Source organism: Cornus florida, unplaced genomic scaffold, assembly GCF_030987335.1.
Source record: "Cornus florida cultivar Cherokee Brave unplaced genomic scaffold, ASM3098733v1 CherokeeBrave_3.0.0_Hap2_Chr01, whole genome shotgun sequence".
NCBI classification, from domain to species: Eukaryota; Viridiplantae; Streptophyta; class Magnoliopsida; order Cornales; family Cornaceae; genus Cornus; species Cornus florida.
The window spans coordinates 60,833,133-60,905,221 of NW_026775571.1; the positions used below are offsets into that span (position 1 = coordinate 60,833,133).

General features: G+C 36.3%; 5 protein-coding genes, 1 long non-coding RNA gene and 1 pseudogene across 8 annotated transcripts in view; 3 read left to right on the top strand and 4 right to left on the bottom strand.

Moving 5' to 3' along the window:
• The window catches only part of LOC132273172 (ankyrin repeat-containing protein At5g02620-like), a 1,469-nt gene extending 264 nt beyond the window's left edge, over positions 1 to 1,205 (top strand). The window contains exons 1-2 of the mRNA XM_059774194.1: positions 1 to 294; positions 921 to 1,205. The exon at positions 1 to 294 is cut by the window's left edge and continues 264 nt beyond it. Of these exons, the coding sequence (XP_059630177.1) occupies positions 1 to 294; positions 921 to 1,205 (579 nt within the window). The remainder of the gene's footprint in view (positions 295 to 920) is intronic.
• Positions 1,206 to 15,898: 14,693 nt separating this feature from the next.
• On the bottom strand, positions 15,899 to 19,814 carry LOC132298382 (uncharacterized). Of its 3 annotated transcripts, none has more exons than XM_059794974.1 (2): positions 19,595 to 19,814; positions 15,899 to 18,084 (listed from the first exon to the last, which is right to left on the bottom strand). In XM_059794974.1, exon 2 carries the CDS (start codon positions 17,268 to 17,270, stop codon positions 16,452 to 16,454), a length of 819 nt encoding a protein of 272 aa, XP_059650957.1. In that variant the 5' UTR covers positions 17,271 to 18,084; positions 19,595 to 19,814; the 3' UTR covers positions 15,899 to 16,451. The 3 variants fall into 2 exon arrangements, 2 of the variants coding, with proteins under 2 accessions (XP_059650957.1, XP_059650958.1); XR_009479816.1 differs by lacking the exon at positions 15,899 to 18,084 and adding an exon at positions 18,573 to 18,766.
• A 329-nt stretch (positions 19,815 to 20,143) lies between these two features.
• Positions 20,144 to 20,749, top strand: LOC132273183 (uncharacterized). The gene has a single exon (XM_059774205.1). The coding sequence runs from the start codon at positions 20,144 to 20,146 to the stop codon at positions 20,747 to 20,749; it is 606 nt and encodes a 201-aa protein (XP_059630188.1).
• A 519-nt stretch (positions 20,750 to 21,268) lies between these two features.
• On the top strand, positions 21,269 to 23,552 carry LOC132273191 (uncharacterized). Its single transcript, XM_059774211.1, has 4 exons — positions 21,269 to 21,414; positions 21,921 to 22,482; positions 22,723 to 22,879; positions 22,924 to 23,552. Exons 1-4 carry the CDS (start codon positions 21,269 to 21,271, stop codon positions 23,550 to 23,552), a joined length of 1,494 nt encoding a protein of 497 aa, XP_059630194.1.
• Positions 23,553 to 24,047: 495 nt separating this feature from the next.
• Positions 24,048 to 26,315, bottom strand: LOC132298414 (pentatricopeptide repeat-containing protein At4g14190, chloroplastic-like; annotated as a pseudogene).
• Positions 26,316 to 31,146: 4,831 nt separating this feature from the next.
• LOC132299001 (uncharacterized) lies at positions 31,147 to 36,282 on the bottom strand. Its single transcript, XR_009480006.1, has 2 exons — positions 36,188 to 36,282; positions 31,147 to 31,403 (listed from the first exon to the last, which is right to left on the bottom strand). It is a non-coding gene; the product is annotated as an uncharacterized LOC132299001 (long non-coding RNA).
• An 18,117-nt stretch (positions 36,283 to 54,399) lies between these two features.
• On the bottom strand, positions 54,400 to 56,738 carry LOC132298430 (pentatricopeptide repeat-containing protein At4g14190, chloroplastic-like). Its single transcript, XM_059794976.1, has 2 exons — positions 56,303 to 56,738; positions 54,400 to 55,837 (listed from the first exon to the last, which is right to left on the bottom strand). The coding sequence occupies exons 1-2, from the start codon at positions 56,708 to 56,710 to the stop codon at positions 54,674 to 54,676; spliced, it is 1,572 nt and encodes a 523-aa protein (XP_059650959.1). The 5' UTR covers positions 56,711 to 56,738; the 3' UTR covers positions 54,400 to 54,673.
• Between the last annotated feature and the right edge of the window lie 15,351 nt (positions 56,739 to 72,089).

Genomic DNA, 72,089 nt, shown 5'->3' on the forward strand with positions numbered 1-72,089 from the left:
GTGAAGCCCGATATGTGTGGTGTCCTTGATGGAGATGGCAGAAACCCTCTTCATCTTGCTGCCATTAATGGCCGAGTTGATGTCCTAGACAAGCTGATTCAAGCAAGTCCCAGTGCAGCTCGAGCACCATTGGACCATGGTCAGACCAATATAATGCATCTTTGTGTGCAGCACAATCAATTAGAGGCGCTGAAGCTATTGGTGGAGGAGATGAATGATGAAGAGTTTGTTAATTCTAAGGATGAGCATGAGGCGACAATATTACAGGTAGCAGTAGCGGATAAACAGATTGAGGTATTAACTACATCTTATTACAGGGGTAGCTGTTTCCTAAGGCTTTCTTATACCAAAATTATGTGAGAATTAAAATTTGGGTTTTTATTACATATATGTAATAGAAACCATATTGCTTATAGGTGTCGCAACGACCTCGATGCGTGGTCAGGCCACCTGCTTATCTGTGTTGTCCGTTTTGTCACGAAAATCTCCTAGGGCTTTTCTTCATTTCTCTCTCTTGGACAATCTGAGTTCTGGATCGCTAAATCTTTTTGACCACGCACCCTGCCTACCTAGGTTGGCAACCGGGATACCTCGAGTCTAGCACTTAGCGAGATGCCGGATTAGGTCCGCCTCTTAGCCAAAAACATAAATTATTATTCACATTTACAAAGTTCTACCACTTTCTCTATATCTTTCTCTCTGTGTTTAGCTGAACTTGAATTTGTTAATGTCTCAAATTAAGTTGCATCCATGACTTAATCTTTTTATGGTTGTGTGTACTTAATTCAGAAGTGCTATGTGGAAATTTGTTGAAGTCAAATTAGGGTTAGGGTTTTGTATCTTATGTGTTGTTTTTGTATTGCTTAAATTTGGGGAGAGAAGTACTTTTGTAGTACAAATGTAATTAGTTTATAATTCAGGGGTTCTTTGGGAACAATAGAGATGGGCTATTTTTACTCCTCCTCGTTGAACCAAAACGTTTTGCTGCTAGTCAAATTGATTCCAATTTCATTCACAAACTTGGCAACGGATTTGTGCAGATCAAAAAGTATTTGCTATCGAGCTCCGGAATAAAGATAAATGAGGTAAATGTCAATGAATTGACAGCATTGGACATTTTAGCAGAGTCGGAGAGATGTGAAGGATTTGGACATTGGGGACTCAGTTCAACAAGCTGGAGCATTAAGAGCCAAAGATATGGCTAAGTCTCCTGTAACGACTCAAAACTAATACTTTTTAAACAAAAAAAAATTCGGCATGACCTCCCCTAAAAATAGGCCTATCACAACCTGTTTAATTGCATTTTTAACCTGTCATGGCTTAAATTCCGAATTCACGGCAACAAAAGATAATGATACAACCAACTAATCTAGACAATGCTTCAAACTAGGATTATCCATCCATTCATCAACAAGTTGCATACTATCAAATCCCCATCCAAAACATCATCAATACTTTAGTTATATTACATGACAAAGTTCCACAAAATAATTATATATCTTTGCACTTCTAGTGTTTTACAAAATAATGGGGAATATACAAAGATACAAAAGTGGACTTCTAACGCCGTTCAAGCTTGAGGTGGGTTGTCATTCACCAGTTCCTTTCCAAGACTTGAAAAAAATATATATAGATATAGGGGTGAGCATATAGCTCAGCAGGTGACACTTAAGACACAATTCTTGTGTCCTAGTGAATCCAAATAAAACATAGGCCAATGGGAGATTGGGGACATGCATTGAAGGAGAAAAATAATTACAAGTACAAGTCAAATTCAATCACACACAAATGCAAATGGAGTGAGATGCAATGCATGCTAAAGTCACTCCCCGTTTTCATTCTCAAAACCATCACGTTCAAAGTTAATGTAACCCCCTTTGGTAACCCTGCCGCGACGAGAAGAGGATTGGCTACCGTCCCTAGGCCCTTGGTGACCCCATGGCGCCGTCGAGGGGCCCGAATAGCTCAACCACGCTAGGGTACTCTCCCTAGTCCTCCCTAGGCTACATTAACCTCCGGCCCGTTGGTAACCCCGCAGCGACCGGGTTTGTCAAAACCAATTTTTTTTTTTTCCAAAATATTCATTCCCAAATCCCCATTTTCATTTCAAGACAACCACTTCCCTTTTTCATGCAACCCAATGAGATGTAGGCTCATGTCATGCTCTCAATATAATGACAAATGGGAACTTAGCACAATAATAAATAAGCATGTTCTCATGGCATCATTATAGCATGTTAGTAACCTCAAAAAAAAAAATGTAAACAACCATTACATTGACATACTTTTCATTCAACCATGTTATACACATTTACATAACTAGCATGTTGTCAATTAAATCATTTTAATCAAAATCAACAACAATTAAACATGCTATAACACACATAGAGGAGCATGATTCATTATAGAGCAAGATTCCATGGCTTAAGATGTCCCTACCCACAATCCAAGCCGAAATCCCCAGAATAGGTCCTCCAAATTCGAGCTCAAAGGAAGACTCAAATCTGGAAATTGATAGTGTGGATGCGTAGAGCTCGCTACAAGATTCGTTTAGCCTCAAACGGTTCCTAAATCCGATGAAAGATGATTGAGTAATCAAACCTCAAAGTTTTTGTCTCCAAAACGAAAGAAAAAGAGAAGGAACCGAGAAGGAGAGAGAGCATACGGGAAAGAGAAAGAAAAGAAGATTTCTTGGCCAAATAAGTTAGTGGTGGGCCCCACTTGAAATTATTTTCCTTTTCTCTTTATTTTTTTGTCTCTAATTGCACCACAAATACACAATTGCACCATACAAATGCTATATCACCACATAAATTAAAATGTAGGAAATGTAACTGGACCCAACCACAAACCCGGATGGTAAAGTGAAAAGACGAAAATGCCCTTGCATTAACGAATTTTCAGAAAATTCTAAAATGCTGAAAATTAGAATTATCACAATCTCCCCAACTTATAAGGACGAAATCAAGACATACCTGAAGAAGAAAACAGCGCTGGGTACTTGGACCGAACCTCCTGTTCGAGCTCCCAAGTAGCCTCCTCGACACCGTGGTGTCTCCAAAGGACTTTCACCATTGGTATCGTCTTGTTCCTCAACACCTTCTGCTGAGTGTCAAGGATCTGAACTAGTCCTTCCTCGTAGGAAACATCCTCATCAATATCCACATCAACCCAACTCAAAATGTGAGATGGGTCCGGCTCGTACTTTCGTAACATCGATACATGAAAGACATTGTGAACTCTGTCCATCTGTGGTGGTAAAGCAAGTCTGTAGGCAACCTCTCCTACCCGATCCAAAATCTCGAATGGTCCAATAAATCGTGGCGATAACTTGCCACTCTTCCCAAATCTCATCAACCCCTTCCGTGGAGAAACCCGTAGAAAAACGTGGTCTCCCACCTCAAAGGATAACGGTCATATCCGCTTATCCGCATGGCTCTTCTGTTGGCTCTGAGCTGTAAGTAACCTCTGTCTTATCAACTTAATCTTCTCAGTAGTCTCGAGTACAATGTCGGGTCCTAAGGCGGCTGTCTCGCCTACCTCAGTCCAACAAACAGGAGACCTACAAAGTCTACCATACAACGCCTTAAATGGAGCCATCTGGATGCTCGCCTGATAACTGTTGTTGTAGGCAAACTCAATAAGTGGAAGGTGATCCTCCCAACTACCTCCCAAATCAAGTACACATGCCCGAAGCATTTCCTCCAAAATCTGGATAGCACGCTCTGACTAACCGTCTGTCTGTGGATGGAATGCCGTACTAAGATGTAACGCTGAACCAAACGCTACTTGAAGTCCTTCCCAGAACTTCGAAGTGAACTTAGCATCCCTATCTAACACAATGGTTACAGGGACTCCATGTAACCTTACAATCTCTTTCACATAAAATACACCAAGCTTATCTGCATCGTCTGTTGCCTTAATAGGCAAAAAGTGAGCTGTCTTAGTCAATCTGTCAATGATGACCCATACGGACTCATTGCCCCTTCGTGACCTTGGAAAACCTGTCACAAAATCCATAGCGATATGCTCCCATTTCCATTGCGCTACAGGTAATGGTTGCAATAAACCTGCTGGCCTCTGACGCTCGGCCTTCACCTGCTGACAGGTAAGGCATCTAACCACAAACTGTGCAACATCATTCTTCATCCCGCTCCACCAATACTGACGTCTCAAATTGTGATACATTTTAGTACCACCTAGATGAACTACAAAACGGGAAGTGTGAAAGTCCCGTAGGACATCCTCACGACATACTATGGGAACCACCAACAAACCCCTGAACCGTAGACCCCCATCTGCATGCAAGGCCCAATCTTTCACTGTCTCACCACTAGAGATCAAAGCGTGGATGGCATCTAAGTCCGGGTCCTGTCTCTGTGACTCAATCACTCGTACAACAAGAGTAGGCTGAGCCACAAGACTAAATAAGAATGCCGACTCACTGTAACCATCATCATCAAAACACTGTAATCCCATCTCTGCCAGATCTTCAAGCATCTTCCACTTCCGAATAGCTAAACTGGCCAAAGTTCCATGAGATTTTCGGCTTAAGGCATCAGCTACAACATTTGCCTTGCCCGGATGATACTGCAAATCAAAGTTGTAATCTTCCAAGTACTCAACCCATCGTCCCTGTCTGTTGTTCAAGTCCTTTTGGGAAAAAAGGTACTTGAGACTTTTGTGATCTGAAAATACCTCGAATCTCTCACCATACAAGTAATGTCTCCAACACTTCAAGGCAAATACAACTGCCGCTAACTCCAGGTCATGAGTAGGGTAGTTGTACTCATGAGTCTTCAACTGTCGAGACCCATAAGCCACTACTCTACCATCCTGCATCAACACACATCCCAACCCGTCACGTGAAGCATCACAATAGATCACATAACCCAAGCCACGCTCAGGTATCACCAACACTGGCGCTGTAGTCAATCTCGTCTTCAACTCCTGAAAAGATGAATCACAGGCCTCATTCCAGACAAACTTGACCCCTTTCCGGGTCAAACGGGTCATAGGAGCTGCCAAACGGGAGAAATCCTTCACAAATCTCCAATAGTAACCCGCTAAACCAAGAAAACTGCGGATCTCAAACACATTCTTGGGTCGCTCCCAAGTCAAAACTGCTTCAACCTTTGATGGATCAACTGATACTCCACCTTCTGAAACAACATGCCCCAAAAACTTCACTTCCTGTAGCCAAAACTCACATTTCTCGTATTTGGCATACAATCGGTGCTCCCGCAAAATCTGTAAAACAATACTCAAATGGACCTCGTGATCTTCCCGAGTCCGTGAGTACACAAGAATGTCATCCACGAAAACTACCACAAACTGGTCCAAGTAATCGTGAAAGACGCGGTTCATCAAGTCCATGAATGCCGCTGGCGCATTAGTCAAGCCAAAAGGCATAACAAGGAACTCATAGTGTCCATACCGTGTACGGAATGCTGTCTTCGGGATATCCTCATCCCTAACCCGCAACTGATAATAGCCAAACCTCAAGTCAATCTTCGAGAAACAACTGGCTCCCCTCAACTGATCAAATAAATCATCTATCCTTGGCAAAGGATACTTATTCTTGATGGTGGCATGATTCAACTTCCGGTAATCAATGCATGATAAGTGCTTAAATGTTGCACATTTCAGCACCTAAGTTAGGGTATTTCAGTCTTTCCATCTATCTTAAGTTTATGTTTTAGTCCTAATTTATGTTTATGTGTATTTCAGGGTAATAAAGTTAAAATGAGCTAAGAACGGTCCAATTAAGCCTTTTTGGAGTTAAGCAAAGATTTTCAGAAAATGGCACAAAGCGGTCAATCTCGGGCCTTTGATGATGTTCCCAAAGATAGAGAAGCAAACCAAATAGCCCGGGACAAAAATGGAGCTGAATAAGGCTTAAAGGAATTTTCCAACTCTGGGGGATCGATCCCCCAGGGTGGGGGATCAATCCCCCAGGACTTGGCAACATTGCATATTTTTATTTTAATGTTTGAGCTTATTTTGTAACCTAGTGGGCTTTAATAGGTTTATTACTTAAGCCCAGTGAGGCCCATTGTTTTTAGGGTTAGTATTTATTAGTTTAGTGATTTATTATTTGGAGAATTAAGTTTTGATTATTATTTTTTAATCTGTATCGTGATATCGTTCTCTCTGGAAGAAAACGAAAGGAAGAAAAAAAGCGAGGGTTTCAAGAATATTTTTTACAGAGGCTTTGTCTACAGTTGAAGGAAGAAGAAGAAGGGCCAAAAGATGGAGATAGGACTTGTTGACACCATGATCATCTCCTCCATGAGCTAGTTCTTCACTTAGGGCTTGGATGAGCCCTAAGTTCATGTAACCCTAACCTTTGTATTTCTTTTCTTGGGGAATTATTATGTTGTAATTAAATTGTATGGCCTTGCGATTTCTTAATATATACATGCTTGATTTGATAAATTAGGGTTTGTATTGATAAATTCTTCCATTGAAATCTCCAATTGATTGTATGTCTATGTATGATTAATTAAGGATTTTATTCTTCATTAGATGATTAGAATTTAATTCTTCCATTGATTCTATATGAAAATTGCATGTCTAGGTGTGATTGATTTAGAATTATACTCTACACTAGATACTTCTTTTAGTTGTGTTTAGTGATGGCCATAGCATGAGACTTAGTTGATACAATTGTCAATTAATTTGATGGATAAAGGCTTAATCATGATAGATTGTTTTACAAATTAGCTTATTTGTCATTAGTTAATTGTAGTAAAGTAAGCAATCTGTGCTTGATTATTTTAATCCATGCTTCTAATTACAATTAGTATTATCTTCTTGATTGATGTGTGCTCTTATTGGATACATTTGTGAATGTGTATGGTGGGTTATGACGTAGTCTTGAATGAGTTCTACACTTTAGTTTAATTGTCATTAGGTAGACAATTCATTCTTGATGTTGATAATCTATGCTTACAATTGTGATTTGTGATGATAATGTGACCACATCTATAATTACACTAATAAATTCCCCATTAATTGAAAGCATATGGTTAATTGCATGGGCTTAGTGGTGAATCCTAACCCTAAGACTCTCTTCCTATCTCTTTAATTCTTAGTTTAATGTCATTTCTATTTTCATGCTTTTAATTGAATTTTAGTTTAATCACTCCACCAAAATATTTTTCTCTCACACTCTTTCTCTCTCTCTCTTCTCTCTTTTACAATCTAATTAGCATTAAAATCAAGTTTAGTCCCAGCACGTGTTGAATCCCTTGGGTTCGATCCCTTCTCACTTCATACTACATAGTATAAGTGTCTAGCGGCTTACAAATGTAAACTATGATGCCCGCTTGATACCATTTCCAAAACCAAAGTGTTGTGCATTATTTTGTGCACACGCTCGGGTCGCATCATAATTTTGGTGCCGTTGCTAGGGATTAACGGTTTAGTTGGAATTAAATTAGGCATTAGAGCTAATTTAATTGTTTTCTTAAAATTACTATTTTCTTACTAATCCCCCTTGTTCAATTAGGTACTTGAAAAGAAAAGGAGCAAGCATTGGATTTTAGCACCTTTGTAACATTGTTGCTAGGGACTTTTGTAAGCTTCCTTGAATTTCTTTTATTATAATTGTTCAATTCTCTGTATGCTTGCGAGATAGCCCTTGTCGAGGCTATCACATTGTTTAAATTCTTGTCCAAGCATAAAGCATCGGCCCGTGTGGAGGCAATTTAATTTTGTACATTGATATAACATGGGAGTATGGGAACATCGTATGTGGAGGTGGTGAATTGTTGTTGATTTTTGTTGTGGTTTGTTGTGAAGTTGTTGTGGTCTAATCTTGAATCATCCATTCGGTGTTAGGAGGTAATTCTAGGAGAATTCTTCCCATTCTTGATTATCCCACACTTAATGGAAAACTAATTTTAATATCTAGGGAATATGGATAATCTAGGTGAGTATTACCCTCTTAATGGGCATCCACCCTTGAGAATTCCCCATCCTAATGTGTTGCCACAACCCAATCAAGTGCAACAACCTCCAATAAAGCCAATCCATCTTCAAGATCATGTAGTGAATCCCCCCAATCATCAATTATCTCTTCGGGATCACTACACTCCCAATGTATACAATGCATCAACATGCATCCGGTTGCCAAACTTTCGGGCAACCCATATGAAATTAAGCCCGCAACCATCCAAATGTGCCCCATTTTCTATGGGGTAAACAATGAAGAACCATATAAACATTTGGATGAGTTTTTGGAAGTTTGTTCAACCGTGAAAATCACGGACCTTCCGGAAGAAGTCTTAAAAATGAAGCTTTTCCCTTTCACTCTTCAGGAAAAGGCTAAATATTGGTTCAATAACTTGAGGGCAAATTCAATCACATCTTGGGCTCAACTACAATATGAATTCCTAAAAAAATTTTACCCCGCAAGTAGAACCGATGCTATGAGAGCTTCTATCTGTGAATTCTCCCAAAATGAGGGAGAACCTTTGCATGAAGTATGGGAGCGTTTGAACGATTTGCTACGGAAGTGTCCACATCACGACATTCCTAAGTGGCAATTAGTTCGTTACTTCTATGAAAGCTTATCCGATACCCAAAAAGGTATGGTTTATGCTTCATGTGGAGGAGCCTATTTGGACAAAAATGAAGATGATGTGTGGCATCTTTTTGATCGCATGAGCGAAAATTCAATGCATCGTTCTTCATCGTCCCGATTTGGCCAAAACTTGAATGAAGGAGGGAAGAAAACCTCTAGTCTTTCTCAAGTGGAAAGTTCCATGGAAATTGCCGCCGAAGTCAAAAATCTTACTCAAAGGTTTGATAAATTTCTTTTGAGCCAAAACTCGGCAATTCAATCATCCAACTCTTTCCATTCTCAAAATGTGATGTGCATGACTTGCTCTAGTTATACTCACAATACTTTCAATTGTCCTCTTGGACAAGTTTTTCCGAGTGAGTATCAAGAACAAGTCAATGCTGTTTTCATTCATCCGGGAAGTAATCCAAATTCTAACTCCTACAATTCTGGATGGAGTGATCCTAACTTTTCTTGGAGAAATCAAGGAGGAGGTATCATTCCTCCTATTCATAAAAATTCCCAAGAAAAGTATGTGCCTCCCCACCTCCGAAATGCAAATTCTCAAGCATACCACTCTCCATCTTATCCTCTTCCAAATGTGAATCAATTCTCTAATTCTCATTCTTCAAATCATCAATCTTATTCTTATCCACCTCAAGAGCCTCCTAGGAATCCCACTTTTGAGGATAAGGTTTTAGAAGCTTTGGGTGATCTTCAAAAGGAAAATCAAGTGTTTCATTCACATTCTCAATCAATTGCAAAACTTGAAGCCCAAATTGGGCAAATGGCTAAATCAATAAAAGAGAAAGGGCCTATTCAACCTGAGATTAACCGAAAGGCATACTCCATTTCCACCTTGAGGAGTGGGAGAAAAATTGATAATAAAGTTGAGAGACCTAGTGAAATAAGTGTTCCAATGCAACCAAGTGTTAGCTCGTCTACAATTCCCAATTCCATTCCTACTTCACTAGAGTCAAATGGTCACATTAAGGAGCCAATTCCATCATCATCATCTTCCTCCCATGTAGAGAAGCCTTATGAGCCAAAAGCTCCATTTCCTCAAGCTTTAAACTCTACTCCATTTTCGAGGCAAGAAGGAAAAATCCATGACATGATGGAAGTTTTTGAACAAGTTAAAATCAACCTTCCTCTTCTTGATGCTATTCACCAAATTCCACCATATGCCAAGTTCTTGAAGGACTTGTGTACTCAAAAGAAGAAGAACAAGGGACCAAGCCCAAAGAAAGTACTTCTCACGGAGCAAGTAAGCTCTATCATTAAGCTTAGCACCCCACCTAAGTTCAAAGACCCTGGTGCTCTAACCATCTCTTGTACCATAGGGAACCATAAGGTAAAAAGGGCACTTCTTGACTTAGGGGCTAGTGTTAACGTTATTCCTTACTCCGTGTATCTTCAATTAGGTTTGGGAAATCTTAAGCCAACTTTGGTAGTTACTCAACTCGCCGATATGTCTACAAAACAACCAATGGGAATTGTTGAGGACATCCTCATCAAAGTCGACAAATTCTATTTCCCGGTTGATTTTGTTGTGCTTGACACTGAGCCGGTTTCCAATCCTACCACTTACATTCCCATCATTTTAGGAAGACCATTTCTTGCCACCGCTAATGCGACAATCAATTGTAGATCCGGCATTATGGACATCTCTTTTGGCAATATGATGGTTAAGCTTAATGTGTTGAACACGAGCCAACATCCTATCAATGAAGGTGAGTGTTTCATGGTTAATATCTTGGATGAAATTGTTGAAGAAGTCATTCCTTCCATTCCTTCTGAAGATCCTCTTGAGGCATGCCTCTCTCACTTCAACATGGATGCATTTGACATTGAAAGCTCCATATATGAAGTGAATTCTCTAATGGATTCCGTAGCCATCTTAGACTTCCCGCCATGGAAAAACTCAAAAGAACCTCTCCCTTCAATCGCAAGTACTCTTTCTTATCAAGAAGAGGAAGAAGTGGTAAGTACGCCAATGGCCAATCCAATTTATGAGGACATTCCTTATAATATTGAGCATGAAGTCATTGAGGCGACCTTAGTGAAGGAGGAGAAAGTGATCAATGTGGAAGTTGACAAAAATGATGAAGAGATTGAGTTTCTTAATAATCTAACCGAGCCTTTGAAAGACATTACCTTGCCAAGTGCAAGGCCGCTCATTATAGACTTTATTTTCAAAACCGTGGATGAGAGGAAACAAACTACATCTTTCACCATTTCTTTCCAAATCATTCTTTTGGGAGATGTATTCATTGTTGCGAGAGAAGATCCATTGGGGAAAATAGATAAACGGATCAATGAGGATGTCTCATATCCAGTTTTTGATTCTTTCGACTAGTGAGTCGCCCCAACGTCTTGCTAGAGACGTTAAACACTAGTTGTTCGTAGAATTTTCAAAAATAAAAAAAAATAAAAAAAATGCATTTTATTATTATTTTGTTTTCTTTTCCTTTTGTACATTTATGTATTTTTAAATTCAAAAAGAAAAAAAAAAAAAAAATTTTGTTGTGATGGGTAGGATAAGTTGGTATTTGATTTTATTTTAATTTTTAGTAGTATTATTTTAATTTTAATTTTTATATATATTTAATTTTAGTATATATATTTTTCTTTTTAATTTTACTTAAAAAAAAAAATTTAAGTTGGTAAGTGATTTTATTTTAATTTTATTTATTATTTTTATTTTTATCTATTTTTCATTTCAGGGTATATATTCTTTTTAGTTATTATTTTTATTTTTATTTTTTATTTTTAGTGTATATATTAAAAAATATATAAATTAAAGAAAAAAAAAAAAAAAAAAAAAAAAAAAAAAAGCAAAAGATGGATCACCATCTTGGCAGAGAGCAACAAAAAAATGTCCCAAGTAGATTGATCCCCCAATCACGTGGATCGATCCCTTTTTACCTATGTCGCCACTTTCTCATTCCACAGTGAAGGGCCAATTTTGTGTCTAAAATTATCGATCCCCTTAACTGATGGATCGAGCCTATTAGCTTGCCTTCCCATCTCTCTCTCGTCTGCATTCATTGCCAACTCTCAAATCTCTTAACCCAAGTTCTTCGACCATCCTCTCTATTCGATCCTCTCTGTTCTATCCTCTCTTGTACCGTGTTGAAGAGGTCGTTCAACGGCGTCACTATTGGGTAGAGATTTCGCCAGCTTGTTCGCTGCGCCGGCGACGCGGCTATTCATCTTCCGGCGTCGCCTCTGCTCGTCTTTCCGGCGTCCCATCTGTTCGTTTTTCAGCGATTCACGGCTGGGTTCGTCAACGATTCGCGGCTGTTCGTTCTCCGGCATCGCGGCTGTGTCTCTTTGGCAATTTTGGCTGGATCTCTCCGGCGCTTTCGACTGGGATCTTCGCCGGCGAGTTTGCAGGTTCCTTCCGGCCGTGCTTCATTCTCCGACGAGCACGTGTTGTCAATAAAAAAAATTAAAAAAAAAAAATAAAAAAAAAAAAGAAAAAGAAAAAGAAAAGATAAGAAAAGAAAAGAAAAAAAAATTAAATAATAATAAAAAAGAAAAAAATTAAATTAAATAATAATAATAATAATAAATAAGAAAAAAAACAAACTTTAAAAAATTAAAAAAATAAAAAATAAAGTGTTAAATTGATGATTAAAAATAAATAAATAAAAACAAAAAAAAAAATGGACTTGATTATTTAAAAAAAAAAAAAATGTCCATTCATGATAAAAAATAAAAAATAAAAATTTGAATTGTTGATTTAAAAAAAAAAAAAAACAAAAAAAAAATTTAAAAAAAAAATTAATTAAATTGTTGACTCAAACTAAATAAATAATTAAAAAAAAAAAAAAAAACCAATTCAATAGATTTTGAAATAATGTTTTTATTTATTTAATTATTTCTTTTAAAATGACCAAAAAAAAAAAAATTTCAAAATTTTTCAAAGTCGCATTCCGTCTTACTAAAGACATTAAATTTAGTCCATGTTATTTATTTATTTATTTATTTATTATGTCTTGTATACTTATTCTTTTTCACAAAAAAAAATAAAAAAAATAAAAAATATGTTACTAGTATATCCTTATGTTTGGTTATACATGTTCATCTTTTATCCAGGGTTTCATCTCATATCTCTTTGCATCCTGTTCTATATTGTTTTTGATTGTATGCATTGCTTATCCTATATGATATTTGATGTGAGTTTGCTAGTATGGTTCTACGGCTAGGTTTTTGCATCCAAGTTTGGGGGAGACATCTTTCCTACTGGATCATTGCTGGACTTCATAATCTTTGCCATCACGATATACTCTTTCCATCATTTTTCATTGTTCTCTTTGCACATTGAGGATAATGTACAGTTTAAGTTTGGGGGTAAGGTTATCATGCTTCATTCTATTTTAAGTCGAGTTTTAAATGCATGATGCAATTTGAGATGTATTTGGCAATGATTTTGAACTTTTGAAGCATAATACTTTTAAAAAACAAGTTGTTAAAGTCTAATACTTCTTGTATGCTCTAGGATGCCATTTAGGGGTAAATTTTTAATTTTTGATATCATGTTTGGTCTTGTTTGTACACATCATCTTGTTAGTTGAAAATGCTTTGAGAGTTGATTCTAGAATTCTACACTTGCACTTGCGCACACTAGCATTCAATTTGTGGGGTACATGCTTAGTTGATTATTGTCTTGGTTTATCCCAATTGAGCTAGTATGCTTTGGAAGCTTTCATTCTTGATAAAATGACTTTGCAAAGAAAAGAAATAAAAGCACTCACCAAAGGTGAGGAACAAAAAAAAAAAAAAAAAAACTGCATTCTTTCAGCATGTCAACTGATTAAAAAGGAAGACAAGAAAAGAATGTAAGATGTATGATTAGTTTGAGTTCATAGCCTAGTCATTACGCCCTTAGGAGTGTCTTTATACTTAACGCCCTAAGACCATCTGGTTTGGGAGTCGTTGGCTCAACGCTTGTTACATGGGGTGATTAGAGAGCTTAAAGAACTTGGACATTGCACATGGTCATACATATATATATATATAATTGATGAAATCAAATAAATAAAAAAAATGTTTGATTGAATAACAAGGTTCATTCAATGTCTTGATGTCTGGTACTATATCTGTATGCTAGTTTGAGGGTAAGGCTATGCCATTACTTTGATTTGCTAGGATAGCAACACATTTTGATGCCGGTTCACTAAAAAAGGATGATAAAATTGATTCAATTTGCATGATTAACTTGCTTGATGTGTGGAGGACCATTTTTGTTTACATGATGTTGAAATATTGAGAATAGCTTAGAAATGGCAGAAATTTGCATACTTGAAGTAGTCTACTTTAAACACTTATTTGATATGTGTCGTTACTTCTCAAGTAAGAAAGAGCTGTTGATGTTTGTGGGTACCATTTCTGGAAACCCTCACGAGACTTCACTCGTCCACTAGGGGTAACCTAGGGGTTTAAAAGGCTTGTTGCATATGCTAAATGCAACCGTGATCCATACGAAAGTGGTGTTATCTTTATTTGCTTAATTAGTTCATAATTGTATATATGTTTGTTTCATTTCCATGTTGTAGTTCATTGCTAGGGACTAGCAATATTTAAGTTTGGGGGTGTGATAAGTGCTTAAATGTTACACATTTCAGCACCTAAGCTAGGGTATTTCAGTCTTTGCATCTATCTTAAGTTTATGTTTTAGTCCTAATTTATGTTTATATGTATTTCAGGGCAATAAAGTTAAAATGAGCTAAGAACGGTCCAATTAAGCCTTTTTGGAGTTAAGCAAAGATTTTCAGAAAATGGCACAAAGCGGTCAATCTCGGGCCTTTGATGATGTTCCCAAAGATGGAGAAGCAAATCAAATAGCCCGGGGCAAAAATGGAGCTGAATAAGGCTTAAAGGAATTTTCCAACTCTGGGGGATCGATCCCCCAGGGTGGGGGATCAATCCCCCAGGACTTGGCAACATTGCATATTTTTATTTTAATGTTTGGGCTTATTTTGTAACCTAGTGGACTTTAATAGGTTTATTACTTAAGCCCAGTGAGGCCCATTGTTTTTAGGGTTAGTATTTATTAGTTTAGTGATTTATTATTTGGGGAATTAAGTTTTGATTATTATTTTTTAATCTGTATCGTGATATCGTTCTCTCTGGAAGAAAACGAAAGAAAGAAAAAAAGCGAGGGTTTCAAGAATATTTTTTACAGAGGCTTTGTCTACAGTTGAAGGAAGAAAAAGAAGGGCCAAAAGATGGAGATAGGACTTGTTGACACCATGATCATCTCCTCCATGAGCTAGTTCTTCACTTAGGGCTTGGATGAGCCCTAAGTTCATGTAACCCTAACCTTTGTATTTCTTTTCTTGGAGAATTATTATGTTGTAATTAAATTGTTTGGCCTTGCGATTTCTTAATATATACATGCTTGATTTGATAAATTAGGGTTTGTATTGATAAATTCTTCCATTGAAATCTCCAATTGATTGTATGTCTATGTATGATTAATTAGGGATTTTATTCTTCATTAGATGATTAGAATTTAATTCTTCCATTGATTCTATATGAAAATTGCATGTCTAGGTATGATTGATTTAGAATTATACTCTATACTAGATACTTCTTTTAGTTGTGTTTAGTGATGGCCATAGCATGAGACTTAGTTGATACAATTGTCAATTAATTTGATGGATAAAGGCTTAATCATGATAGATTGTTTTACAAATTAGCTTATTTGTCATTAGTTAATTGTAGTAAAGTAGGCAATCTGTGCTTGATTATTTTAATCCATGCTTCTAATTACAATTAGTATTATCTTCTTGATTAATGTGTGCTCTTATTGGATACATTTGTGAATGTGTATGGTGGGTTATGACGTAGTCTTGAATGGGTTCTACACTTTAGTTTAATTGTCATTAGGTAGACAATTCATTCTTGATGTTGATAATCTATGCTTACAATTGTGATTTGTGATGATAATGTGACCATATCTATAATTACACTAATAAATTCCCCATTAATTGAAAGCATATGGTTAATTGCATGGGCTTAGTGGTGAATCCTAACCCTAAGACTCTCTTCCTATCTCTTTAATTCTTAGTTTAATGTCATTTCTGTTTTCATGCTTTTAATTGAATTTTAGTTTAATCACTCCACCAAAATATTTTTCTCTCACACTCTTTCTCTCTCTCTCTCTTCTCTCTTTTACAATCTAATTAGCATTAAAATCAAGTTTAATCCCAACACGTGTTGAATCCCTTGGGTTCGATCCCTTCTCACTTCATACTACATAGTATAAGTGTCTAGCGGTTTACAAATGTAAACTATGATGCCCGCTTGATACCATTTCCAAAACCAAAGTGTTGTGCATTATTTTGTGCACACGCTCGGGTCGCATCAATGCACAACCTCAAAGATCCATCTTTCTTCTTAGTAAATAAGACCGGTGCGCCCCACGGTGACACATTCGGTCGGATGAAACCTTTCATCCTCAAATCATCAAGCTGCCTCTTCAATTCATCCAATTCAACTGGGGCCATTCGATATGGTGCCATAGAAATCGGCGCGGTACCTGGCATCAAATTAATAGAGAACTCCACTCCTCGGTGTGGAGGCAACTCTGTCAAATCCTCCGGAAACACGTTCAGAAAATCACAAACAACCGCAGGATAATCCTCTTTCCCAACATCATCTTCTTCGGCTATAAGGCTAGCCAAGAAGTAATCACCATGACTTCGTCCACGAACTCCATAAAACGATGAAATGTGGGAATCACTCCGATCTCCCACGAAAAAGAAATAGTCTCCCTCGGAAGTACAAACTATAACCCTTCCTCTGTAACAGTCGATCGTGGCATGAAATGAAGCCAACCAATCCATCCCGAGAATGACATCAAAGCTAGTCATCTCCAGGAGGATAAGTCAAACACGAAAGTCCACCCGACTATCACAATGGGACACTCCCGCACAATTCGGCTCAAAGACACTGAAACCCCAACTGGCGTATCGACACTCAACGCCCGTTCCAATAAACTAACTTCCAACCCCGATGCAAGTGCAAATGATGATGAAATGAAAGAATGAGATGCACCAGAGTCAAACAAAACACGGGCCCAACAACCAAACACTAGAAATATACCTCGAAGAACTGACGGTCCAGAAGATGCATCGGTCTGTGCCAGTGCAAAAACACGTCCCTGTGGTACCTGTGCCTGAGGACTGCCAACCTGAACACCTGACTGCTGCACTGACATAGTAGGAGTATCCTTCCTAACTGACCGTGAACCCTGTGAAGACATGGCAGGCTGTGGTGGTGGCGGTCTGAAACCTGACTGAACTATAGCCGACTGAGACGGCCTCTGTCGTGACCCCCTGCCACTACCTGTGCCTGCTCCCTGGCCTGGACAATCACGAATCAAGTGACCCTGCTGGCCACACCCATAACAAGCCTTCGGAGCTGACGAAACTGAAGACGATCTCATCGGACAACTGGACTTGTAATGCCCAGGCTGCTGACACTGATAACAAACAACTGCACTCCTGTCAGATCCAGCTGGCATAGGAGTGGTAGGAGCAGATCTTGTAGACTGTTGTCCCTGAAACTGAGATGAACCACCCTTGTTCTTCTTCCAAGAAGATCCCTCTGAAGATAGCCCTGCACCCCTCTTTTGCTTCCATTGTTCTCTTCTTGCATCTTTCTCTTTATTATCAGCCTCCAACATCAAAGCCCTTTCCACTGCTTCAGAATAAACCTTAATGAACTATGCCATGATCAACGGCCTCATCTGATCATTAAGACTGGAAACAAACTTCCGAGTCTTATTAGCTTCATCTCTCACCACTTCTGGAGCAAAACGGGAGAGTGAGGTGAACTTGTTCTCATACTCCGCCACTGACATGTTCCCTTGAATAAGATTATGAAACTGGTCTTGTAACTCCCATCTTTTGGAAAGCGGAAAATACTTCTCATAAAACAGCTCCTTGAACCTGTCCCAACTCATCTCTTCAATCTTGTACTGGTTAGTGATCGACTTCCACCAAACCTTGGCATCCATAGCAAACTTGTAAGTTGTTAGGATGATCTTCAAGTGATCCTCTTTCACATCCATTGAGGTTAGTTGGGTTTCAACTTGATCCAAGTAGTCATCTGCTACCATTGGATCCGCACTGCCCTCAAACACTACCGGCATCAACTGAGAAAACCCTTTTATGATCTTGAGACGCTTCTGAGCTGGCGTCTCCTCAACTTGAACTGTAGGTTGTGATGCCGACTGCGACTGAGCAGCAATCGTTGCCCTCACGACATTTTGCAACAAACGATTAAACTCCAGTGCCACAGAACCTTCACCCACTTCTACGGGTACGGGTGTTTCAACATTCTCTCTTCTTGGGGGAACAGCTCTTGGGGGAATCAAGTCCCTAAGAAGCATGTTCTCATCATTTAGCTCCTCCGGATTCGAGCTGGAGCTCTCACCAACATCACCCCTTGTTGGCCTAGGGCCAACTTCTCTAGGTTCCTCACGCCGTGACATCGTGCTATAAAACGAGAAAACGATTCAGAAACATGACACTAAGACTGTGGACGACTCAACAAGAATTGATACCGTACAACACTTAGCATGCAAGACTATGCAAGAAACATTTTAACATAAACAAGGAAGCAGTAAGCACATAGGCAGTTAAGCATGCTCATTTAAGTAAGATATCACGTAGCAAGTAGTCAAGTAAGCAACACAAACAACATTCCATGTGACCCTAAGTAGGCCTCTACCCGTCGTCCTAAAGGTTTTTGAACCTTTGCTCTGATACCAAATTTGTAACGACTCAAAACTAATACTTTTTAAACAAAAAAAAATTCGGCATGACCTCCCCTAAAAATAGGCCTATCACAACCTGTTTAATTGCATTTTTAACCTGTCATGGCTCAAATTCCGAATTCACGGTAACAAAAGATAATGATACAACCAACTAATCTAGACAATGCTTCAAACTAGGATTATCCATCCATTCATCAACAAGTTGCATACTATCAAATCCCCATCCAAAACATCATCAATACTTTAGTTATATTACATGACAAAGTTCCACAAAATAATTATACATCTTTGCACTTCTAGTGTTTTACAAAATAATGGGGAATATACAAAGATACAAAAGTGGACTTCTAACGCCGTTCAAGCTTGAGGTGGGTTGTCATCCACCAGTTCCTTTCCAAGACCTGAAAAAAATATATATAGATATAGCGGTGAGCATATAGCTCAGCAGGTGACACTTAAGACACAATTCTTGTGTCCTAGTGAATCAAAATAAAGCATAGGCCAATGGGAGATTAGGGACATGCATTGAAGGGGAAAAATAATTACAAGTACAAGTTAAATTCAATCACACACAAATGCAAATGGAGTGAGATGCAATGCATGCTAAAGTCACTCCCCGTTTTCATTCTCAAAACCATCACGTTCAAAGTTAATGTAACCCCTTTTGGTAACCCCGCCGCGACGAGAGGAGGATTGGCTACCGTCCCTAGGCCCTTGGTGACCCCGTGGCGCCGTCGAGGGGCCCGAATAGCTCAGCCACGCTAGGATACTCTCCCTAGTCCTCCCTAGGCTACATTAACCTGCGGCCCGTTGGTAACCCCGCAGCGACCGGGTTTGTCAAAACCAATTTTTTTTTTTTCCAAAACATTCATTCCTAAATCCCCATTTTCATTTCAAGACAACCACTTCCCTTTTTAATGCAACCCAATGAGATGTAGGCTCATGTCATGATCTCAATATATTGACAAATGGGAACTTAGCACAATAATAAATAAGCATGTTCTCATGGCATCATTATAACATGTTAGTAACCTCAAAAAAAAAAAAAATGTAAACAACCATCACATAGACATACTTTTCATTCAACCATGTTATACACATTTACATAACTAGCATGTTGTCAATTAAATCATTTTAATCAAAATCAACAACAATTAAACATGCTATAACACACATAGAGGAGCATGATTCATTATAGAGCAAGATTCCATGGCTTAAGATGTCCCTACCTCACAATCCAAGCCAAAATCCCTAGAATAGGTCCTCCAAATTCGAGCTCCAAGGAAGGCTCAAATCTGGAAATTGATAGTATGGATGCGTAGAGCTCGCTATAAGCTTCGTTTCGCCTCAAACGGTTCCTAAATCCGATGAAAGATAATTGAGTAATCAAATCTCAAAGTTTGTCTCCAAAATGAAAGAAAAAGAGAAGGAACCGAGAGGGAGAGAGAGCATACGGGAAAGAGAAAGAAAATGAGAGAGAAAAAATGATTTCTTAGCCAAATAAGTTAGTGGTGGGCCCCACTTGAAATTATTTTCCTTTTCTCTTTATTTTTTTGTCTCTAATTACACCACAAATACACAATTGCACCATACAAATGCTACATCACCACATAAATTAAAATGTAGGAAATGTAACTGGACCAAACCACAAACCCGGATGGTAAAGTGAAAAGACGAAAATGCCCTTGCATTAACAAATTTTCAGAAAATTCTAAAATGCTGAAAATTAGAATTATCACATCTCCACCCTTAGGTTTAGATGATAAAAAAAACTATTGATGAAAGATTTGCAACATGGTGGTGTTACTCTGAGGCAGTGGCTGGCGGAGAAGCGAAACGTGATAATGTTGGTGGCGTCCCTAACAGCGACAATGACCTTCCAAGCTGCTATAAACCCTCCAGGTGGTGTGTGGCAAGATGACTCAACTGAAAATTTCCAGGGTAGCCCTGTGCCATATCCACACAAGGCAGGGGATGCTGTTATGCCTTATAACCATCTAAGTGCATACACAGCTTTCTATATAGCCAACTCATTGAGTTTTGTTATGTTTCTATACACAATCATCATGCTCATCACTGGATTAGTGTTCAGAAATAACTATTTTTCGAGGTTTTTGAACGCAATTATGATTGTGTTCATGTGCATGACAAGTACATCAGTTTTGGTAGTTGCTATTGTTTCTCTTAATGCAATTACTCCAAAGCAGTACAAGAAATATATTAGTCGTCAAACTGGTAAAATGCTAATTCTGATTTCCTGCTTTCTGGTGATAGCTGTTATAGCAGTTTTGGCAAGGATTCTCTTAGTCATACGTCGCAGACAAAGAAGACGTTCAAGTTCAGATGATGTAAACCATGCCAATGGAGACCAAGAAGCTCCTTAAATTCCAGTTGATGTAGACCATGCCACAGGAGATCAAGAAGCTCCTCATCAAGTTGATGTAAACCATGCCAATGGAAACCATGAATCACCTCAAATTCAGTTGACATGAGGAATGTCAAAAGTTCATTGTTAAAGTCAAGTGTGTGCATTTCCATTTGTCTTTTAAACAGCACTTTAAGACCTCGATTGTACTGGCTTGTAAAACTTATGCTTGTCTTGATTTATTTTAACTTGATTTATTCTGAAATCTTGGTTATTTTGTGTAAATCACTCAGAAAAGGAATTCCTTCTTCCAAATTCAACAAATATGCTACACAAGTGCAATTGTTTAGATGAAGAAGCAATCATATGATATCTCACAATCATCCTTCTCGGAGTCACAAAAGTTCCCAAACTGAAAAATAGATATTGCCAAAATTTCTCTGGTTGGCTTCTCTTTCTGACAGACATTCTTCATTTCGAGCTCGAGCAGTAATGTGGAAGCTCGGCTCAAAGTTTGATCGAACAATCTTGTAGACTGATGGATGGACTAGAGCTTGAGCAGCTATTACTCGACGCGCCTCAACTTGGTTCATCTGCAATCCTAAGTAAAAGAACTCGTGATCCAATAATGTTATTGTTTCAGTTGAGAATCATCGCAAGAGTGGATGATGATAATCTTGTGGAGTAAGATTGGGAGAACCAAGAAAAAGGATAGAGCAAAGGAGCACAGATTTGAATTAATTCCATCCAGCTTTTGCTTTCAAATCCACATGTTTTTCAAATGTGTATATATATATATACACACACACACACATACACAAACTTTAGAGCTAACGCCAATCAACCAAATAAGCCTATGTATCAACGCCAGCCTCTCTCTATAACACACACACACACCAGTCTCTTTCTTTCATGACTAAGAGGATATTGATGTTGCCACAGCAAATGAAGATCAGCATTCCGTAGTGCAATCACGACAAAGATTCAACAACAATCACCAGCAATTCCTTTTAAATATATTTCTGGATCGGTTAGTTTATACATATGAATTTGTTTATAGATATATATATATATGACTGCTTATATATTTGTATCTACGTACAAAATCTCTAAGCCGAGCTTAAGCTTCTTCTGAACATTGTCTTGTTCATAAAGAACAATGTGTGTGTGTGAGAGAGAGAATGGAGCAGACTTTATGATGCAGCAGTAGAAGGGAGTATACCATCGTTGCATGAGTTATTCGGAGAAGATCCAGAGGTTCTTGATAAAGTTATCGAGATTAGTTGTTCCGACGAAACTACCTTGCATGTGGCAGTACTGCGCGGGCATGTAGATTTTGTAAAAGAAATTCTAGAACGAAAACCTGAGCTTGCTGGAGAGTTCGATTCACAATTATCATCACCTCTTCACTTGGCATCGGCTAATGGACACTTAGAAATAGTGAAAGCATTATTGTTGGCCAAACCTGAGATGCGCGGTTTTCTTGTTCAAGATGGCAGAAACCGTCTTCATCTTGCTGCCATTAATGGTCGATTCAATGTCTTAAACGAGCTGGTTCAAACAAGTCCCAATGCAGCTCGAGCACCATTGGACCATGGAAAGACCAATATAATGCATCTATGTGTGCAGCACAATCAATTAGAGACATTGAAGCTATTAGTGCAGAAGATGAATGATGAAGAGTTCGCTAATTCTAAGGATGAGTATGGAAACACAATATTACATCAAGCAGTGGCGGATAAACAAATTGAGGTATGAATGTTATGTTTCTTGCTCACAATGTAGCCATTGCCTAAAGTATTTTTCTTTGTATAAGGTGTAATACAATAAAAATGTTACTTTAGAAGATTAGTTATTCAACGAGTGAGAGATCACTACATTTCTTACTTTCAAGTTTGTTAGGCTATTTATACTGCATCTCGTTGAGCCAAAATGTTGTGCTGCTATTTAAATTCGAATTTCTTTCGTGAATGTGGAAATCGATTTATGCAGATGGTAAAGTATTTGCTCTCAAGCACCAGAATAGAGGTACATGAGGTCAATGTCAATAGATTGACAGCACTGGACATTTTAGCACAGAGTCGGAGAGATGTGAAAGATTTGGACATTGGAGAATCACTTCGACAAGCTGGAGTATTAAGAGCCAAAGGTTGCTGTCTGGTAATGAAATTGGAACCATTACCCCTAACTCAGTGCTCTTAGGTGTACATGCTCAAAGTACACCATTGATGAACGATTTGCAACATAGTGGCGGTACTAATACTACGAGGGAGTGGCTGGCGGAGAAGCGGAATTTGATAATGTTGGTGGTGTCTCTAATCGCGACAATGACTTTACAAACTGCTATAAACCCTCCAGGAGGTGTGTGGCAAGATGACTCAACCGAAAATTTCCAGGGTAGCCCTGTGCCAAATCCACACAAGGCAGGGGATGCTGTAATGGCTTATAACCATCCAGGACCATATGCATATTTCTATATTGCTAATCTAATGGGTTTCTGTACATCTCTAACCACAATCTTTATGCTCATTACTGAATCCGCCTTCAAGAACCAAGCTACATTTTGGGCTTTGATTGGGATCATGTGCTTGACAATTGTACCCGTTATGGTAGCTATTGCTGTTTCTATTTCCGCAATTACTCCAGATAAGTTAGAAGAGAAAATCGTTCATAAAGCTGGTAAAGTTTGTCTAATCATGGGATCCTGCATTCTGATGATCATTCTTATCCTAGCTTTCGTAGCTATTCGCAGACTAAGAAGAGTGTCAAGTTCAGTTGATGTAAGACATGGCAAGGGTGACCAAGAAGCTCCTCAAATTTAGTTAACATAAGGCATGTCCATGTTCATTCTTTATGCTAATTGTGTAAATTTCCATTTTTCTTTAAATCAGCATGAAGACTTAGCATAGACTGTATTGGTTTGGCTTCAGACCTCAGTTGTAAGTGCTGTTGTACTGGTTATTAAATTTTATGTTTGCCTTGAGAAAATCTATTAATTTATTTACTTGGAATTCTAGATCATTTTGTGTAAATCATTTCCCGCTTCCGAATTCAAAATTTGTAATCTTTCTTAGCCTAGATTTCAATTAATGTCTTGTACCTTTTGCTTTCAAATCCAAATGTCTTCCAAATCTATTCACATATCTTATTGAAATATGAGTTATCAAATGTAAATTTAAGCTACACCTCACAAATCCTCAAAGTCTGATCTATCTTATTCCAAATGTCCATCCATTCAATGGATCCTAAAACATAAATGGAAAACATAAGAGATATCAGAAAGACATGGAGAAATACAACAGCAGCAGGGCTGAAAATTGAAATAAAAATTTCCACAGAATCATAAAATGTCAATATATGAGTTTCAATGCTTTATAAGAATTTCTTAAGTAATACATGGCAGTTGGCATTGCCCCAGAAGAAGAAAAAATAAAAATAAAAAAATTCCTCCAGCTTTCGATTTTCTAGTCCTGAATGATACCAGTAGAAAAAATTGGTTCTGGTCCACCTAGAGAGGTCTCAACATTTACAAAAATCATTACAGGCCAGGTATCTAACTTTATTCAACACCAATTAATTGAGAAGGCCTTTTATCGTGTCTGAAAAACAAATTGATCACATGGTGATATGTCCATACTTTCTTTTGTCTTCCTTTGGGTTCAAGGGAGTGGCTCTCTTCCCAACTTCTAAGGATATGCCCCTTTCCAAATGCAGTAAGAACAATAACATCAGTGTTCATTTCAACAGCCTCATCAAGAAATCCCATTTTTCTCCATGTCATTAGAACCCATTTTCCTTCAAAACCGACCCTAAATGCATCATATAGGATTCCAACAGTGACAATATCAGGTTTCACATATCGAGCAGGCAGCTCTGACAGTACGACTTTCAACTGCTTCATATCTTTCATCTTCAAATAAGCTAACAAGATGATGTTTGCAATGCTTGCATTCCATGGTATTTTTTCGAATTCCATCTCCTGAAGAATCGAATCCATGCCTTTACGGCTCAAAAGACAAGCATGAGAAAGCAGGCGCAAACACCAAACAAAATCAGTCATGCCAGTTTTAGAAGAAAGATCAAGTCCCAAGTCATCTAATTTAGAAAACCTGTGATTCTCAATATAAAATCTAGCCAATTTCCGAATTAAGTCCTCTTTCAAAAGCGTTTTGAGTTCAAAGCCCTTTTATATACCTTCTCCATCTTGTCCAAGATTCCAAAGTTAGCATATGCCTCAAGCATTGATACTAATGTCGATGACTGCAAATCCATTCTTTTTGAAATTAAAATATGATACACTCTCTCCATTCTTTTGAGCAGCCCAGCTCGTGAAAACTCCTGGATAAGCAAGTTATATGTAATGTGGTCAGGTATACACCCATCGGATTCCATCTTCTTCACACACTTGGCCATCTCATCATACATTCCATGATTCCCATAAGCTTCAATGAGCCCATCGTAGGTTTCTGTATCTGGCTTTAAATTGATTTCCTCCATCTGCTTCAGATAAAACAAACCATCTTCAAACCTCCCTTTTCTGGCAAAGCCATAAATCAATGAATTATAGATCTCCACCGAAGGTTTAAGTCCATGATTCTTCATTTCTTCATATGCCAATACCACATCTTCCATTAGTCCCTCCTCAACTAAGAACCTTATAATCTTCTCATAGTTCAATTCGTTAATTCGCGATTCATTCGTGTTCTTCCATAAACCAAACACCTGTCCACAACATACTTCAGACTTCTATTCAACACTGCCAGTCCCACAAAAACCCATTGTGTTCTTTCCATTGTTTGATTGCTGAGTAAATTGCGAAAGTAAAAGAATCTAAAGCAGAAAATTTTATTCTTTATTTGGCGCCAGAGAAAACAAGAATCTCTGTTCAGTGTTCAGTTCATAGGAAGTACCAACATGTGGATGAATTGTGGTTACTCTTTCGATTTTTCAGAAACCAAACAAACAAGTATAAGATCCAATAATTTCATTTCTCTATCCGTTCCCTAAGTTTTCCAGGCAACCAAACAATGTAAAACTCCCAACAACCACATAGAGCAGAATCTTGGAAAAACCCAAAAAATATACTACCAGAATTTCCAGCAAAGAAGTCAACTATATTGATATATACAAAAATATATAATGTTATACATGCATACATACATCTATAGAGAATGCGGGGTGCTGACCTGAATAGCCTCCTTGGATCTTGCGGTTTGTTTGAGAAATTTGATGACAGCCCAAAACTGGTGATTGGTCCAATCTCCATCATGTTTGAGTGTCTGAAGTGGGTTTGAATCTTCCTTTCTGAACCTTTCAGGTAAGGTCCTGATTCTCTGATTTTCATGGGATTTTTCCAGGAGGGGGGTTGTTTGTTTAGTGGAATTCTTCTTGTTAGGCTTTCCATTATATGATTTCCTTTTCAATAGAAGCGAAGCAGAAGAAGGATTTATAGACACTTTGGGGGGTGTTTTTAGGGTTTTTGTGAATGGGGTTTTGGGGAGGCCGTTGTTATTGCCGCTGCTGCCGTTTAATTTCCATGTCGGTGTCGTTTTGCGGGAGATTTCTAGAGTTAATAGCGTATCCATATGTCCCTGCTTTCATTCTCTGTCAACAAATTATAGGCATATATATGGTTCTAGATCTACCCAGAATGGCCCATATGGCTCCCTCCAATTTGTTGGGCTGACCCAGAATTTGTAGTAAGAGCTGACCCGGTCTATGATCTGTGGGCAGCCCACACTTTGCACAGAGCCCAAATGAGGTTGGGTCGGGCCTTCTTCTTATTATTGTTACTACAAAATTTAGGGTTGCACAAAGAACTGTTGAAATAGTGAAACGGGTAGGAATGATACCAAACCATCACAAGCATAGTTATTTTATAGTTTGATTCTGGTTCCGGTTCTAAAATGAGGAACCGTTAGTTTACTGTTTCGGTTCCAATTATCCATTCATTAGATCAGAAGTAAACTGAACCGAACCATAAATTAAATATATATTATATAGAGAGATATTAAATTTTAATAAACAACAATTTAAAATATGTCATAGAGATAAAAGCACGCACAGTTGCACAAAAATATGTTTTTTAGGCTACACATAAAGATAAGGCTACACTCGAATGATATTTTTTTTTTTCTAAATTTTATATTTATTTCACGAAAAAAAAAAAAGGATAATAGCTCATTCGTTTTTAGATTACAAATATATTTTATTTCATGGTTGAGAAGTTTATTATGGTCCATTTGTTATATAAAGTAGTATTTGCTTTGATAAGTCAAATCCATTTTATTGGTATGAGTTGTTGAGTGTGTTTTTTTTTTTTTTTTTTTTTGAAAGATAAAAAAATAAAAGCTGTGGTTAGGAACCAAATTGAACGGGTCTTTCACGGTTCAGTTCCAAGTCTCAATGATTCTGATTCTAATTTTTTAGAAGCCGTTAAAATATGTTCAGATCTGATTTAGCCAAGAATCGAACAGTATGTATCCCTATATTAACTTACATTAGTGACTAAAATAAGGAATTAAATTTTCATTGCATTCAAATCCTCCCCTTTGGCATCATCCAAGATGATTCATCTAGATAATTGCCAAACGCAATAATGCATGTAATACTCTTATATTTTAAAAGAATTATTTATTGAAATTAATTATTATTGTTATTTTTATTTAAAATGATTTGCAATGAGGGAACCGGAGGAAAAGGTACGTAAATGTTACACAGAATCCGTACGCGCCAAACTTCAGATGAATTCGTGCATTTGATGCCTCTTGATGGTTGATCATCATTGAACTGCTCTTGAAGTGCTCACACAAGGTTAGAGTAGATGAAAATGACCAAATTTTAGAACATGTTGGACGCGCAATTGCTGTATGCTTGATTTGATCATATTCGAAAATCGGCTTCCCTTTTTCGTTGTTCTCAAATTATATTACTTGATAATTGAGGGTTCAAAATCAATCGAGTTCATTCACATTGGTTTTCTTTTAAGCCGTTATTGATAGGAAATCTGTTCCCAACGCCCAACATTTGCAAGGATTGTGATAAGTCCAGCCGTTGATGACAGTCTCAGTTTAATCCCCTTGTGGGCTGTGTCCGTTTTGGGCTGTTTTGCATTATGGGTTCGGGCCTTTTTGTATTTTCAACCTATGCACCTCATATGGGCTCGAACAGTCTTTTCCTTAACTCTCATGTACATTTTTAACTTCACAGAAACGAAAAAAATTAATGGGAGTAAATATGGCCTAACAACCAAGTATGTGTAGCGGTACTTGTCCCTCTATGCCCTTTGAGATGCACATGTCTGACATTTTTTTGTACCTTCTGGGCCTGTGTGCTTGACATTTTTCTATATTGATATTATTGCTTTAGCTTTCAAAAAGTAATTGAAAAAAAAAAAAAAAAAAAAAAAAAAAAAAAAAAAAAAGCAGCCTAACAACCAAGTATTAATTGTGGAGCAATACTTCGATCCTGCCCTATCAGAACAAGTTTTGTTCTTCATCTTGATGTGGCCCTATGAAAACTTGACACCTGTCTCTTCTTAAATATTGGGTCAAATTGGTTAGCCGGGTAGAAATCCATCAGACAAACCCATTTTCTCTCTCCTTCAGTTCTTCCTCTCTTCTTCGCTACTTACTTCTAAGGCCAAAAAGAGAAACATTGAAACCCAACACAACATCATGTCACCGCCGTCAAAGTATTTCCTTCATCGCGCATATCTACTAGAAAATCGCAATCAACCATGCTCGCTGTTGTTCGGCGTCCAACACCAAACCTTAAATTGGAGGTGCCAAAAGCTCCAACTGCAGCAAAAGTACTAATATGTAAACAATAATTGCAGTGACCCCAACTCCAAACCTCACGATTCCATCAATCCAAACATACCCAGAAATCCCACCAAAATTCATTCTCGATTTTTATACAACAATTACAGAACCCATGAAAGTATACGTATACATATATGCATACAATATATATATATATATATATATATATATATATATATATATATATCGCCCAACACAGAGCTACAACTGGGTCTTTTTTTTTAGCAATTTGTTTTTTTTGTCCTTCCACAAATGGAAGAACTAGAGGAATTTGTCATTACTTCTTTGCCAATTTGTAAATTGAGCCGAAATCCATGTGATATTCACTGTGCAGAACTGTAATTACTCTTCTTCTTTCATCATAATCATAATAAGGGCTTTGAACCCAAAAACATAAACTTAGGTTCCTAAAATGTTTCGTTGAAGCTGAATAGAGTCAAACCCAGTAAAACACCGACAGAAGCAAGGTTGGCAGTGCACTGAATTCGCCGGCTACAACGAACGGTGATGCCGAACAACGGCGAGCACGGTTGACAGCGATTTTTCGGTGGCGAAGCGCGATAAAGGAAATACTTTGACGGCGGTGACAAATTTGCGATTTTGGGGTAGAGGGTGGAGAGATGCCACTTGTGGCGGAGGAGAAGGATGGTCCATGGAGAGGACTCTGCGCGTTGGTTAGTGAGGATAAGCCAAAGCTTTTGCCAAAAAACCCGTTTGTAACGAGTTGATCCATATACTTTCATTTTTTAATATTATATAATATTTAAACAGGTATCAAGTTTTCGTAGGGCCACATCAGGATGGAGGACAAAGCTTGTGATCCAAGCATTGCTCTTAATTGTGTAGCGGTACATGTCCCTCTATGAGCTTTAAGATGCACATGCCTGACATCTTTTTGTGTACTTTTTGGGCCTCTGGGCTTTGACATTTTTCTATATTTATATTATTGCTTTAACTTTCAAAAGAATAATTGAACGAAAAAACGCAAAAGGCCTAACAAGCAAATATTTGTTGTGTAGTGGAACATGTCTCGCTATATGAGTTTTGAGATTTGATTTGACAAGAAATACACGAGTAACACATTCTTTTATACTTTGTGTTGATGCATTTGACATTCTGTTGGATTTATATTATTACTTCAACTTTCCAAACAATAATAACAAAAACTAGCTTAACAACCTAATATTTGTTGTGTAGCGATAGATGTCTTAATATAAGTTTTGAGATACATATGTTCTATGAAACAGGAACACCTCTCTCAAGAGTTTCGTACTAGTGATGAACATGTGTCCGATACGGATACGCGTGTCCGAAGCACAGACACCCCTCCTAGGGGTTCCGTACTAGTGTCGGACACGTAACCGATGTGGATACATGTCCGACACTTCAAGTGTTTAGAAATTATTTTTTATTGAACACGACTAGGACACGCGAGAGACACATATCGGACACGGCAGGATATATTTTGTAATTTTTTTAAAAAAAAATGGAGTACCTAATGTAATTTTAAAAGTTTAACTCTTTTGTTTGAGATTCTGAATTTCTACTTTTATTAAATTTTATGATTCCATTATGTTTTTTTATTTTATTTTTTATTCATTCATCTCAATACTAGAATTAAATAAAATTTTAGGCCGTAGCAAGAAAAATAGAGAGAAATCAGAACAATTATATATATGGATGTGTGTAAAATGTAAACCGTAAAGTTGTTGATTACTTTACTTTGTTCTTAATTAATTGAAGTATTTATTTTATTGTAGTATTTTTTTTAGGGAGGTTAGATTTATGGTATTGTGAATTTTGAATATATATATATATATATTATTTTATAAGCATATAATATCCTTGCCGTGTCCAAGTTCGTATCCTATTTTTTTAAAATTTGCCATGACGTCGTATTCGTATCGTTTCATACTTATATTTCGTATCCGTGTTTCACAGCATATGTCTCAATATAATTGTGGTCCACAAAAAAACATCAAGGCCACAATCTTTGTATTTTGGGCGCGTGACACTTTTCTATACTTGTACTATTACTTTAACATGAAAAAAGAGCCTAACAATCAAATATTTGTTGTGTAGCGGTACATGTCTCACAATGAGTTTTTAGATATATACGTCAAGACAACAAAATGACACTCCAGGACCACATTTATAATTTTAAAGTTAGAGAAAAATGTTATAGTTCAATATAGAAAAATGTTATAGTTCAATATATATATATATATATATATATATTGGGGGGGGGAAGACATATATATATATATATATATGGGGGGTGGGGGGAAAGACATATATATATATATATATATATATATATATATATATATATATATATATATATATATATATATGTCTTCCCCCCCCCCCCCCCCCCCCCGAAAGTTAGAGCAACTAACATAAATAGAATATAATTACAGTGAACCTGTAACGATCCCAAAACTAATGCCAAGAAATTTTTTTTTTTAAAAAAAATTCGGCATAACCTCCCCAAAAAATGGACCTACCGCAACCTGTTTAAATTCATTTTTTAAACTTATCATGGCTCAAATTCCGAATTCACGGCAATAGTAGATGATAATACACAATCAAATGACCTCAATAATACTTCAAACTAGTATTACTCTCCCCATTCATCAATAAGGTTTACATGTTATCAAATTCACATCCAAAATATCATCAAATACCTTAATTACATTACATGACAAAGTTTTGCAAAATATACATATACACCTTCACACTTTTAGTGCTTTGCAAAAATAATGGGAGATATACAAAAGACACAAAAGTGAGCTTCTAGTATCGCTCAGGCTTGAGGTGGGTTGTCGTCCACCGATTCTTTTCCAAGACCTGAAAAAAAATATATAGATATAGGGGTGAGTATATAGCTCAGCAGAGACACTTAAGACACAATTCTTGTGTCCTAGTGAATCCAATCAAAGCATAGGCCAATGGGAGATAGGGATCATACAACGTAGGGGATCAAATACAACATACAAGTCAATTCCAAGTATAAACAATGCAATGCAATGAAATGAAATGCAATGCATGTCAATGACACTCCCCATTCTCATTCTCAAAATCATCACTTTCAAACGTTAATACAGCCCACCCTTTGGTAACCCTGCCGCGACACGAGAGGAGGATTGGCTAGTGTCCCTGACCCTTGGTAACCCTGCGGCGTCATTATGGGGCCCAGCTAGCTCAACCACATTAGGGCTACTCCCTAGTCCCCTCTAGGCTATATTAACCTCCGGCCCGTTGGTAACCCCGCAGCAACCGGGTTTATTAAAACCATTTCACAAAAACTATCATCTCCCAAAAATTCCTCATTTTCATTTCAAGACAAATTCTCCCATTTCATGCATCCCAATGACATGTCCAAGAATGTACAAATAATCTCAATATCATGACAATGTGAAATTTTGGCACAATACAATTAAGCATGGTCTCATACATCACTTTCAGTAAGTTTACACATAGTAGACATAAACTCAACACATAGGCAAGCTTTTCACATAATACATCACATGTGCATAAACATACATTTCTCTAGACAACATTAAAATAATCATTAACACAATTAATCCCCAAGTAAAGCATGTTAGCACATAAAAGAGGTATAATTCACAAAAAACACCACAAAGCCATCATCTATACATGCTTTTCACATAGACAAGTCATAACCCTAAGACATGAATTTTTTCTAAACATCACTTACACCTCATTGAAGCAATTAATTCTCAAATTTAGCATGTCTAGCACAACAAAAGAGTATAACTCACAATGGAACAAGAAGAGAGTGGATTAAGATGCCCCTACCTCAAGATTGCCCCAAAACCCTATAAAATGGGTCTCAAGATTCGAAATCCAAAGGGGCACAAAATCTAAAATTGCTTGTATGGATGTGTAGAGCTTGACACGAGCTTCGTTTTGCCTCAAACGGCACCTCAATCCGACAAAAGGTGGAGGAGTAATCTAAGAATGAAGTTTGAGTTCAAAAAGAAAAAGAAAAATCCAGAAATAGAAACAGAAGGAAGGGCCAGCGGGAGAGAAGAAAAATGGAGACCAATTGTGGTCTCAAACCCTTTTTGGATGTGGTGGTGGGTCCCACCAAAATTTTAATTTGTTTTCTCTTTTTCTTTTTTTTTTTTCTTAATACACACCGCACACACAGACATATATATATATATAAAGGCACAAACATTACACTCTCCCCAACTTTAAAAGATTTCGTCCCCGAAATCAAGACATACCTGAGGAAGAAAACAACGCTGGGTGCCTGGAGCGAACCTCCTGTTCAGGCTCCCAGGTAGCTTCCTCGACTCCGTGGTGTCTCCAAAGGACTTTCACCATTGGTATCGTCTTGTTCCTCAACACCTTCTGTTGTGTGTCAAGAATCTGAACTGGTCCTTCCTCGTAGGAAACATCCTCATCAATGTCCACATCTACCCAACTCAAAATGTGAGATGGATCCGGTTTGTACTTCCGTAACATCGATACATTGAAAACATTGTGGACCCTATCCAACTGTGGTGGCAAAGTAAGCCTGTAGACAACCTCTCCTACTCGGTCCAAAACCTCAAACGGTCCAATAAATCGTGGCGACAACTTGCCACTTTTTTCAAATCTCATCAATCCCTTCCATTGAGAAACCCTTAGAAAAATGTGGTCTCCCACCTCAAAGGATAACGGTCGTCTCCGCTTATCTGCATAGCTCTTCTGTCGGCTCTGGGCTGTAAGTAACCTCTGTCTTATCAACTTAATCTTCTCAGTAGTATCGAGTACAATGTCGGGTCCTAAGGCGGCTGTCTCACCTACCTCAGTCCAACAAACAGGAGACCTACAAGGTCTACTATACAACGCCTCAAATGAAGCCATCTGGATACTCGCTTGATAACTGTTGTTGTAGGCAAACTCAATAAGTGGAAGGTGATCCTCCCAACTAGCTCCCAAATCAAGTACACATGCCCGAAGCATATCCTCCAAAATCTGGATAGTACGCTCCGACTGACCGTCTGTCTGTGGATGGAATGCCGTACTAAGATGCAACGCTGAACCAAACGCTGCTTGAAGTCCTTCCCAGAACTTCGAAGTGAACTTGGCATCCCTATCTGACACAATGGTTACAGGAACTCCATGTAACCTTACAATCTCCTTCACATAAAGAACACCAAGCTTCTCTGCATCATCTGTTGCCTTAATAGGCAAAAAGTGAGCCGTCTTGGTCAATCTGTCAATGATGACCCATACGGCCTCATTGCCCCTTCTTGACCTTGGAAAACCTGTCACAAAATTCATAGCAATATGCTCCCATTTCCATTGCGCTACAGGTAATGGTTGCAACAAACCTGCTGGCTTCTGATGCTCGGCCTTCACCTGCTGACAGGTAAGGCATCTAGCCACAAACTATGCAACATCTTTCTTCATCCCGTTCCACCAATACTGACGTCTTAAATTGTGATACATCTTGGTACCACCTGGATGAACTGCAAAGCGGGAAGTGTGAAACTCCCGTAGGACGTCCTCACGACAACATATGGGAACCACCAACAAACCCCTGAACCATAGACCCCCATCTACATGCAAGGCCCAATCTTTCACTGTCTCGCCACTAGAGATCAAAGCGTGGATGGCATCTAAGTCCGGGTCCTGTCTCTGTGACTCAATCACTCGTACAATAAGAGTAGGCTGAGCTACAAGACTAAATAAGAATGCCGACTCACTGCAACCATCATCATCACAACACTGTAATCCCATCTCTGCCAGATCTTCAAGTATCTTCCACTTCCGAATAGCTAAACTGGCCAAAGTTCCACGAGATTTCCGGCTTAAGGCATCAGCTACAACATTTGCCTTGCCCGGATGATACTGCAAATCAAAGTTGTAATCTTCCAAGTACTCAACCCATCGTCTCTGTCTGTTATTGAAGTCCTTTTGGGAAAAAAGGTACTTGAGACTTTTGTGATCTGAAAATACCTCGAATCTCTCACCATACAAGTAATGTCTCCAACACTTCAAGGCAAATACAACTGCCGCTAACTCCAGGTCATGAGTAGGGTAGTTGTACTCGTGAGTCTTCAACTGTCGAGACCCATAAGCCACTACTCTACCATCCTGCATCAACACACATCCCAACCCATCACGTGAAGCATCACAATAGATCACATAACCCAAGCCACGCTCAGGTATCACCAACACTGGCGCTGTAGTCAATCTCGTCTTCAACTCCTGAAAAGATGAATCACAGGCCTCATTCCAGACAAACTTGATCCCTTTCCGGGTCAAACGGGTCATAGGAGCTGCCAAATGGGAGAAATCCTTCACAAATCTCCGATAGTAACCCGTTAAACCAAGGAAACTGCGGATCTCAAACACATTCTTCGGTCGCTCCCAAGTCAAAACTGCTTCAACCTTTGATGGATCAACTGATACTCCACCTTCTGAAACAACATGCCCCAAAAACTTCACCTCCTATAGCCAAAACTCACATTTCTCGTATTTGGCATACAATCGGTGCTCCCGTAAAATTTATAAAACAATACTCAAATGAACTTCGTGATCTTCCCGAGTCCGTGAGTACACAAGAATGTTATCCACGAAAACTACCACAAACTGGTCCAAGTAATCGTGAAAGACGCGGTTCATCAAGTCCATGAATGCCGCTGGCGCATTAGTCAAGCCAAAAGGCATAACAAGGAACTCATAGTGTCGATACCGTGTACGGAATGCTGTCTTCGGAATATCCTCATCCCTAACCCGCAACTGATAATAGCCAGACCTCAAGTCAATCTTTGAGAAACAACTGGCTCCCCTCAACTGATCAAATAAATCATCTATCCTTGGCAAAGGATACTTGTTCTTGATGGTGGCATGATTCAACTTCCGATAATCGATGCACAACCTCAAAGAACCATCTTTCTTCTAAGCAAACAAGACTGGTGCGCCCCACGGTGACACACTCGGTCGGATGAAACCTTTCATCCTCAAATCATCAAGCTGCCTCTTCAATTCTTCCAATTCAACTGGCACCATATGATATGGTGCCATAGAAATCGGTGCGGTACCTGGCATCAATTCAATAGAGAACTCCACTTCTCGATGTGGAGGCAACTCTATCAAATCCTCTGGAAACACATCCAAAAAATCATGAACACCTGCAGGATACTCTTTTTCCACAACATCATCCTCTTCGGCTATAAGACTAGCCAAGAAGTAATCACCACGACTCCGTCCACGAACTCCATAAAACGATGAAATATGGGAATCACTCCGATCTCCCACGAAAAAAAAACAGTCTCCCTCGAAAGTGCAAACTGTAACCCTTCCTCTGTAACAGTCGATTGTGGCATGAAATGAAGCCAACCAATCCATCCCGAGAATGACATCAAAGCTAGTCATCTCCAGGAGGATAAGGTCAAACACAAAGGTCCCCCCGGCTATCACAATGGAGCAATCCCGCACAACTCGGCTCAATGACACTGAAACCCCAACTGGCGTATCGACACATAACGCCCGATCCATGAAACTAACCTCTAACCCCGATGCAATCGCAAATGATGATGAAATGAAAGAATGAGATGCACCAGAGTCAAACAAAACACGGGCCCAACAACCAAACACTGGAAATATACCTCGAAGAACTGACGGTCCAGAAGATGCATCGGTCTGTGCCAGTGCAAAAACACGTCCCTGTGGTACCTGTGCATGAGGACTGCCAACCTGAACACCTGACTGCTGCACTGACATAGTAGGAGTATCCCTCCTAACTACTCGTGAACCCTGTGAAGACATAGTAGGCTGTGGTGGTGGTGGTCTGAAACCTGACTGAACTGTAGCCGATTGTGATGGCCTCTGCTGTGACCCTCTGCCACTAATGGTGCCTGCTCTCTGACTTGGACAATCACGAATCAGGTGACCCTGCTGGCCACACCCATAACAAGCCTTCGAAGCTGACGAAACTGAAGACGATCTCATCGGACAACTGATAACAAACAACTGCACTCCTGTCAGGTCCAGCTGGCATAGGAGTGGTAGGAGCAGATCTTGTAGACTGTTGCCCCTGAAACTGAGATGGACTGCTGATAAGCGCCGAATACTGTATATATTCAAGCGCCCTAAATTGCATTAGTTAAGTCCGTTATTCGTTTAATTCTATAGATTATCTTCATTTGTGTGTTTTTATGCATTTTCAGGTTTAATTGCAAAAAGGGAGCAAAAATAAGCCCTTGTGGATTTTTGATCAACAATGTGCTCAAAACTGAATTTCTGGCAACAGTGAAGCCCGAACTTTGTTCACCATTTTGACCTACCAAACTCAAGAACTGGACTTCCATCATAACATGAAAGATTTAGAGCTCTGAATTAGGTTTCTAAATCTTCAAACAGTTTGTCATTCAGAGCTCGGAGCAGAGAGTTATGGTCTTGTTACCAGAGGTGCGCAGAACTACCTGGCAGCAATGAAATTCTGCCTTTATCTTCAATTTCGACCAACCAGACTTGAGAATTGGATCTCCACCAAAACATGAAGTTTTTAGAGCTCTGAATCAGCTTTCTAAATCTTCAAACGGTTCATCATTCGGAGTTCGGAGCGTAAAGTTATGGCCATTTCGAGTGCTCGAAGTGTGAACCAACTTCACCATCCTCACAATCCCGAACCCACTGCCCAAAACTCGAGCACTCCAACTCCCATTTGGAGTGCTCGAGCCCAACACCAACCACTCATCCCTCTTAACCGAGCCTCACCAACATCCACACAAACCAACCAACCCACACACAACTCATCTTTCCCTCTCTGCAACTCAACCACTCCATCCCTCCATAACCAAACCACCACACAAGGAAATGCATTCATGCATGCACCGCCACTTCCACCCCACATTTTCCACCATGCATGCATGCATGCAGCTCTCCATACATGCTTATCCATTTCCTTCCACTCCCCATGCATGCTTACCCACCCATCCATCAATCTCTCATCCACATCTTCTATTAACCACAAATAATGGGCCTTGTGTTCTCCATTGTTGGGTAAGTGTCTAACCCTCTTTTTCTTTCCATTTTTGATCAATGGAGAATGGGATTGCTTGTGTGAAGGATTTGTGATTGTTTGGAAGTTGTGTATTGCATTTGCAGGGCAAATTTTTGGATTTTCTCATCTCTAATCAACCTTTGGCCCTCTTCCTTTTTGTCTTGCACACCACGTGTTTGATGAATTTCTTGAGCCAACTTCATCTCTCTAAATTCCCCACTTTTGGCCCTATTTTGTTATCTATTTTAAACTTGTGGCTAATGTCTGCATTTGTGTTTTGTTTGGATTTTTATCTTGCACTAAAATTTAGGTCTTCATGTCCAAGTTTGGGGGACGCCGTTGCGCACTCACATGACTGCACATCTACGTCGTCGTCACTCCACTTGGTATTATTGTTTTTTTCCCCCCTTTGCTCTTATTTTGGTATGCTTGTCTTCACATATTGAGGACACTGTGTTATTCAAGTTTGGGGGTGCATTTATGCATTTTTGGTTTTGCATTTTTGCTAAGCAATGATAGTATAACTTGACACTAGTTGGAGATGAAGCATATGTTTAATACCTTGTGTATAGAAGCAATTGACATTTTTGAAAATAAAGAAAAATTTGAGTTGAAATGATCATGTGGATTCAAATTAGTCTGTATAAAGGTTTTAATTAGATTCTTGCTAGATTCGACACTCTTTTAAGCTTCACAATGCACATATGCACATTGGAAACTAAACTGTGAGGCATGCAACTTGATCGACCTTGACCTTGGCCTAGTTAATTTGATTTGATGAACCTGATAAATGAATATCTTTGGCATGATTTAAGTTATCTAAAAAAAAAACAAAAAAAAAAAAAAAACTGAGAAAGAAAGAAAATAATGACCAGTTGACGTTCATAGCCTTTCCAACTCGAGCTATTAAGCCCTAGGAGTGTCTCTACACTTAGCACCCTAAAGCCGTCTGGTTTGGGAGTTGTTGGCCTAACGCTTGCTACAAGGGTTGGTTAGAAAGCTTAAAGGACTTAAACATTGCACGGTCAATCAAAAAAAAATTGTAATAAACATGGTTTGCTGGAGTTCGTAGCCTTTCCAACTTGAGCTATTAAGCCCTTTGGAGTGTCTCTACACTTAACAACCTAAAGCCATCTGGTTTGGGAGCTGTTGGCCTAACGCTTGCTACATAGGTTGGTTAGAAAGCTTAAGGGACTTCAGCATTGCACAACCATTCTATGTTTCGCTTATCAGTTACAATAAATTGTTAACAAGCAACAAAAGTTGTCTTATAAATAAAATCATGCCTTAGGGACCTCATTTAAAGGGGAATTCAATGATTTAAAAACTTGTGCTTGGAAATTGGAAAAGAAAGTAAAAGCCGCATGTTGAGAATCCAATCTACTTTCACTAAAGTTAGAGTTGACTTCCATTTAAGAGATGACAATTGAGTTATTTATATGGACTATGATGTTGATACATGCATGTTGAAATGTGTTTAGTATCAATGCTTCATATATGCAAGGTAGTCTTCCCAATGACCCCATCTCCAACTCTTTTTCTGTTTCAAGTTATTTTTGAGCTATGTATATATCTCATTTTACCATGGATGATATTTTTGTAGTAGCATGCCCATGGTTGTCTTTTCATTAAGTTTTTTATTATAGTTTTGCTAAGGGACTAGCAAAATGTAAGTTTGGGGGTGTGATAAGCGCCGAATACTGTATATATTCAAGCGCCCTAAATTGCATTAGTTAAGTCTGATGTTTGTTTAATTCTGTAGATTATCTTCATTTGTGTGTTTTTAGGCATTTTCAGGTTTAATTGCAAAAAGGGAGCAAATATAAGCCCTTGTGGATTTTTGATCAACAATGTGCTCAAAAGCTGAATTTCTGGCAGCAGTGAAGCCCGAACTTTGTTCGCCATTTTGACCTACCAAACTCAAGAATTGGACTTCCATCATAACATGAAAGATTTAGATTTCTGAATTAGCTTTCTAAATCTTCAAACGGTTTGTCATTCACAGCTTGGAGCAGAGCGTTATGGCCTTGTTACCAGAGGTGCGCAGAACTGCCTGGCAGCAATGAAATTCTGCCTTGATCTTCAATTTCGACCAACCAGACTTGAGAATTGGATCTCCACCAAAACATGAAGTTTTTAGAGCTTTGAATCAGCTTTCCAAATCTTCAAACGGTTCATCATTCGGAGTTCGGAGCTCAAAGTTATGGCCATTTTACCAAAGTAGGTCCGGGCAGAGTAAACCAAACATAGGGCATTCTGCCCAATTTTCGAGTGCTCGAGGCCCTATTTCGAGCACTCGAAATTAGGGCAGAATTCTACACGACTCAGCCCACTTGTGCTCAGATTTTACCTACTTTGGAAGCTCTCCTTTATGAGTTGGTTGGGGATGTTTCTTGGAGGAGAGAGAGGGTTTTTGGGATGGATTTCTTATCTAGATAAAGGGGGGAGAGCCACACAAAATTATTAAGCTTCATTTTTACAAGATAGAGGAGAGAGAAGAGAGCAAGAAAGGTGTGTTCTTGGAGCTAGAAGAGGGGAGCTCGAAAATGGAGGTCAAGGCTTTGCTTCCTCCTTCCTCTAGTGCATCAATGGATAACTAAACCTCCATCTAGGGAGGTGATGAAGCCTCCTTTGTAAGCATGCTATAATCTTGTTTTAATTTGGGGAATGAAGTGTATTTATGATCTTTTCATATTCTAGAGACTTACACATGTTGTAAATGTTCTTCAATTCAATAAATGATTGTGTTAAATGTATCATCTTGTCTTAGATTGTATGTTTTCATGATTATAGGGCTTATATCTTCATAGTGAGAATGGAGATGAGAATATGAAATGGTTTTCTTGGTATGTCTTGTGAAGGTTTTGATAGTCCATTCCTAGGAACGATGAACCATACTACACCCATAGTTTAATGTAGTTAGGTAGATGGTTCATACCAACTGTGGATGGATTATACTTAGTCTTTGATTACATGTGCATTTACCATACAAAGTAAGGGATTTGATAGGCCATTCCTAGGGGATTATACCTAGATGGTTTATACTTAGCTCTGATTGTATGAACTTCTTGAAGATAGTGTAGTTATCACGCATCTCTATATATCATGGTCATTTACATAAGTAGTTCCCCAAGTTAGTTGCAAGCTAGCATGTTTATGAGGTGTGTGGTGGATTTATTTCCCTAGTCCTCTCCACCTAAGTTTCACTCATTTTAATCTCCTTCCATTTATTATTTTATGCATCTTTACATTTCTAACTTAGTGACAAACCAATCAACAACTCTTTATTACACCTTATCACTCTAAAATGACTCTAGACACTTAGGTTGCCATAGATTAGCGCAGTCCCAGTGGTTCGACTTACCCGACCAATAGCCCTATTTTACAATGATTCGTGCTATTGCGAAGGTTGATGTATAGTTGATCAACCGATCAACTGCCCCTGTTCCTTTTCCAAGAAGATCCCTCTGAGGATGGCCCTGCACCCCTCTTTTGCTTCAATTGCTCTCTTCTTGCATCCTTCTCTCTATTGTCAGCCTCCAGCATTAAAGCCCTTTCCACTGCTTCAGAGTAAATCTTAATAAACTGTGCCGTGATCAACGGCCTCATTCGATCATTAAGACCCGAGACAAACTTCCGAGTCTTGTTAGCTTCATCTCACACCACTTCTGGAGCAAAACGGGAAAGTGAGGTGAACTTGTTCTCATACTCCGCCACTGACATGTTCCCTTGACTAAGATTATGAAACTGATCTTGTAACTCCCATCTTTTGAAAAGGGGAAAGTACTTCTCGTAAAACAGTTCCTTGAACCTGTCCCAGCTCATCTCTTCAATCTTGTACAGGTTAGTGATCGACTTCCACCAAACCTTGGCATCCATAGCAAACTTGTAAGTTGCTAGGATGATCTTCAAGTGATCTTCTGTCACATCCATTGAGGTTAGTTGGGTTTCAACTTGATCCAAGTAGTCATCTGCTACCATTGGATCCGCACTGCCCTCAAACACTACCGGCATCAACTGAGAAAACCCTTTTATGATCTTGAGAAGCTTCTGAGCTGGCGTCTCCTCAACTTGAACTGTAGGTTGTGGTGCCGACTGCGACTGAACAGCAATCGTTGCCCTCACGACATTTTGTAACAAACGATTAAACTCCAGTGCCACATAACCTTCACCCACTTCTACGGGTACGGGTGTTTCAACATTCTCTCTTCTTAGGGGAACAGCTCTTGGGGGAATCAAGTCCCTAAGAAGCATGTTCTCATCATTTAGCTCCTCCGGATTGGAGCTGGAGCTTTCACCAACATCGCCCCTTGTTGGCCTAGGGCCAACTTCTCTAGGTTCCTCACGCCGTGACATCGTGCTATAAAACGAGAAAATGACTCAGAAACATGACACTAAGACTGTGGACGACTCAACAAGAATTGATACCGTACAACACTTAGCATGCAAGACTATGCAAGAAACATTTTAACATAAACAAGTAAGCAGTAAGCACATAGGCAGTTAAGCATGCTCATTTAAATAAGATACCGCGTAGCAAGTAGTCAAGTAAACAATACAAAAAACATCCCATGCGACTCTATGTAGGCCTCTACCCGTCGTCCTAAAGGTTTTCGAACCTTGGCTCTGATACCAAATTTGTAACGATCCCAAAACTAATGCCAAGAATTTTTTTTTTTTAAAAAACATTCCGTATAACCTCCCCTAAAAATGGACCTACCGCAACCTGTTTAAATTCATTTTTTAAACTTATCATGGCTCAAATTCCGAATTCACGGCAATAGTAGATGATAATACACAATCAAATGACCTCAATAATACTTCAAACTAGTATTACTCTCCCCATTCATCAATAAGGTTTACATGTTATCAAATTCACATCCAAAATATCATCAAATACCTTAATTACATTATATGACAAAGTTTTGCAAAATATACATATACACCTTCACACTTTTAGTGCTTTGCAAAAATAATGGGAGATATACAAAAGACACAAAAGTGAGCTTCTAGTATCGCTCAGGCTTGAGGTGGGTTGTCGTCCACCGATTCTTTTCCAAGACCTGAAAAAAAATATATAGATATAGGGGTGAGCATATAGCTCAGCAGAGACACTTAAGACACAATTCTTGTGTCCTAGTGAATCCAATCAAAGCATAGGCCAATGGGAGATAGGGATCATACAACGTAGGGGATCAAATACAACATACAAGTCAATTCCAAGTATAAACAATGCAATGCAATGAAATGAAATGCAATGCATGTCAATGACACTCCCCATTCTCATTCTCAAAATCATCACTTTCAAACGTTAATACAACCCGCCCTTTGGTAACCCTGCCGCGACACGAGAGGAGGATTGGCTAGTGTCCTTGACCCTTGGTAACCCCGCGGCATCATTATGGGGCCCAGCTAGCTCAACCACACTAGGGCGACTCCCTAATCCCCTCTAGGCTATATTAACCTCCGGCCCGTTGGTAACCCCACAATAACCGGGTTTATCAAAACCATTTCACAAAAACTATCATCTCCCAAAAATTCCTCATTTTCATTTCAAGACAAATTCTCCCATTTCATGCATCCCAATAACATGTCCAAGAATGTACAGATAATCTCAATATCATGACAATGTGAAATTTTGGAACAATACAATTAAGCATGGTCTCATACATCACTTTCAGCAAGTTTACACATAGTAGACATAAACTCAACACATAGGCAAGCTTTTCACATAATACATCACATGTGCATAAACATACATTTCTCTAAACAACATTAAAATAATCATTAACACAATTAATCCCCAAGTAAAGCATGTTAGCACATAAAAGAGGTATAATTCACAAAAAATACCATAAAGCCATCATCTATACATGCTTTTCACATAGACAAGTCATAACCCTAAGACATGAATTTTTTCTAAACATCACTTACACCTCATTGAAGCAATTAATTCTCAAATTTAGCATGTCTAGCACAACAAAAGAGCATAACTCACAATGGAACAAGAAGAGAGTGGATTAAGATGCCCCTACCTCAAGATTGCACCAAAACCCTAGAAAATGGGTCTCAAGATTCGAAATCCAAAGGGGCACAAAATCTAAAATTGCTTGTATGGATGTGTAGAGCTTGCCACGAGCTTCGTTTTGCCTCAAATGGCACCTCAATCCGACAAAAGGTGGAGGAGTAATCTAAGAATGAAGTTTGAGTTCAAAAAGAAAAAGAACAATCCAGAAATAGAGACAGAAGGAAGGGCCAGCGGGAGAGAAGAAAAATGGAGACCAATTGTGGTCTCAAACCCTTTTTGGGTGTGGTGGTGGGTCCCACCAAAATTTTAATTTGTTTTCTCTTTTTCTTTTTTTTTTTCTTAATACACACCGCACACACAAACATATATATATATATATATATATATATATATATATATATATATATAAAGGCACAAACATTACAGAACCTTAGGCTAAGCAGTCCATTTTTAGTGATATACTAGTGAAAGAGAGAGAGTTGCATTCTTCTAGTGGTCCTGACAAATAGTGAGGCCAATGTTTTTGGAGTACTATTTATGGCTACATCTCCATCATAATTTAGTTGGTAGTGTTCCAGTCCACTTCTCCTAATTTGTCACAAAAATATAATTTTAATAATAAAAACAAAAAATTCCATCATAAAATTGAAATATATTAGAATTCAAAACTGAAATATGCAAAAATGAGATGTCGTAACTATTATTAAACAAGACATTACAGTTAAATATTAATGAAAAGGGAAATACAAAACATGTAGTATTTAAAGAAAAGAAGCATCATATAGCAAAATAACCAATTAAAAATGGTTTTAGGAAAGACAAGTCCCTGTTTTTGTTTCATTCACCAGGAAGAGGAAATATGTGGATGATACCGGTGAGTCATGAGTGTGTGCCTTAAATTTCTCACAACTTGATTTTCATATTTTAGTGATATATGTTGACTTATGTACTAGTGAGTGAGAAAGAGAGTTGCGTTCTTCTAGTGGTCCTGACAAATACTTAGCTCAATGATTTTGGAGTACTATTTATGACGACCTTATCTCCATCATAATTTAGTTAGTTCGTTGGTAGAGTATTGTCCCTCTCTCCAAGAGGGTGTATCAGTGTTTCAGTCCATTTTTTTTTAATTTATCATAAATTAAATAAAATAAAATTCTCCATCATAAGAATAATGCAGGATTCAAAACCGAAATATGCAAAAGTGAAACTGTGTAACTATTATTAAACAAGACATTACAGTTAAATATTAATGAATATGGCAAAATTTAGGGGGTGTCATTGTAATTAACCCTATAAAATATGTAACAAGATTATATACTGAAGTCTCTAATTTAAAACTAAATAATCAATTTTTGACAACTAAAAGTCAATTCTTATAAATATAATCTAAATTCTTAAAAATCCAGGTTGGCACAATTTAACCCATTGACTTTAACCTAGCTTGAAAGGTAATAGTTTACCATATACCCAAATCAGTTCTGTTTATCTATATATGCATATACTATCATCACACAAATGAACATGTATCCACATAAAAATGCATTAAATAATAACACATGACATGTAACGGATTTGATACACAATCCTATATACAACAACCCCGATGGATGAGATGTAAGAGAAAGTGTGCTTTTTAGAAAAAGAAAGGAAAAAAGAAGAAGAAGCATTTTAGAAAAAGCAAGACACGGATATCTGGAGATTTCAGTCTCCTCCCTCATCCATTATTTTCACTTTGTAAAAGTATCTGCTTTCTAGTTGTAATACCCCGATATTTTAAAGGATTTATTAATTAGAATTAATTACTTTTATTTTATTTTTAAATGATATATTTGATTTAATTTGAATTAATTTCGTTTATTTTAATTTTTAATTGATTTGTTTTATTGAGTGCTGAGATTAATTGTTTTATTTTATTTATATTTCGTGAATTATTGATATAATGATTGTTTGTGTGGTTGATTATTGATTGAATTATTGGTGTGTTGATTTTATTGGTATTGTGTAACTTAGTTGTAAATTCTTGTTTGTTTATGTGCTTCATGTAATTAGTTATTTTAATTTCAGTATTTAATTAATTATCTTATTTATTTAAATTAATTGGATTGGGTTTAAGGAAAGTTGGACCAAAAGATGTGGTCTTGGGCTTGTATGAAACCTTATTGGGTTAATTAATGAAGGCCCGTGGTTATTTAATTATTTAAATGATCACTTTTGTATTAATTATAAATATATATATATATAATTATATATAAATATAATTAATTAATAATTGTTATGGAAAGATATATATAGTTATATATTTATTGATATATATATGTATATATGATTTAATTAACTAATGGGTTAATTATGGAAGGAATATATATGTAATATAATATATGTTTATAGATATAAATTATTTAAAGGTTATTATTTTAATTCATAATACTAGTTGGAATAGGATTTGGAATTTAAGGTGTATAAAAATACACATAAAACTTTCCTCTTACTTTTCTCTTAGAACTCATAAGGATTTCACCTTGAGTATCAAGGCTTTAATTAAATTTATTTATTTAAAAATTATGGTTAGATCGGAATAATTAAAAAGTATAAACTATTATATTTGTTTTTTAGATTATTGGATTTTAATTGATATATATAGGTGTTATATGTATATTTTAAAATCAATCTATAGGTGGATTTGTGACCCAAGAGAGTTAATTATGGTTTCTTTATTTTCTAGAATTGTTCTGCAATTTTCTGGAATTTTTCTGATATTTTTAGGAATTTATTAGGATTTATTTTCCTATTATTTGTTAGGAAAATAATTTTATATATATATATATATATATATATATATATTTATATATATATACTGCGTAACTGGCGCATGTGGAGCGGCGGCACAATAAGGAATTGATCCAGCGCGGCGCGGTGTAGGATAATAGTGTGTATACGCCAATTAGAGCCATTTGATTAATTAAACTTATGTGAATTGATATGGTGCATCGCGGCGCATAGATATTTGGTGCGCATGTGTATCTGGACCATAGAAGTGGTCTGGTCAACTATGGGATTATTTGGTGTATCGCAGACCATGAGAAGATGGTGCACTCACTGATCTGGACCTTAGATCTATTATAGTTAATAGAAAATAATCCAGTGTGAGCGTGTTCATTTGCGCACTGATTTGTGACCATTGGATGCGGCATAAAGGAAGTGATGGATTCAGTGTGGTGAGCTCACGGTAGCTGAAAGAGCTTAGCCAATACCAGCACACAAGGAGGCTTGAATCCAGCGCGTGCAAGTGCATAGTAAGCGCGTGGGCGCGCATGGGAAACCACTGTTGGCCTGTTTCGACACTATAAATTAAAATGGTCATAACTTAGTCATTTTAAATCGAAATTGGGTCATTCTTGAGCTCAAATTCAAGAATTTTTCGTCCTCTTTCCAATGATACCAATTTCATTATCAGATTCCTATCCTACTAGAAGATATTTACATTTTAGTGAGACGGTGTTGAAAAACTATTTAAACCGATATGGAGTATTTAGGGGAAACTATCTCAGACATATTAAGAAGCATTAATTTGTGTAATATAGAAAATTAATAATTGGTTATGGATGGATGATATATATATATATATATATATATATATATATATATATATATATATTTATTTATTTATTTATTTATTTATTTATTTATATATTTGTATATATGGTTTATTTAATTTATGAGTTGTATGGATAGTTGTATATATATATATATATAATTATTGATATATATGTATATGTGATCTGAAATAATTATGGATTATTAAGGAAGGATTATACACATATATATTATAAAATATATGTGTATATATATGTAAATTAAGATATTTAGTGTTATTATTCTTACTTAGTATATATGGCTGGACTGGTTATTAAATTAATGATATGCGTATAATATGCATGAGATGGCTATGTATGATTTAGCGTATTGTTAATTTTAAAGTTAATTCATGGTTAAAGTGTAGGCATGGATGAATTATCAATTGATTAAATATATTACTTAAATATTTGTATGAATAGAATACATATATGGAAAGCATGGATGGATTGCTAATTAAATGTATGAATAAATATACCTGTGGAGGCATGGTTGAATTGCCAATGTATAAATATATATACACGGAGGCATGGTTGAATTGTCAATGTATAAATATATATACTTGTGGACGCATGGTTGAATTGCCAATATATAAATAAAAATATTTGTAATGGCATGGTTGATTTGCCAAAGCATAATTACGTTATTATGTGTTAGATGATTAAAATATCATCTATGGTTGTTGTATATATGGATTGGATTAGGGTTAGATATTCTTAAATGAGAATAGTTTAGTACTTACTGGTTAGTGTATTATTTTATATTAATAAAATAATATTGGGGAAAACGTGGATGATTTGTCAAAACTTAGATTTTGGATATGTGATTTAAACAATTAAAATCATTATCGGGTTGGGATTAAATAGAGTATTTCTTTTAGTATAATTTATTATTTAAATGATTAAACAACTAACTAGGATGGGATTAAGGTCAAAGGAGTTTTTATAAAATGAAATGGTAGATTGGTCTAGGTATGAATATTATTTTAATAATTATTTAATAGGTATGAAAATTTAATAAACCTATTAATGGATGTGATTAGTATAGTATATATAATTATATATAGACATGTATATCATGTTTTATTAAACTTAAAACTTTATTAGGTTTAGTTTTGATCAGAGATGATCTGCTTATTGGTTTTCAGAGGCCTGGTAGAGTAAACTTGCTCGTAGGGTTTAACCCACGATTTATTTTTCAGGTTATTAGAAGTTCCAGTCTCGAGGTTGAGGATCCGCAGCTGGGAGACTGTCATTCATCTATTTATCTTTTAAATAGTATTGGATTATTAGATAATGTTTTAAGGGGTCCTTGGGTTATGGGATTTCCGAATTGTAATTGTTGGAGAATCATTAAGTAATATTTATTTATTAGTTTTCTTCAGCGGTTTATTTATTCTTTATTATTCATCTTTGTATTCTGTGCTTGTTAAATACTTTAATTGTTTTGATATCCCCGAATTTTGTACGCGGACTTGATCAACCCGTGTTCCGAAATTGGGGGTATCACACTAGTCCTTGCTTTTTATTTCCATTTCTTGCTCACTACGCAAGGAAAAAGATAGCAGAATTGTGTGACTCTGAACTTTGTGTGTCTAGTTAGGCAATCTTTGATCCTTTACTCCATCTTGTTGAGCATATGTAATTAATTATGTTAAAGGAATTTTTTTTTGTGGTGGAATCCGCCACTACACCTTATCAATTTTAACGACCACAAGGTCATAAACCGATCACATTCTTTCACTTCTCATCTCGTCAGTTCTCTCTCTTCTGCACAGCTTCCATATTTTTATTTTTATTGTCTTTTATTTTTCCATCAATTAAGCTTATATTTCTTCTTCATCTTTGAGACTTCAACTTTGCCATTGAAGGCAAAGTTGACAAGCTCGTTGAAGGCTCCATTTTGATAAGACCTTATCCTTATTTGGAGCAACATTGGATGTCGAATTTTGAGAAAAATTGGGCTGAAATTTGAATTGGGCAAAAAACCGCAGGTACCTTGACAAAGTGAAAACAATGGTGAGACCCACCAAGACGGTAAAAAGAAAACAATAGATGAATGGTAGCCCCACAATGCAATATAGACACGTGTTGCTTTTTTTGTTAAGTTGCTTTTATTATTATTATTATTATTATTATTATACTGAAAGTGCCTACAAATATGTGAATTAGTGGAGAAACAGAAACATGACTAAAAATATGTGAATCTAGAGAGAGAGTAATGGAACGCAGACTTTATGAAGCAGCAGTGGGAGGTAGTATACCATCATTGCATAAGTTACTTGGAGAAGATCCAGAAGTTCTTGATAAATTTATCAAGATTAATTGTTTCGACGAAACTATCTTGCATGTGGCAATACTGCAAGGGCATTTAGATTTTGTAAAAGAAATTCTAGAACGAAGACCGGAGCTTGCTAGAGAGTTAGATTCACAACAATCATCCCCTCTTCACTTGGCATCTGCTAACGGGCAGGTCGAGATAGTGAAAGCATTATTGGGCGTTGATGTCTTGAATGAGCTGGTTCAAACAAGTCCTAATGCAGCGCGACCAAAATAAAGGTAAACGAGGTTAATGCCACTGGATTGACAGCAATGGACATTTTAGCAGAGAGTCGGAGAGATGTAAAGGATTTGGACATTGGGTACTCACTTCGACAAGCCGGAGCCTTTAGAGTCAAAGACATTGAGGACTCACTTCGACAAGGTGGTATTCTGAGGAAGTGGCTGAGAGAAATGCGGAACACGATAATGAAACATTTGCAACATGGTGATGGTACTCTGAGGAAGTGGCTGGTGGAGAAGCGAAACGTGATATTGTTGGTGGCGTCGCTAACAGCGACATTGACCTTCCAAGCTGCTATAAACCCTCCAGGTGGTGTGTGGCAAGATGAGTCGCCTGAAAATTTCCAGGGTAGCCCTGTGCCGAATCCACACAAGGCAGGGGAAGCTGTAATGCCTTATAACCATCCACGACAGTACACAGCTTTCTGGATACCCAACACAATGAGTTTTCTTATGTCTCTATACACGATCATTATGATGTCTCAGACGAAGAGGACGTTCAAGTTCAGATGATGTAAACCATGCCCATGGAAACCAAGAAGCTCCTTTAATTCCAGTTGATGTAGACCATGCCACTGGAGATCAAGAAGCTCCTCAAATTCAAGTTGATGTAAACCATGAATCACCTCAAATTCAGTTAACGTGAGGAATGTCAAAACTTCATTGTTTTTGTCAAGTGTGTGTATTTCCATTTGTCTTTTAAACAGCACTTTCAGACCTCAATTGTACTGGCTTGTAAAATTTATGTTTGTCTTGATTTATTTTAACTTGGTTTGTTGTGAAATCTTGGTTATTTTGTGTAAATCACTCAGAAAAGGAATTCCTGCTTCCAAGTTCAACAAATATGCTACAGAAGAGCAATTCAAGTTTAGATGATGAAGCAATCCATATGGTATCTCATAAGCAACTTGTACAGTTTTGGAGTTCCTTCTACCAAAAACATTCATACTAATCGCAATGAATTTACACTGATACTATGTTTGGCGGAATGAAATTGGAGCCTCTGAAAATGGAGAACTGTGTTTGGCGGCATGGAATTGGAGCCTTGAAAATGAAAAACTGTGTTTGATTTAATTTTCTGAGTTGTTTTTTTCAATTCCACCAATTCCAATTCCAAAACTCCAATTTCATGTTTGCCAAACATTCCATGAATATGCCTCTCTTTTTCCCCGAATCAGAATCAACTTAAATGGCCTTAGATATGGAGACCCCATGTCCCCTTACCTGTTTGTTATGGGAATAGAAGCTTTATCGGTTTTTGACGGAAAACGTTAAAGGATTCCGGTTGAAGTTCCATGAGAGCTGGAAAGCATTGCCCGGTTCAATTGAATTTTGCAGATTATTCAATCCTTATTGCTTCTGCTAAGCCTTTCTCAGTCTATGTTTTTTTAACCACGGCATCATCATAATTCAAATGGTAAAATTTAGTTCAAACTTACCATCCAATTCTAAGACGTAGATTTCGTGTTCCCAAATGCAACATTTAAGTTTAATAGTGTCGGAGATATGTTGATATGTTTGGGATTGTTCATTCATCTCAAAAACAAGTGAATATAGGACTAATGTGTGAGATTGTTAAATATAGGACATGACTCTTGCAAAATAATTGAAGTGGTTGTAAATTTCTTTTAGATAATCATCATCCTTCTCGGAATCACAGAAGTTCCCAAACTGAAAAATAGATATTGCCAAAATTAGAGGATTTCTCAGCTTCCTATTTCTTTATGCCACACAATACTACTCTGGTTAGCTTCTCTTTCTGACAGACATTCTTCATTTCGAGCTCGAGAGTAATGTAGAATGTCGACTCGAAGTTTGATCGAACAATCATGTAGAATGATGGATGGACTCGAGCTTGAACAGCTAGTACTCGACACGCCTCGACTTGGTTCATCTGCAATCCTAAGTAAAAGAACTCGTGATCCAATAATGTTATTGTTTCAGTTGAGAATCATCACAAGAGTGGATGAGGATAATCTTGTGGAGTTAGATTGGGAGAAACAAGAAAAAGGACAGAGCAAAGGAGCATAGATTTGAATTAATTCCATCCAGCTTTCGCGTTCAAATCCACATGTTTTTCAAATGTGGATATACACACACACACACACACACATACATACACACCCTTTAGAGCTAACGCCCATCAACCAAATAAGCCTATGTATCAACGCCAGCCTCTCTCTCCATAACACACACATACACCAGTCTCTTTCTTTCATGACTAAGAGGATATTGATGTTGCCACAGCAAATGAAGATCAGAATTCCAGTGTAATCACGACAAAGATTCAACAACAATCACCTGCAATCCTTTTAAATATATTTCTGGATCGGTTAGTTTTTACATATGAATTTGTTTATAGATATATACATAATATATATATATATATATATATATATATAGGACTGCTTATATATTTGTATCTACATACAAAATCTCTAAGCCGAGCTTAAGCTTCTTCTGAACATTGTCGTGTTCATAAAGAAAAATGTGTGTGAGAGAGACAGAATGGACCAGAGACTTTATGAAGCAGCAGTAGAAGGGAGTATTACCATCGTTGCATGAGTTATTCGGAGAAGATTCAGAGGTTCTTGATAAAAGTTATCGAGATCAATTGTTTCAACGAAACTATCTTGCAAGTGGCAGTACTGCACGGGCATGTAGATTTTGTTAAAGAAATTCTAGAACGAAAACCTGAGCTTGCTGGAGAGTTAAATTCACAATTAGCAAGTGGCAGTACTGCACGGGCATGTAGATTTTGCTGGAGGTGAAAGCATTATTGCTGGCCAAACCTGAGATGTGCGGTTTTCTTGATCAAGATGGCAGAACCCGTCTTCATCTTGCTGCCATTAATGGATGGCCGATTCAATGTCTTAAACGAGCTGGTTCAAACAAGTCCCAATGCGGCTCGAGCACCATTGGACCATGGAAAGACCAATATAATGCATCTATGTGTGCAGCACAATCAGTCAGAGACGTTGAAGCTATTAGTGGAGAAGATGAATGATGAAGAGTTCGCTAATTCTAAGGATGAGTAAGGAAACATCAAGCAGTGGCAGATAAACAAATTGAGGTATGAATGTAATGTTTCTTGCTCACAATGTAGCCATTGCCTAAAGTGTTTTTCTTTATATAAGGTGTAATACAGTAAAAATGTTACTTTAGAGGATTAGTTATACAACGAGTGAGAGTTCACTACATTTCTTACTTGCAAGTTTGTTAGGCTATTTATACTCCATCTCGTTGAGCCAAAATGTTGTGCTGCTAGTTTAAATTTGAATTTCTTTCGTGAATGTGGAAATCGATTTATGCGGATAGTAAAGTATTTGCTCTCGAGCACCAGAAATAAGGTAAATGAGGTCAATGTCAATAGATTGACAGCATTGGACATTTTAGCAGAGTCGGTGAGATGTGAAAGAGTTGGGACATTGGAGAATCACTTTGACAAGCTGGAGCATTAAGAGCCAAAGGAACGCTGTCTGGTAATGAAATTGAAACCATTAGCCCAACCTCAGTGCTCTTGGGTGTACATGCTGAAAGTACACCATTGATGAACGATTTGCAACATAGTGGCGGTACTATGAAGGAGTGGCTGGCGGAGAAGTGGAATTTGATGATGTTGGTAGCGTTGCTAATCGTGATAATGACTTTCCAAACTGCTACAAACCCTCCAGGAGGTGTGTGGCAAGATGACTCACCCGAAAATTTCCAGGGTAGCCCTGTGCCAAATCCACACAAGGCAGGGGATGCTGTAATGGCTTATAACCATCCAGGACCATAGGCATATTTCTCTAACCACAATATTTATGCTCATTACTGAATCCGCCATCAAGAACCGTGCTACATTTTGGGCTTTGATTGGGATCATGTGCTTGACAATTATATCAGTTATGGTAACTATTGCAGTTTCTATTTCCACAATTACTCGAGATAAGTTAGAAGAGAAAATTGTTCATAAAGCTGGTAAAGTTTGTCTAATCATGGGATCCTGCATTCTGACGATCATTCTTATCCTAGCTTTCGTAGCTATTCGCAGACTAAGAAAAGCGTCAAGTTCAGTTGATGTAAGACATGGCAAGGGTGACCAAGAAGCTCCTCAAATTCAGTTAACATTAGGCATGCCAATGTTCATTCTATATGCTAATTGTGTAAATTTCCATTTTTCTTTAAATCAGTATGAAGACTTAGCATAGAATGTATTGATTTGGCTTAAGACCTCAGTTGTAAGTATTGTTGTACTGGTTATTAAGTTTTATGTTTGCCTTGAGAAAATCTATTAATTTATTTGGACTAGGTTTACTTGGAATTCTAGATCATTTTGTGTAAATCATTTCCTGTTTCCGAATTCAACAATTGTAATCTTTCTTAGCATAGATTTCAATTAATGTCTTTCACCTTTTGCTTTCAAATCCAAATGTCTTCCAAATCTATTCACATATCTTATTGAAATATGAGTTATCAAATGTAAATTTAAGCTACACCCCACAAATCCTCGAAGTCTAATCTATCTTATTCCAAATGTCCATCCATTCAATGGAGCCTAAAACATAAGAGATATCAGAACGACATGGAGAAATACAACAGCAGCAAGGCTGAAAATTGAAATAAAAATTTCCATAGAAACCTAAAATGTCAATACATGAGTTTCAATACTAAGAATTTAGTAAGTAATACATGGCAGTTGGCATTACCCCACAAGAAGAAAAAATAAAAATTAAAAAATTCCTCCGGCTTTCGATTTTCTAGTCCTGAATGATACCAGTTGTAAAAATTGGTTCTGGTCCACCTAGAGAGGTCTCAAAATTTACAAAAACCCTAGCCAGTTAAGGGTCTAGTACAAAATTCATTACAGGCCAGGTATCTAACTTTATTCAACACCAACCAATTGAGAAGGCCTTTTATCGTGTTTGAAAAACAAATTGATCACATGGTGATATGTCCATATTTTCTTTTGTCTTCCTTTGGGTTCAAGGGAGTGTCTCTCTTCCCAACTTCTAAGGATATGCCCCTTTCCAAACGAAGAAAGAACAATAACATCAGTGTTCATTTCAACAGCCTCATCAAGAAATCCCATTTTTCTCCATATCATTAGAACCCATTTTCCTTCAAAACCGGCCCTAAATGCATCATATAGGATTCCAACGGTGACAATATCGGGTTTCACATATCGAGCAGGCAGCTCAGAGAGTACGACTTTCAACTGCTTTAGATCTTTCATCTTCAAACAAGCTAACAAGATGATGTTTGCAATGCTTGCATTCCATGGTATTTTTTCTAATTCCATCTCCTGAAGAATCGAATCCATCCCTTTACGGCTCAAAAGACAAGCGTGAGAAAGCAGGCGCAAACACCAAACAAAATCAGTCATGCCAGTTTTAGAAGAAAGATCAAGTCCCAAGTCATCTAATCTAGAAAACATGTGATTCTCAATATAAAATCTAGCCAATTTCCGAATTAAGTCCTCTTTCAAAAGCGTTTTTGAGGTCAAAGCCCTTTTATATACCTTCTCCATCTTGTCCAAGATTCCGAAGTTAGCATATGCCTCAAGCATTGATACTAACGTAGATGACTGCAAATCCATTCTTTTTGAAATTAAAATATGATACACTCTCTCCATTCTTTTGAGCAGCCCAGCTCGTGAAAACTCCCGGATTAGCAAGTTATATGTAATGTGGTCAGGTATACACCCATCGGATTCCATCTTCTTCACACACTTGGCCATCTCATCATACATTCCATGATTCCCATAAGCTTCAATGAGCCCATCGTAGGTTTCCGTATCTGGCTTCAAATTGATTTCCTCCATCTGCTTCAGATAAAACAAACCATCTTCAAACCTCCCTTTTCTGGCAAAGCCATAAATCAATGAATTATAGATCTCCACCGAAGGTTTAAGTCCATGATTCTTCATTTCTTCATATGCCAATACCACATCTTCCATTAGTCCCTCCTCAACTAAGAACCTTATAATCTTCTCATAGTTCAATTCGTTAATTCGCGATTCATTCGTGTTCTTCCATAAACCAAACACCTGTCCACAACATACTTCAGACTTCTATTCAACACTGCCAGTCCCACAAAAACCCATTGTGTTCTTTCCATTGTTTGATTGCTGAGTAAATGTGCGAAAGTAAAAGAATCTAAGGCAGAAAATTTTATTCTTTATTTGGCGCCAGAGAAAACAAGAATCTCTGTTTAGTGTTCAGTTCATAGTAAGTACCAACATGTGGATGAATTGTGGTTACTCTTTCAATTTTTCAGAAACCAAACAAACAAGTATAAGATCCAATAATTTCATTTCTCTATCCGTTCCCTAAGTTTTCCAGGCAACCAAACAATGTAAAACTCCCAACAACCACATAGAGCAGAATCTTGGAAAAACCCAAAAAATATACTACCAGAATTTCCAGCAAAGAAGTCAACTATATTGATATATACACAAATATATAATGTTATACATGCATACATACATCTATAGAGAGAGGGGGGTGCTGACCTGAAGAGCCTCCTTGGATCTTGCGGTTCGTTTGAGAAATTTGATGACAGCCCAAAACTGGTGATTGGTCCAATCTCCATCATCTTTGAGTGTCTGAAGTGGGTTTGAATCTTCCTTTCTGAACCTTTCAGGTAAGGTCCTGATTCTCTGATTTTCATGGGATTTTTCCAGGAGGGGGGTTGTTTGTTTAGTGGAATTCTTCTTGTTAGGCTTTCCATTATATGATTTCCTTTTCAATAGAAGCGAAGCAGAAGAAGGATTTATAGACAAAGAAAGGACTTTGGGTGGTGTTTTTAGGGTTTTTGTGGATGGGCTTTTGGGGAGGCCGTTGTTATTGCCGCTGCTGCCGTTGAATTTCCATGTCGGTGTCGTTTTGCAGGAGATTCCCAGAGTTGATAGCATATCCATACGTCTTCTCTCTCAACAAATTATGCTTAGGTTGCACTTGGCTAAATATGGTTCTAGATCGACTCCCTCCAATTTGTTGGGCTAAGCTTGACCCAGAATTTGTAAGAAGAGCTGACCCGGTCTATGATCTGTGGGCAGCCCACACCTTCCATAGAGCCCAAATGAGGTTGGCTCGGACCTCCTTCTTATTAATATTATTACTACAAAATTTACAGTTGCTCTACTTCTGGTTATGCCCCTTCCACAATGTAGTTTTGTTAACATCTATAAATTTAGGGTTGCACAAAGAATCATTGGAACCGTGAAATGGGTAGGAATCATACCAAACCATCACAAGTTCGGTTCTTTTATGGTTCGATTCCGGTTCCGGTTCTGAAATGAGGAACTGTTAGTTTACGGTTCCGGTTCTGATTCTCTATCCATTAGAACGGAAGTAAACTGAACCGAACCATAAATTAAATATATATTATATATAGAGATATTAAATTTTAATAAACAACAATTTAAATATATATTATAAAGATAAAGCCATGCACAAGTACGCAAAAATATGTTTTTTAGACTACAAATAAAAATAAGGCTACTCTCAAATGATTTTTTACTTCTAAATTTTATATTTATTTCACGAAAAAAAAAAAAAAAAAAAAAAAAAAAAAAAAAAAAAAGATAATAGCTCATTCGCTTTTAGATTACAAGTATATTTTATTTCATGGTTGAGAAGTTTATTATTGCCCATTTGTTATATAAAGTAGTATTTGCTTTGATAAGCCAACTCTATATTATTGGTAGTGAGTTATTGCATCACTCGAGATGATTCCTGCCTGATATCTCCGACCAGTTATGTCATTTTCATTCCAATGATGGTAAGAATACACAATGTATGATTAGTTCTAGACTCATATTTGTCACACCATAAACCCTGAATCATATGTGAAGCAACATTATACAAGTGAACTAAACTAGTAATTTGGTAAAATTAAAAATTATGTATTAAAATTAAAAATTATTATTTGTGGCATTTATTTTCCTTCCTAGGTTTTTGGAATAAAAATTTGTCAGTACAAAATTTTTTATGTCCTTGGTTAGGAGGTGTTCTTGGTCCCACTGAGCATGCCAAAAATTTGTACACACAGATTTTGATTCCGAAAACCTAGGAAGGAAAATAAATGCCACAAATAATAATTTTATTAAATACTCAAAAAAAAATGGAGTACAATTCTTTGTGTTCGATTCTATTACAACTAAAATCTTCCTCTGATTAAATCTCCTTGGAAATGTCAATGCAAGGATTATGATAGCTTGATCCTTAAACCGGTGGTTGAATTTCTCTTGATTTCTTCAAAGTTGAAAAAGACAAACAGATTTCCAAATGAGAGCCGACAGGGGCTTGATCTCGAATGCTGAGTTGAAGGCGCTTGAGAGCAGAGCTTGATAGCACTCCAATCGTTGCTGAGCTTCAAGTCTTCTTTCATTAAATGTCTCTAACTCTTGAAGATAAAGTTATGCGTTCTCTTCATTTGTTAGTCTTTCTTAGATGGCAATCCTTAGTGAAGGGATTTTTTTGCTCAAGGGATAAAACCGCTTCAACATGCACCATATACACGCGAATAAGGCGTTGCTTAAGTGAGGATATGATATGTTGTTCGGTATGCCTAAAGAGGTTCCCTAATTCTTTAATGCTAGTCCTTTTTAGATTTGAAGACTACTTTCTTCAACCGCTAGTCCATTTGCTGGCGCATTGTACATGGAAGACTTATGTTGTTTAAAACTAAACTTTTCACATAAGTCCCTCATCAACTTGTTTTTGAAAGGTAAACCATATTATTAGTGATGATGTGACGAGGCATGCCATATCAAAAGATGATACTGGTTTTAACGAAGTCCACCACAGTTTCTTTATTTTGTTGCTTGATTAGGATTACTTCTGCCCATTTCAAGAAGTATTCTATCGTAGCAAGGATATATACATGACCCTTGGAAGATTTCAAGAAAGGTTCGAACACGTCTAATCCCCATGCATCAAATGGCCAAGATGCAATCGTAGGATGTAAGAGTTCAAGTGGTTAGTGGATGAAATTGGCATGGACTTGATAAGCCTGACACCTTTTTACGTAATTCATGCAGACTTTAACCATAGTTAGCCAGTAGTATCCCATTCTTTTAACTCGGAAGTAGAGCTTAAGACTTGATTGATGAGCCCCGCAGAGCCCCGAGTGTGCTTCCACCATTGCTTGAGTTACTTCATCTTCTCCGAGACAACTAAGAAAAAGACCTTCATTTGACCACTGAAATAATGTATCTTTGTAAAAGATAAATCAAGGTGCTCTTCGGCATACCTCGGTTCTATGTCGAGGATCTTCAGGAAGCTTCCCTTGTTCCAACTAGTCAATGATGGGTTGTCTCCAGTCTTCAGTTTCCATGATCAATCCAAACAAAGATTACATTTGTTTTTTCCAACTGGCCCTTGACCAACTTCGGCAATACCCACTATTGGCATACTAGGATGGTAATTACCACATTTTTTCCTAATGCCATTGTTGTGGCTAAGTTAACCAAATCATCTGCTAAGTGATTTTCTTCCCTTAGGACACATTCTAAAACAACGTTGTCAAATCTACTAAGTAGATTGGAAGCGTACTAAAAACATGAAATCAAGTTATCTTTCTTGACTTCATAATCGTTAAGCAGTTGGTTGATTACTGACTTGGAATCACCATAAACTTTAATGTTTGAAATCTTCATTTCATTTGCCATTTGGAGACCAATTGTCATGGCTTGATACTCAGCCACATTATTTAAGCATTTTTCAGGAAGTGCAAAAGCATATGGCAAAATTGTCTTTGTAGAGAAACGAATACCACGGCCGCCCCTGCTCCTTCAAACCACGCCACAGTATCAAAGAACATCATCCATGGCAGAAGGACATCAACAAAGAACACCTCTTAACTAAGGACATCAACAAAGAACACCTCCTAACCAAGATTCAACAAAGATTTGGAGGTATGGAGGGTGTTAATCCCATGGCACCAAGATTCAATAAATGCCTTCAACATACCCGGATGTCGATCATAAGAAAAGAGAGAGGCAAATACCGCATCATATAGCTTTGCCTCCTTGAGAGAATTTCCGTTACGACTTAGAATGTCTTCTAACCATTCCTAGTATCCTTCAATAAAAGTCATGTCCCACAACATCTTAGACAAGAAATTCCAGCTTACACCTTCATTTCTAACTTTGTTGCCCAGTAGTAAGAATTCAATAACAGTAGCCACTTGCTCATGCAGAGTCGACTGCAACAATAATGTTGTTTGAACAGAAGTTTTCTCCTTAAATCGAAGGGAACCAAACCTTGAAAGCTCACATAAAAATTCATCAAACCAACGAGCCAAATGAAGTGAATTTTCATAATGAGGCACGGAGGGGCCAATCGACTGATCAAAGGCCTCTGGGTATGTAATGTTGTCCCTCTGTCTGGCGGATCACCCTCTTTCTCAATGATGGTCAAGGCTACTCAGCAATTTTTTTTAAAAATGAACATCGTATGGATAAAATAAAATAATAATGATAGAACACCCAAAAAAATATCCTCGAAATAATCACCGAATCATGAGGTGGATTGGCTACGTCAAACCTTTAAGAAAAAGAAAATTCCTGCTTGAATACCCCGCCTTTTAGATATAAACCAAGACTCCATCTTCCAGATGCTATTATCTTCGTCAAGGTGTAAATCAAAACTTGTAAGTAATTTGGAGATCTAGTACTTTTACCACTTTCATTCTCTCTAGACTTTGTAGACTTGGGATTCCATCTGATAGACCACAATGATTTATACAAAACATTATCAAAACTATATAATAAAAATTAAAAAAAACAAAAAAAAAAAAAAACCTAATTTCTTCGATTCTACCGTCACAATGTTGGTTTCATGTTTTGCCCTAATTTTTGCTTTCAAAAACTGAGAGATAGTACCGATTGAATAGTTATGGGAGAAGAAAATTCATTACAGAGTCTAGAGGGAGTGTGAATCCCAGATCGATATTGTTGTGAGAATGTTCTCTCTCATTTAACTTTTTAAATTTATGAGAACTTACATATATATATAAATTTGTGAGAATGTCTAGCAAAAGAGCACATGCAAATGCACGTGGTGTAAATCCAAGTGATTGATAAGATTATAATAAATTATAAAAAAAAAATTATTTGATCAGTAGTTAAGTAAACTTTGATAAACAATAATTTATTTGATGTGAAGTAAGGAATATGATGATATATCTTCATATGTCATCTATATCACAAATGAGTTTCTATTTTTAATTTGCATTTTTGTTACTAGGATTAAATATTTTTTTTAGCTTAATCACACTTTTATCTATAATTAAAGTATTTAAACGAATACAGAATACAAAAGGAAATAAGAATAAAGATGAAAAGAAAACTAAATAATAAATCATCCATTAAAATAATCTAATAATATAATCTTCCAATAAACCAAATCCTCTAACACCAATAACCATCTTGATTACAACTCGAAAATCCATTATGTGGACCCCTAATAAAAATCCCAACTAAAAAACTAAAATAAAACCAAATCCAATACTAAAACATAAAGAAGAATACTACGTAGAAACGAAAGAGTAAAGTAGACTATCTCTACTCAGTATAAACAATCTCTAAATCTAGAACTAACGAACACCTGTAAAATAATAGTGGGTTAGGCCCACGAACAAGTTTTACTCTACTACATCCCGAAAAGAAATCCGATACACATATACATCCTAGTCAACTCAACAATAACTAAGTAATCCGTATATGTATATATATATATATATATACACACACACACACACACACTAAAAGACACTCACTAGACTATAAGATAGGCTCAACCTGAATAGTAGGTAACGTGCAAAACGCACATAAAGTAGGCATGAGTACCTAGACCTACCAGGGCACACATCTATCCATTATAACTATGCATCCCAGGCAATATACGCTCTTTAACTACTGATCCTGATAATCAAGCTCATATCATGGAACATATCTATACATATATAAAATCCATCCTACCTAAAAGCATAAAGTAAATTATCTGTCATATTCTTTCAATGGCATATCATCCAACTGGTATCTTCGAGAACTCCTGAATGAACTTACGACAGTATCCTGCCAATCCTAGAGATCCCCGAATCTCCGTAGGTGTAGTAGGTTGTCCCCACTCTACCACTGCTGAGACCTTAGCTGAATTCACAACTATCCCCTTCTCTGACATTACGTAACCCGAAAATTTCATTTCTCATTGCCAAAATTCACACTTCTCAAACTTGGCATACAATTGGTGCTCACAAAGCGTCAACAACGTTGTGTGAAGATGTCTAGCATGATTATCCTCCGACTTAGAATAGATCAAAATATCATCAATGAATATAATGACAAACTGATCTAAATAAGACCTGAAAACCCTATTCATCAAATCCATGAAAACTGTTAGCTGGTGCGTTAGTCAATCCGAAAGGTATGACATGAAACTTATAAGAACCATATCTAGTGAGAAATGTTTATCCTAGGAATATCTTGCTCTCTAACCCGAAGTTGATGATATTTCGAACGCAACGCAATCTTAGAGAAATAGGTAACTCCCTTCAATTGATCGAAAAGACCTTCTATCTTGGGCAAAGGATACTTGTTAATTCTCTACACTTTTATAATAGTATAGATTATAATAATAAATTATGTATAAATCATTATATGTTGTGAATCACTTTTAGAATAATATTTTATGTCATTAAAGTGCTATTAAAGTGGTTTACATGTATATACATTTAAAAAAATAAATCAAAATTGTTAAGAAATTCTCTACACTTTTATAATAGTGTAGATTATAATAATAAATTATGTATGAATCATTATGTGCTGTGAATTACTTTTAGAATAATATTTTTTATGTCATTAAAGTGTTATTAAAGTGGTTTAAATGTATATACACTAAAAAAAAAAAAAAAAATTAAAATTGTTAAGAAATTCTCTACACTTTTATAATAATACTAGCAAAATTTACGTGTGATGCACGTGGTGAATTAATTATGATTTTTATTTTTTGCACACACTAAAATCAAATTTAAATATACTTAAATCGTTAAATAAACACTATTACGAAATATTTGAAGTATAAAATCGAAATTGAACACAAATCATAATTTACACAAATCCATGTAATACAATGATATACTGTGATTTCAATTCGTATAAATAATTAAAGTAAATACACAAAAATATATATATATTAATAATAAATACAAACATATGCATATTGAGTATTTTGGAACTGATTATAACTAACTTATTGAATATGATTATATAAAAGATTTAAACTGTGAATAACAAATGCAATGGGATTGACTCTAGTTCACACCATGCACTAAAAAAATATATTTTATTTTACAAATACTAAAAATAAATTGAAACACACTTAAATGCTCAAAAACTACCATCATGAAATATTTAAACTATAAGCTCCAAAATGAAATCAATCTATTCGATTAAAATTTACACAAACGTATACAATACAATGATGTTCTGATTTCAATTCATATAGACATTTAAAATGCGTATAAATAATTAAATTAAAAATATATATATAACTATATATAAATTTAGTACCTTTAAAGCTGATTATAGCAAACTTCATGTTGATGGGTTGACTTGAATCCATTGGTCGGAACTAATCCATTTGAATGTTATTCACATTTAATGTAAGAAATGTTATATTCAAGCATAAATGAAAAAATATTGAATGGAACCTAACTTTCTAAAGGCTTATCGAGATAATTGGACAATTAATTTATTCAGTTCTAAAAAAAATTAATCTGTAACAACCAAGTATCACAAATTCGATAATAAATTGAAAAGGCAAACACCGTTCACTTGCATGACCAATATTTTTCCATAAACAATATCATATGAATAATTTTTTAAAAGACACTAACTGATCAAAGAAAATTATGAAGAGTTTTAATAAATAACATATATAAAATATGACTTGAATTAAGGTTAAAGTTACCTAATATTGATGTCATAGTTGGAGAGTTCTTCAAAAATATCCTGCAACAAATAAAATTTTATTTTCTTCAATTTTTTGTTTTAGGTAACAAAACTTCCAATTTTAATTGTAGGAACAACTTGGTTAGAGATCCATATGAATCTATATGCATTTTTTAAATCATATATCCTATTTTTTATGGAGGAAGAATATGTACTGGGGCAAAAGTGATGGGAGGTATTTTGTTTTTGCCAAAAGAAAAAGGAAAAGAAATGAGATATTTTATTTTAGTACTAACACATGAACATGTACAAATGTTATTGAGCTAATGAAAATGAATATATATATATATATATATATATATATATATATATATATATAGCATTCTTCTTCCATTTTTCATATATATTCCAAATGAGGATGCCAAATGCATTACTCCCATTGCTATAGAAGGTAGTAATGCATCATCTAACCCCAACTAAATAAAAAGATGAAGATTCAGGTAAGTCACAAGACATACCTTGTAACAATAAACCATCACATAATTTAAGAAAAATAAATATTTGAAAACTTTGTAGACAATGAACCATCACATAATTTTAAAATACTATTAATAATATTTTTTTAATTTAAAATAGTATAAAAATGTATTGAAATAATTAATTTTTTATAAATTTTTATAAGTAGTATATAAGAATATTATATTGAAAATATAAGTGACTATGAAACTGAAGTTGGATAGACGTCTATTTTAAAAACAAAAATAGTAGTCTCTTTTTTTCTCGGCCTTTTTTGTATTTCTTCTTTTCTTTATTTTTTGCGTATATTTTATTTTATTTTTTAACAAAAATGGTACTTTATTTTTCCTTGTACATTTTTTTTTTCTTTTTTGTTTTAACCTTTTTGGAGGCATTATAAACCATTATATATAGTTGATATATATGTTAATAAATTTTCTAAATTTAAAATGAAAGAAAATGGAAATAGAGAAAATTTCTCAAGTTGGGTAGACTTTCTAAATCTAAAACAAAAAAATGGTGCAATTTGTTCTTTTCTTTTTATGTTTTTTCTTTTTCTTTTTCTTTTTGTTGTGTGTGTGCGTGTTTTTTTTTTTTTTTTTAAGAAAAAAAAACAAACAAAGTTGGTACGATTTTTTTTTTCCTTAAAATTTTTTTTTTTTCTTATTTGAAATAATGTGAATTAGGCTCTAGAATTATTTTGCAGGAAATTTTTGGGAAGGAAAATATTATAATTTTTTTTTCCTTGTAAGTTTTTTATTTTTTTTATTTTTATAGTGACGAATTAAAAGGATAATTAATTTGATTTAGAAATACTTTTAATATCCTTTTAATATAAAAATTATGGTTTAAATATGTACATGTTGAAGAATTTGAACAATCAAATAGAATAATTAATTAGATTAAAAAAACATGTTCTTTTGGTCTTCCTCAATTTTTTTCATAAAATATTTGGTCATATATAATATGTGTGTGTGTGTATGTATATATCATTATCTATACTATTAATGAGGCATGAATTATTATAATTTAATGAATTTTTTTTATGTGAGGAAAAAAAATTAAAGAAATTTCTTATACTTTTAGAATTGGTGGGAATATTATAATTTTTTTTTATTTCAAGTTTTTTTTCCTTTTTTACACTAATATGAATAATCAAAAGTATAATTAATTTGAGTTAAAAATACTTTTATTATCCTTTTAATATAAAAATTATGGTTTAAATATATACATATATAAAAAAAGGTTGAAGAATCTGAACAATCAAATAGTGCAATTAATTGGATTAAAAAACATGTTCTTTTGGTCTATCTTCCTCAACTTTCTTTTTTTTTATAAAATATTAGGTCATACATAATATATACATTTATATATCCTTATCTATTTCTCAAGAGAACTCAAGTGTTGTATTTACATATAATAAAAAGAAAATTACAAAAAATTATAACTTTAGATGGAACGGGTTGTCCTACCGAAAGAAAAATAAATTCTTACACTATCACAAGTTGAAGAAATCTAAGATTACCAATGTGACAGCTCAAGTTTTGTAAACCCGGTGCGTCAATGATGACCAAAAGATGACCCGATAACGGATCCGAAATGTGGAAGCGAAAGGTGAAACAACAGTCTCTAGAGATACAATGCGTCTCTAAGACACCAATGTGACCCTCAATGAGGTCACAGAACCCAAAGGAAAACAAATGCAGAAGTGTCGTTCCAAAAACGAACAAAAAGGAACCTAGGGGCAAAGTGGTCATTTTGCAAAAAGAAAAAAAATGGATTCAAGTACTATCGAGCACACCACTGGGAAGACAACGAAAAACTAATCGAGATGGACTCAAGAATAGCATGATTTGGAGTCCGGACGAAGGAGAAACGACAAAATAAAGAAAAACGAGCAATACAGCTAAAAGGGTAAACTGGTAATTATCCAAAAATATCCAGGTGTAACCGAGCACACCGTTGGATAGACAATGAAAAATTAATCAATTTTTAAAAAAAAAAATCACTTGATTTGGAGTCCAGATGAGGGAGAAAGGTCAAAAACAAAATCGACGTCGCTGTAGCCCGACGAAGGCCGTGACAGCTACAGTACCGTCAACCCACTACTGTTGCAACTGAGAGTAAAAACGGGTATCTAAACGGACATTTTTTGGGAAAACTAAAAGAAGAAACCCCCCCCTAAAATCAAGTTTTCTACCCGACTCACGAACGGAAACCAAAAAAATGCCTTGTAAAATGCCAAAATACCCTCAAGAAAATCAGGTCTAGAAGTTGAAAATTGTTTCAAGCTACTGCCCAAAGAAAGGAAATAGGGCTTCGGAAGGTTTTTAAATTGCCTAAATTGAAAATGCAATCTTAAAATATACCCACAAGACCTCTGGAAGTTTCAGATCGGTCGTCACACTTTTCAAAAAAAAATCGATGAATAATACCAAGTACATTTGCACTAAAGTCGGCAAAAACCTGGTAGCAATGATTTTTCGAAAAAAAATAGATTTTTGAGGGCTAAGATAGCATTTTATGGAAAAACACAAGAAGAAACCCCCCTCAAAATTGAGTTTTCTACGTGACTCATGAGGAAAAATGAAAAAAAACGCATTTTGAAATACCCGAAATGCCCCTAGAACAGAATATGGTAAAACTCCCTAAAAATGCTACTTAGAGTATTTGTTTCATCAAGGATGGTATTGTTTGCCAAAGTGAGCATGCAAGCATATGTAATGTGATAAAATAGATGTGTTGCAATGGCCTATGGCCTCATGGCATGTCATATGCAAAATAGAACCCTTCAATGCATTAATCCACATATCTTCCATAGGCAACAATGAAGTTCAATGTTAACATACATTTCACATAAGTGTCTTTGGCCCTTGACCTCATTACAACCACATTCTAAAAGTGTCAAAAGGTGCACTTAAGTGCACATTACATAACTTAAACAAAGTACAAGTTTTATTAAAGTAAGCAAAAGTAGGACAAGATATGCTAACATATGCATATTCTATGTCATCAAAAATACTTCAAGAACTCTAGTAAGTCTAAGAATGATGTGCATCCCACACTAAGGCTTCTTTACCTGCAAAACACCCATTAACTTAGGGGTGAGTAAACAAGTTTACTCGTAGGGAATGCATGGGTTTATCTTTGTACCAAGTTACAATCCAATACTATTTAATTCATGCTATCAAGTGACAATAGAACTTTCAATATAACACAATGAGATGTAATTTCACAAAGTTAACAACTTGGAATTTAAATGCGAAATCAAACCAAAGTGGATACTTGGACGTCACGCCGGATCAAACCGACAATGTGGTTACTTTAGGGTTACTAGCCCATGCGTAACCTCCCTATGTACGCACTAGACTTGTAGAGGGACTTTCCCCCGTACTAGAACCATGCCCTAGCCGTAGTCATAACAATGACATCCCCAAGTTTCCAAAATCAACATTTTGTGCACATTACATATATATATCAACATAACATAGATATATATAATGTAAAGCCATCAACATGCACAAATCAATTTTGAAAACACAATACATGCCCTAAGTTCTCAACTAAAATGGCATGAAGAATATTGAATAATTATTATGCAATTTGCCACTAATTACAACAATATCATTCAACAACAAGAAAATAGCCTCACAAGTATCATATAAGTTTAAAATCATAATTTAAACAATTAAATAAAACAACTAAATTCCCTAGATTTCACTTCTCATCCAAACATGCTCAATTTAATATATGTTGTAGTACATGTCATGGTTATTATATAAATCACTTCAAAACTTGATTTAAGTCATAGGAATATATAAATAAAAATTAATTAAATTAATTCATTAATCCTTCTAGATTTTAAAACAATTCTAAATAACATCAAATTAACATAAATTATGAATCAAGCCATGGTTATGTTATTTATCAAGTCTAAAGTGAATTACATACAAGTTACAATTAATCATTTATTTCTCATTTTAATACAAGACAAACATATAACTTAGATATCACTATAGGAACAAATAAAATCACTTGGAAGATAAATGATAACACCCCCTACCTCACAAGAGGATTGTTCCTCTTGAATCCAAGGGAAGCAAGCTTAAAAATGGAAAACCAAACAAGGGTTTTGTAGAAGAAAAGGAGAGGAACAAAAAGTATTCCAAAGTCAATGATCTAAGGTGAGTGGAAGGGCCTCAAAATTTAAAGTCAAAGCTTAAGGTTTTAAGCTTTCTTCAATGGAGTCTAGGGTTCTTATGTGTAGGATAATGTGAAAATGAAAAAGATGAAATGTGAGTGGAGGATTTAGAGGTCCTCCACTCACTAGGTGAACCTACACCATGGTCAACACACACACAAAATGCAAGACTAATTGTGAGCCCTACACTTGTCATCATCCTAAGGTTCCCTTCTAGAATTAATCCTAAACTTACACTTGTCAACCATCCAAGCCAACTAGTGGTCCAATCCTAGGTCAACAAGTGGATGAATCTCCACCTTCCATGTGTTATGAGATTAAGCCTCCAAATGGTTCCACCACAAAATCAACAAATGGCACCATAGGAATGTGGCACTTGTCACATTTTTCGAAAATTGCAAAAAGGTCCTTTTTGAAAATATCTTTCAAATTAATTTACAAAATAGTACCTAAGACGAAAAATAATTACTTTACTTAATTACCCAAAAACCCCTCAAGTTATGGATAATTACAAAAAGTCTTATTTTCATGATTTTTACAAAGAAAGTAAGTATTTAATATACATTTCTACAAAAGTAAAAATGTAGATGTCATAGAAATTAAATATCATGGACGTATGCAAAACCAGAATCAAATCCGAGCACAAAAAATGAGGTTATGCAAGTAAAAGTGAAAAACGAGAAGAGGACGAAATAAGGAAAAGACGAAAAAATGAATAGTATCAAAAAAACAAAAAAATGTGGAAATGACTTGGTCCTTAAAGGAAGTTGTCAATCCAAAGGAAAGAGTCTCAGAAACCATTTTTGAGCACTTGAGACGACACTAAGAGGCGGGAAATCGAACCCGAAAAGGAAAAGACAATGAAAAAAATTTATCCGTAAAATTTGAAAAAATGGAACGAAATGAAAATGAACGGGTCATTACAACCAACTCAGCCATAACTTTAAACTAATTTATAAATCAAAAATACTCTAAACTTCAATATTTTGTTCACAATTCATCTTCATCACAAAAGAATTGACAAATTGTGTCATTCAAAAGCCTTGCTTCGTGGAGTCACCCAATTTTTGTTTGTCATTTATAGCACTGTTAATAAGGATCTCCACTTGCTCCGCATCTGCAAAATCAATTAAAAATCTTCTTATTCCAAAAAATGTAAATTCCAAATTAACAAATTTTGTACAAAAATTCAGTATATGTACATATATATATATATATACCTACCCCTGTGATCTTTACTTCATAAAAATTATTGACAATAATATCTTCATAGAATATATTGTGTCGCATCTGTGTGCCCTATATACACACACATACACAAGATAACATATACATTCATGCATAGATATCTATATTGTAGAAGAAAAATAAAAGAAATTGGTGAAAGTAAGCTTACGGTTTCCTTACCAGAATAAAGTTGACAATAATATCTTCATAAAATATCTTGTGTTATATTTGTGCGCCCTATATACACACACATACACAAAGATAGCATAGACATGTATACATAGATATCTACACAATATAAAAGAAAAATAAAAGAAATACAAAGATAACATAGATATGCATACATAGATATCTGCATAATATTTTTTATAAAGAAAAAAAATAAAAAAATAAAAAAAAATGTTAGAACTAAGCTTATGATTTCATTACTAGAATAAAGTTTTTCTCAAACCCAAGACTTTCTCAAACGTCTTCTTTTCAAGAGTAAGAGTAGAAAAAAATAATGATTATGTAAGTGAGAAATTCAAACGGAAAATGAGAGCAAAGATATTCTTATGCATGTATGTATAAGACAATTTATTAAAATTAAATAGAAAGATGGAAAGTCAAGAGTTTAACTCCTGAAATAAATACAAGATATTTTTTTTATTTGAAATAAATAAAAAAGTAAGAATAGCAAAAAATAATAATTATGTAAGTGAGAAATTCAAACGGAAAATCAGAGCAAATATATTCTTTTGCATATATGTGTAACACAATTTATTAAAATTAAATAGAAAGATGGAAAGTCAAGAGTTGTAACTCTTGAAATAATTACAAGATATTTTTTTTATTTGAAATAAATAAAAAAGTATAAATGTTATATGTAACGACCCAAATCCTAATGGATCAGGATCATTCAACGGATCCTAACCCGACCCAAAAACATCTAAGGGAAAAACGGCCATTTCACGTCAAAATTAAATAACAAGGTCCAAAAAGGGCAAATTGGTAATTTGCTATGAATCCATAAATTGAGACTCAAGGGTATAATAGTCCTTAACTTGAATCACATAGTAAATAAAATAAGGTTCGGGGCAAAATAGTCCTTTTGGGGCAAAAATATAATTATGGCATTTAATTGGGTCATAAAAATAATTAATTTCAACTTCAAATGATGCCAAAGTGTAATTTTAAGAACTTAAATTGGTAATTACATGAAAAGGCAGAATCGGTCGACGTAAACACCTTATTCGTCAACTGGTTTGGGTTATGAACAGTGGAAAACCCACTGCCATGATACCGGTCGACTGGTTTGGGATCAGGATACCGGTCGACGTATGGGATGCCATACGTCGACTGGTTTGGGACGTCAACAACTCAAACATATATTGTGAAGATACCGGTCGACCAATTTGGGTTATACGTGGACCGGTTCTTGAAAATCTTCACTCCCACTTTCCACTATCCTGTGTAACCCTTGTACACCAACTTTTGATCGTTCAACCACCCACGTCACAACACTTACGTGAAAAATTAATACATTTCAACAATAAATTGCAATAACAATCACCACGTTGGTAACGTAATTTACAACACATTACTAAAATACACTAAACTGATTTTGAGTGAGTAATACTTAATTACATTTTCTCAAGAATCATTCACAAACTTAATTACATTCCCAAAATTATAATTACACATGAAAAAGCTAAATACAAGATAGCAAAAATCATCTTCTAACAACTTTCAATTTTGAGGTGGATTGGCATCCACTGGTTCTTTTCCAAGACCTGAAAAAAATATATATATAGTAGGGTGAGCTATATGCTCAGTAGGTGACACTTAAGACACACATCTTGTGTCCTTGTGAATCCAATAAAAGCATAGGCCAATGGGAAATGGGGATCATGCAATGTAGGGTTAAAACAACTTCAATGTCAATTCCAAGTGTAAACAATGCAATGCAATGAAATGCAATGCATGATATGTCACTCCCCACTTTCATTTCTCAAAACCATACTTTCCAACTGTTAATACAGCCCGCCCTTTGGTAACCCCGCCGCAACACGAGAAGAGGATTGGCTAGTGTCCCTGACGCTTGGTAACCCCGCGGCGTCATTATGGGGCCCAGCTAGCTCAACCACGCTAAGGCGACTCCCTAGTCCCCTCTAGGCTATATTAACCTCCGGCCCGTTGGTAACCCCGCAGCGACCGGGTTTATCAAAACCATCTCACAAAAACTCTTCTCCCAAAATTCCCGTTTTCATTTCAAAAACTGATTTCTCCCATTTCATGCAACCCAATGGCATGTATTTGTATATGTGTCTCAAGCTTACAATATTATGGCATGTAAAAGTTTTACATTTCATAATTACTTCACAACTAAGCATATATCACATTCAACATCATCAATTG

Bases quoted from the DNA above. Each gene is read 5' to 3' on its own strand.
- LOC132298382 (XM_059794974.1), bottom strand. From the start codon at position 17,270: ATGTTGGAGGCTGATAATAAAGAGAAAGATGCAAGAAGAGAACAATGG.
- LOC132298430 (XM_059794976.1), bottom strand. From the start codon at position 56,710: ATGGATATGCTATCAACTCTGGGAATCTCCTGCAAAACGACACCGACA. The intron at 55,838-56,302 runs GTCAGCACCCCC...TGTTGTGGACAG, and splicing joins GATCCAAGGAGGCTCTTCAG to GTGTTTGGTTTATGGAAGAA.
- LOC132273183 (XM_059774205.1), top strand. From the start codon at position 20,144: ATGAAAGATTTGCAACATGGTGGTGTTACTCTGAGGCAGTGGCTGGCG.
- LOC132273191 (XM_059774211.1), top strand. From the start codon at position 21,269: ATGGATGGACTAGAGCTTGAGCAGCTATTACTCGACGCGCCTCAACTT. The intron at 22,483-22,722 runs GTATGAATGTTA...CGATTTATGCAG, and splicing joins TGGCGGATAAACAAATTGAG to ATGGTAAAGTATTTGCTCTC. The intron at 22,880-22,923 runs GTTGCTGTCTGG...CCCCTAACTCAG, and splicing joins TGGAGTATTAAGAGCCAAAG to TGCTCTTAGGTGTACATGCT.